Source organism: Panthera onca, chromosome E2 (genome assembly GCF_046562875.1).
Source record: "Panthera onca isolate mPanOnc1 chromosome E2, mPanOnc1 haplotype 2, whole genome shotgun sequence".
Classification (NCBI taxonomy): domain Eukaryota; kingdom Metazoa; phylum Chordata; class Mammalia; order Carnivora; family Felidae; genus Panthera; species Panthera onca.
The window spans coordinates 1,872,003-1,943,848 of record NC_138353.1 but is presented as its reverse complement, the minus strand read 5'-3'; the positions used below and the strand labels follow the sequence as shown (position 1 = coordinate 1,943,848).

The following is a 71,846-nucleotide window of genomic DNA, read 5'->3' as shown; positions in this document are numbered from 1 at the left end:
AAAGGAAGATCAGAGGATCACAGAACTTCACACGTCAGAGCAGCAGAGACACAGGGGCCTGGATTCCTGATCATGGGGTGGCCTGGTGGTAGGGGCTAAGCCCTGCAGAGTCATCAGTCATAAAATGATCCTCAGGCTGAAAGAGAGCCAGCTCACACTGTTAAGCATTCAAAGCACGAAAAAATAACATAACTGCTAAGATAAAGGAAGTGCTAATTAACTTGATGTAGATTATCATTTAAAGAAATATACCGATATAAAACATCGTACCTTTTAAAATGTACAATTTTTATTCATCAATTACACCTCAAAATATGGGGGGGGGGGAACAAAATTTCTTTTTGTTGGGGGAAAAAAGACACAGTTACAACCCACCAGCCATTCCTCCACACCTCCCAACCTGTACACAGAGACCCCTTCAGGCACTCCACACACACACTCAGACCACACAGAGAACCTACCATTACCCAAACAACGCTCTTTTTAAAATAGAGATTCTGGGCACGACAAACACACACGTTCAGAAATACATCCACACACTCAGAACAGACAAGGATACACAAACACACACATAAAAAGAAACACACACATATTTTGAAATGAACCCCGAGGACACCAGGAAATAACGTCACACACACGTCCGCAGACACGCACACGCCCAGGCCTGCAGGTCTCTCCGGGAACACGGACACGCATGCGCACACGACCGGGGACACATGCATCTGCAGAAGCACAGCTTGCAAACCCCAAGTCACCCTCCAGACACGCAGACGCCTCTGGCTGACACCCTGGACCCAGGCTGAGCCTCGCGGGTGGACCTACCCCACCCGCAGGTGTCCCCTCCTGGATGCACACACCCCACACGCGCCCAGCCCCCCACCCTAGCCGGGCATGCGCACACAGACTCGCTGGAGGCGCTGGAGCCAGTGCGCAAGCGCCCTTCTCTTCAGACAGAGTCCTCCTCACAAGTCCCCCCACCTCTGTCAAAGGCCTCTTGAGGGGCTCCCCGCACCGGATCCGGCCCCATCCCCGCCCCAGCCCTGGCCCCAGGCTGACTTCGGGGTGCCTCCAAATTCATTGTCCTGTGTCCCAGCCCTTCAAGTCGTCCACTGTCTCCCCTGATCCCCAGTTGACCTGTACAGAGCTCTCAGGCCTTCCAAATAACATGTGCCTCCTCCATCAGACTGCCTTGGCCCAAGGCCCTACCCTCCTGCCTCTTGAAGACCTCCCCACCATGCCCAGGTCTGCAGGCCTGACCTGAGGGGACGGCTCCTTCCTCCCCTGCACCCCCACCCCGACCCCCACATACCACCAAATACACAAGCAACTTCCACCACCAGCAGCCCAGCCCAGGAGCCTGGGCCAGGCCGTCCGGGGAAAGGCAATCTGAGTTGACAGGAGAGAGACGGGCAGGCACAGAACCTCATGCTTTTGGAGCAGCAGGGGCACAGTGCCTGGCGCCCTAGTCCCGGGGGTGGGAGGGGGCTGGGCTATGGGCGCCGGATGCAGGCAGGATCATCAGATGTACCATGACCCCCGGGTGCCACTCCAAGTCACCCTCCAGGGCACGAGGACACCTTCTCGCTGACACCAGGGCCCACGCAGGCTCTCACCCAAGCCTCCCCCCCTGGAGAGCCCCCCCTGCCATGCACACACTGGGCTCTCTCCCAGCCCCACCCACTGCAGGGCTCCGCTCACACACTCACTGGAGGCTCTAAGGCTGGTTTGCAGGAGCCTTTCCCCTCTGGGATCTTCACAGGCATCCTCCACACCCGCTCTAATCAACAACCCCCCACCCCGACCCTCACCCTCCCCAACCACAACTTCACCTCCACCCCCTGAAAACATCTCTCAGGACAGTCCCCCAAAATCCTTCTCCTATGCTCACACCCTGGCCGTCAGGTCCATAACTTTTTCCCATGACTTCTAACTGACCTCTCCAGAGTCTTGAACCCACCAGATGCACGCTTGATTCTCCTCCCAGTCCCTGACCACCCCCCCCCCCCCCACCTCTCACTGGCATGGAGGGTGTCTCCAGCCATCTCCTCTGTGAGGTCCCATGTTGTGTCCCCTCTGGTCTTCTCACCTGCAGGTGGCAGGAGGCAGTCACACAATTCAGAGTGGTTGTCAGCTAGGAAATGGCCTGGAAAGTGCCAGCAGTGGTCGGGATGATTCTCTGGTCCTCTGCGTGGATCTGTGCCTCCCGCACCCATCTCAGGGGCTCCTAGACAGCTCACGTGAGCCCCAAGACCCCAGGCGCTTCTGTGCTGTGCTGGCTGGGCGCCTAGGGGCTCAGCAGTGAGATCCTCATCCCCATCTCCATCCTGATCCGGATCCATCCTGATCTGCTGCCTCCTGGCCGGCCCCAGATTACCACCCCGGATCTAAGCTGAGCGCAGGAGGTCCCTTCTGAGCCTCACCAGCCTGGGACTGTCCCTCTGGCCCTGTCAGACTTGGCGGCTGCTTTCCTGCTGGGCAGGGGCGGGGCGGCCCTGCTCAGCTCCTCTCCACTTGCCTGCTCAGGGCCCCTCAGGACTGGCCCAGAGACCCGTGCAAGACAAAGAGTGTGGGAAAGAACGTGCTCTCCCAGGGCTCAGGGACACTCCCCGCCCCCACTGCCCCATCTGTGCTCCCAAGACAAGCGATGCAACAGTGCCTGAGCAGGACACAGGCCGCTGTGGTGCTGGCGACAATTTTATTGTGTTTACAGGTTGAGGGGCAGGAGGCCTCTCCCACCTCCTCCTCTCTGGCCCTGAAGCACTGGCCCAGTCTGGGGGTCTTCTTCTTGCACCCAAATGGAAGGGGAACAGGAGGGGCCCTGCAGGAGCATCAGATCAGACACACCGGGACCCCCAGGGACGCACTGGGCGCCCTCCACACCACGCGGAGATTGCACACAATGCATACAATGAAAACCCACAATCACCCCCTTGGCGCTCACAGTCTTACGTGGAATCATTGAGACTCACGTGGATCCCACAGACACACAAAATCTATAGACGCATCCTCATGCTCACGACACGGGGCGGGGGGGGGGGGATTGGGAAGGGGGGGGCGGTGTCAGGTCCCTACACAATGCAAACACTCATTCCTGGAGCCTCACGGACAACCTGCGGGCTTCGCACTCCAATTAGCAACCTAAGACTGACTTGCAGACCCTCACACGGAAACAGGCAGACACAAAGTCCAAAGAAAGCACAATGAAGCACAGACACACAAACTTTTACACACACACACACACACACACACACACACACACACACACGTTTTCAAACGAACCCCGAGGACGCCTGGACATAACGTCACACACGTCCGCAGACACACGCTGCAAGGAAACTCTGAGACACACACACACCCAGGCCTGCAGGTCTCTCCGGGAACACGGACACGCATGCGCACACGACCGGGGACACATGCATCTGCAGAAGCACAGCTTGCAAACGCCAAGTCACCCTCCAGACACGCAGACGCCTCTGGCTGACACCCAGGACCCAGGCTGAGCCTTGCGGGTGGACCTACCCTCCCCCAGGTGTCCCCTCCTGGATGCACTCACCCCACACGCGCCCAGCCCCCACCCCAGCCGGGCATGCGCACACAGACTCGCTGGAGGCGCTGGACCCAGTGCGCAAGCGCCCTTCTCATCCGTGAGTTTTCAGTCCTGTCCTCCTCACAAGTCAGCCCTCTCTGTCAAAGGTCTCTTGAGGGTCTCCCCGACACTCCACGGCCCCCTCCCCCGCCTGGTCCTGGCTCCAGACTGACTTTGGGGTGCCTCCAAATTCATTCTTCTCTGTCTCTGCCTGTCAAGTTGGCCACCACTGTCTCCCCTGATGCCCAAATGACCTGTTCAGCATCCTGGAGGCCTCCCGAATTACCTCTGTCTCCTCCATCAGACTGCCTTAGAACAAGGCCCTACCATCCTGCTTCTGGAAGCCCTCCCCACAGTGTCCAATAACAGGGCCTGTCCTGGAGGTAAGTCTCCTTCCTCCCCTCCACCGGGACACCCACCACACATACCCGCAAACACGCAAGCAACCTCCCCCACCAGCCCAGCCCAGCCTGGGAGTCTGGGCCAGGCCATCCAGGGAAAGGGAATCTGAATTGACAGCAGAGACGGGCAGGAACGGAACCTCATGCTTTTGGACCCTCCCCACCCCCACTAGCTCCCAAGACAAGTGATTCCAACAGTGCCTGAGCAGGACACAGGCCGCTGTGGTGCTGGCGACAATTTTATTGTGTTTACAGGTTGAGGGGCAGGAGGCCTCTCCCACCTCCTCCTCTCTGGCCCTGAAGCACTGGCCCAGTCTGGGGGTCTTCTTCTTGCACCCAAATGGAAGGGGAACAGGAGGGGCCCTGCAGGAGCATCAGATCAGACACACCGGGACCCCCAGGGACGCACTGGGCGCCCTCCACACCACGCGGAGATTGCACACAATGCATACAATGAAAACCCACAATCACCCCCTTGGCGCTCACAGTCTTACGTGGAATCATTGAGACTCACGTGGATCCCACAGACACACAAAATCTATAGACGCATCCTCATGCTCACAACACGGGGCGGGGGGGGGGGGGGGGAGAGGTGGGGAGGTGTCAGGTCCCTACACAATGCAAACACACACATTCCTGGAGCCTCACAGACAACCTGCGGGCTTCGCACTCCGATTAGCAACCTAAGACTGACTTGCAGACCCTCACACGGAAACAGGCAGACACAAAGTCCAAAGAAAGCACAATGAAGCACAGACACACAAACTTTTACACACACACACACACACACACACACACACACACACACACGCATTTTCAAACGAACCCCGAGGACGCCTGGACATAACGTCACACACACGTCCGCAGACACACACTGCAGGGAAACTCAGACACGCACACACCCAGGCCTGCAGGTCTCTCTGGGAACACGGACACGCATGCGCACATGCCCGGGGACACATGGGTCTGCAGACGCACAGCTTGCAAACGCCAAGTCACCCTCCAGACACGCAGACGCCTCTGGCTGACACCCAGGACCCAGGCTGAGCCTCGCGGGTGGACCTACCCCCCCAGGTGTCCCCTCCTGGATGCACACACCCCACACGCGCCCAGCCCCCACCCCAGCCGGGCATGCGCACACAGACTCGCTGGAGGCGCTGGACCCAGTGCGCAAGCGCCCTTCTCATCCGTGAGTTTTCATAAGCGTCATACTCACAAGTGACCCCCCTCTCACACAAAGGCCTCCTGAAGGTCTCCTCGCTGCTCCACGTCCCCCTCCTCCTCCCTGGCCCTGGCTCTAGACTGACTTCAAGGCGCCTTCAGATTAATTCTGTGCCCTAGCCCTCCAAATCGACCACTGTCTCCCCTGATCCCCAGTAGACCTGTCCAAGAGTCCTGCAGGCCTCCCGAATTACCTCTGTCTCCTCCATCAGACTGCCTTGGAGCAAGACCTGATCGTCCTGCCCCTTAAAGCCCTCCCCACCCCTGCCCAGGTCCACAGGCCTGTCCTGGAGGGAAGTCTTCTTCCTCCCCTGTACCCCCACACCTACCACACATACCCCCAAACACAAAAGCAACCTCCCCCAGCAACCCAGCCCAGGAGTCTGGGCCAGGCCGTCCAGGGAATGGCAATCTGAGTTGACAGGAGAGATGGGTTGGCACGGAACCTCATGCTTTTGGAGCAGCAGGGGCACAGTGCCTGGCGCCGTGGTGGAGGGGGGGGGCGGGGGGGATGGAGGGGGCTGGGCCATGGGGCCAGACGCAGGCAGGATCATGGGAGGCAAGATGACCCCCCCAGGTGCTGGGTGACCCCCTAACATACTGGACACACCCTCTTCCTTGCCGGGCCTACTGTCAACAACTCTGACACTCTCCCTCAACCTGGGCGGCCCACCTGCAGAGACCCTCTGGTGGAGGCACACACACACACACGTGTGCAGTAACATGTGCACACACTCAGCGGCATTCTGGCACACACACACACGGAGACACACGCCTGAGTGGACACCGGCCTGATACTCCCAAGTCACCCTCCAGGAAACACAGATGCCCTCTCACTGACACCAGGGCCCACGATGGCTCCCATCCACAGCCCCCCACCCCGGGGACCCCTCCTGGATGTGCACACTGGGCTCTCTCCCAGCCCCCACGGGGCTCGGCACGCACACTCACTTGAGGCTCCGAGGCTGGTTTGCAGGTGCCCCTCTCCTCCTCGATCTTCACAAGCGTCCTCCACAGATGCCCTCCAAAGCCTTCCCAGCAGCTCCATTCAGCAACCCCACCACCCCCACTTTGGCCCGCACCCCCACTCCCACCTGCATCCTCACCCCTCTACTACACCCCCACCCCCACAAATACCCCTCAGGACTCTCCCCTAATATCCTTCTCCTATGCCCCCCCCACACCATCCCCACCGGCCATCAAGTACATAACCTTCCCCACTGACTCCTAACTGACCTCTCCAGTGTGTTGAACCCCACGGATGCTCTGTGCCTCCCCCTCCCTGCCCCCATCTCACTAGCATGGAGGGTGTCCCCCAGCCATCTCCTCTGTGAGGTCCTGTGTTCTGTGTCCCCTCCAGTTTTCTCTCCTGCAGGTGGCAGGAGGCAGCCACACAATTCAGAGTGGTTGTCAGCTAGGAAATGGCCTGGAAAGTGCCAGCAGTGGTCGGGATGACTCTCTGGTCCTCTGCCCGGCTCCATACCTCCCACACCCATCTCAGGGACCCCCAGACAGTACACTTGAGCCCCGGACCCCAAGGCGTTTCTGTGCTCTGCTGGCTGGGTGCCTCCGCTGCCCTTCACGCAGAGGCCCAGCCAGGAGATCCTCATCCCCATCCATCCGGAACCTGATCCCACCGCCACAGGGCAGGCTCCCATTAGCGCCCCAGACTTGAGCTGAGCAAGGGCGGTCCCTTCTGAGCCTCACCAGCCTGGGACTGTCCCTCTGGCCCTGTCAGACTTGGCGGCTGCTTTCCTGCTGGGCAGGGGCGGGGCGGCCCTGCTCAGCTCCTCTCCACTTGCCTGCTCAGGGCCCCTCAGGACTGGCCCAGAGACCCGTGCAAGACAAAGAGTGTGGGAAAGAACGTGCTCTCCCAGGGCTCAGGGACACTCCCCGCCCCCACTGCCCCATCTGTGCTCCCAAGACAAGCGATGCAACAGTGCCTGAGCAGGACACAGGCCGCTGTGGTGCTGGCGACAATTTTATTGTGTTTACAGGTTGAGGGGCAGGAGGCCTCTCCCACCTCCTCCTCTCTGGCCCTGAAGCACTGGCCCAGTCTGGGGGTCTTCTTCTTGCACCCAAATGGAAGGGGAACAGGAGGGGCCCTGCAGGAGCATCAGATCAGACACACCGGGACCCCCAGGGACGCACTGGGCTCCCCCCACACCACGCGGAGATTGCACACAATGCATACAATGAAAACCCACAATCACCCCCTTGGCGCTCACAGTCTTACGTGGAATCATTGAGACTCACGTGGATCCCACAGACACACAAAATCTATAGACGCATCCTCATGCTCACAACACGGGGGGGAGCGGGGGGGGAGTGTCAGGTCCCTACACAATGGCAAACACACATTCCTGGAGCTTCACAGACAACCTGCGGGCTTCACACTCCAATTAGCAACCTAAGACTGACTTGCAGACCCTCACACGGAAACAGGCAGACACAAAGTCCAAAGAAAGCACAATGAAGCACAGACACACAAACTTTTACACACACACACACACACACACACACACACACACACACACGTTTTCAAACGAACCCCGAGGACGCCTGGACATAACGTCACACACGTCCGCAGACACACGCTGCAAGGAAACTCTGAGACACGCACACACCCAGGCCTGCAGGTCTCTCTGGGAACACGGACACGCATGCGCACACGCCGGGGGACACATGCATCTGGAGACGCACAGCTTGCAAACGCCAAGTCACCCTCCAGACACGCAGACGCCTCTGGCTGACACCCAGGACCCAGGCTGAGCCTTGCGGGTGGACCTACCCTCCCCCAGGTGTCCCCTCCTGGATGCACACACCCCACACGCGCCCAGCCCCCACCCCAGCCGGGCATGCGCACACAGACTCGCTGGAGGCGCTGGACCCAGTGCGCAAGCGCCCTTCTCATCCGTGAGTTTTCAGTCCTGTCCTCCTCACAAGTCAGCCCTCTCTGTCAAAGGTCTCTTGAGGGTCTCCCCGACACTCCACGGCCCCCTCCCCCGCCTGGTCCTGGCTCCAGACTGACTTTGGGGTGCCTCCAAATTCATTCTTCTCTGTCTCTGCCTGTCAAGTTGGCCACCACTGTCTCCCCTGATGCCCAAATGACCTGTTCAGCATCCTGGAGGCCTCCCGAATTACCTCTGTCTCCTCCATCAGACTGCCTTAGAACAAGGCCCTACCATCCTGCCTCTGGAAGCCCTCCCCACCCCCGACCGGGTCTGCAGGCCTGTCCTGGAGGGGGCCTGGGTGGTCCCCTCTTGCCCGCTGGCCCATCCTTCTCTGTCCCTTCCAGACTTTTCTCCTGCGGGTGGCCGCAGAAATTACGGGAGCTGGAGGCGCTGACCAGTTCCGATGTGTTCAGAGCAGGGCTGCTCGAACGTGGAGGCGACCCCTAGGTCTTGGCCTGGGCTCCGCAGCGTGGATGCACTCTGGTCTCACCGACACCAGGGCCCACACTGACTCTCACCCCGCACCCCCTCTCCCCCCGCGGCTGCACACACTGGGCTCTCTCCCAGGCCCCACTCCCGGCAGGGCTCGGCATGCACACTCACTGGAGGCTCCAGGGCTGGTTTGCGGGTGCCCTTCTCCTCCTGGAACTTCACAAGCGCCCTCCACAGCGGCTCCAGTCAACAACCCCCACCCCCACTTCACCCGACTTCAGCCCGCACCCCCACCCCTACCCCCACTCCCGCAAACATCCCTCAGGACTCTCCCCTAAAACCCTTTTCCTATGCCCCTGCCGGCCGAGTCCATAACTTGCCCCCTGACTCCTAACTGACTTCCCAGTGTGTTGAATCCCACCAGATGTGTCCTTGCTCTCCCCCAGCCCACGTGTCACTAGTATGGAGGGTGTCCCCAGCCATCTCCTCTGTGAGGTCCCGTGTTCTGTGTCCCCTCCAGTTTTCTCTCCTGCAGGTGGCAGGAGGCAGCCACACAATTCAGAGTGGCTGTCAGCTAGGAAATGGCCTGGAAAGTGCCAGCGGTGGTCGGGATGACTCTCTGGTCCTCTGCCCAACTCCATACCTCCCACACCCATCTCAGGGGCTCCCAGACAGCACACTTGAGCCCCAGGACCCCGAGGCGCTTCTGTGCTCTGCTGGCTGGGTGCCTCCGCTGCCCTTCACGCAGAGGTCCAGCCAGGAGATCCTCGTCCCCACCCCAAACTGATCAGGATCCCGATTCTGCTGCCACTGGGTGGCCCCAGATTAGCACCCTAGCCTTGAGGAGAGGGAGGGCGGTCCCTTCTGAGCCTCACCAGCCAGGGACTGTCTTTCCCCCCAAGGTCTGACTCAGCACCTGCTTTTAGTCTTTGTAGGGGAGAAGTTTTCTGAATTAAGTCTCTCCCATGGGCTTTCATGTTGTGACCTTAAGATAAATCTGGGATCTACCTTGTTCCAGGAGTGTGGGTACCAGTGAGGGATTTAGATTAGTTCAAGGTCATTCCCTAAGTCTGTCCACTGAGATACGTGAAAAAAATTTTTAAAGGTTTTTAAATTTATTTTTGAGAGAGAGAGAGAGGGAGAGGGAGGGAGGGAAAGTGTGAGTGGAGGAGGGGTAGAGAGAAAGGGAGACACAGAATCTAGAGCAGGCTCCAGGCTCTGAGCTGTCAGCACAGAGCCTGATGTGGGGATCGAACCCACAAACTGTGAGATCACGATCTGAGCTGATCATGCGAGATCTGTGAGATCATGATCAGACGCTTAACTGACTGGCCACCCAGGCACCCCAGTGTTAATTGTTCTTTAAATGTTTAGTAGAATCACCAGTGAAGCTATCTGGTTCTGGACTTTTCTTTGTTGGGAGGTTTTTGATTACTGATTTAATCTCCTTATTCATTATTGGCCTGTTCAGATTTTCTATTTCTTCATGATACAGTCTTGGTAGGTTGTGCGCTTCTGAAAACGTATCACTTTTGTCTAGGCTGTCCAACTTAGTAGTGTGTAATTGTTCACAGTGGGGTCATAATTTTGTTTTGTAATTCTGTGGTCAGTTATAATGTGTCCTCTTTCATTTACAGTTTTATTTACTTGAGACTTTTCTTTTTTTCCCCTTAGTCTAGCTAAAGTTTTGCCAATTTTGTTTATATTTTTTAAAAACCAGCTCTTTGTTTCATTCATCTTTTCTTTTGTTTTGTGTTTGGAAAAGATATGGTGGCTCCCATCTTCCTAAATTAGTTAAGCCTTCTTTTGTGGTCTAACATATGAAGTATCTGAGAAGATGTTTTGTGTGCACTCGAGAAAAAGGTATATTCTACTACCACTGGATGAAGTGTTCTGCATGTCTGTAGGTCCATTTGGATAGCGTTGATCCAATCTGCTGTTTCTTTATTTTCTGTCGGATCTATCCACTGTTGAAAATGAGGAACTAAAGCACCCTACTTTTATTGTATATTGCTGTCTCTTTCTTCTTTCATTTCTGTTAATACTTGTTCTGTGTATTTAGAGACTCTGATGTTAGGTACATATATAATTATTATATTTGCTTGGTGAATTAATCCCATTACCATTGTATAATGACTATTTTGGTCTCTTGTAACAGTTTGTTTGCTTGTTTGTTTATTTATTTTGAGAGAGAGAGAGAGAGAGAATGAGTGGGGGTGAGGCAGAGAGGGAGGGAGAGAAAGAATCTCAACCAAGTAGGCTCCATGCTGTCAGTGCAGAGCCTGATGCGGGGCTTGAACTCAAGAACCATGAGATCATGACCTGAGCTGAAACCAAGAGTTGGTCATGTAGACTGAGCCACCCAGGTGCCCCTCTTGTAACAGTTTTTGGCCTGAGGTCTACTTTGTCTGATATAGGAATAGCCACTGCTATTCTCTTTTGGCCAACGTTCCATTTACATGAAGTATAATTTTCTAACCCTTCAATTTCAGCCTATGTGTCTCCTTAAACCTAAAGTATGTCTCTTGTAGGCAGCATATATGTGGATCATGTTTTTGTTTTTTGGTTTTTTTAGTTTGTTTTGCTTTTGTTTTTGTTTTTTTACCCATTCAGATATTCTATATCTTTTGATTGGGGATTTAATCCGTTTATACATAAATCACCTATTGATAGGTTAGAATGTATTATTGCCCTTTTGTTAACTGTTTCCAGACTTTTAAAAAATAGTTCCTTTGTTCTTTTCTTTGTCTTTTGCTGTTTTCCTTTGTCATTTGATAATTTCATGTAGTGGTATGTTTCTTTATATTTTGTGTATCTGCTATTTTCTTTAAATTTTATGTTTATCATAAGACTTAGAAAGCATCTTATATTTTTAACCATCTACTTTAAGCTGATAACAACTTAATTTTGATTGCACAGAAAAACTCTGCTTTCACTCCCTCCCCTAGGCATTTTGTGATTGATGATACCATTTACATCTTTTTATATGGTGTATTCATAAGTTATTGTCATTGTAATTATTTTTAATGATTTTGTCTTTTAATTTTTATACAAGAATTGAAAGTGATTTATGCACAACCATAACAGTATTTGAGTATTTTGTGTTTAACTATATACTTATCTGTACTGGTGAATTTTATATTCATAGGTTTTCAGGCTGCTGATTAGTGTTTTGTTTTTTTTTTTTTCATTTCAGCCTGAAGAACTCTCTTTGACGTTTATTTATTTTTGAGACAGAGAGAGACAGAGCATGAACAGGGGAGGGTCAGAGAGAGAGGGAGACACAGAATCTGAAACAGGCTCCAGGCTCTGAGCGGTCAGCACAGAGCCCGACGCGGGGCTCGAACTCACGGACTGTGAGATCGTGACCTGAGCCGAAGTCGGCCGCTTAACCGACTGAGCCACCCAGGCGCCCCTGAAGAACTCTCTTTGAAATTTCTTGGTTTTTTTTAATTTTTTTTTTTTTTAATTTTTAATGTTTATTTTTGAGAAGAAGACAGAGCACGAGTGGGAGAGGGGACAAAGAGAGAGAGGGAGACACAGAATCTGAAGCAGGCTCCAGGCTCTGAGCTGTCAGCACAGAGCCCAACGCGGGGCTCGAACCCACAAACTGTGAGACTGTGACCTGAGCCAAAGTCAGATGCTTAACTGACAGCCACCCAGGTGCCCCTCTTTGGGCATTTCTTGTAAGGCAGATCTAATGGTAATGAACTCCCTCATCTTTACTCTGGGAAAGCCTTTATTTCCCTTCGTTTCTAAAGGACAGCTTTGGCATGGATAGTATTCTTGACTGGCAGTTTTTCCCTTTCAGCACTTTGAATCTGTCGCCGCATTCTTTTCTGGCCTGCAAGGTTTCCGCAGAGAAATCTGCTGACAGTCTTATCAGGGCTATCTAGTCTGAGACAAGTTTTGCTACTTTCAAAATCCTCTTTTTCTTTAGCTTTGGACAACTTGGTAATTTTTTTGTCTTAGTGTCTTTTAAAATTCAACCTATTTGGAATTCTACGGGCTTCATGAATCTGGATGTTTATGTGCTTTCCCAAATTGGGGGAATTTCAGGCGTTACTTCATTAAAATGGCTTTCTGCTTCTTTCTCCCCTCCCTTCCCTTTCCCCTCCCCTCTTCTCCCCTCCCCTTCCTAGGACTCCCCGTAATGTGCATATTTGTTCATTTTATGTAGTCCTATAAGTTTTTTAGGCTTCCTTCACTCTTTCTCATTCTTTTTGTTTTGACTAGATCATTTTGAAGGACTTTGTGTCAAGTTCATTGATTTTTTTCTTCTGTTTGATTAGGCCTGCTTTTGAACTCCACTCACAAATTTCTCAGTAGTTATTGTACTCTTCAGATCCAGTGTTTGGGTGTTTTGTTTGTTTTTATGTCTGCTGATGTTCTGCTTGTTCATGTATTGTCTTCCTGATCTCATTGACCTGTTTATCTGTGTTCTGTTCTCACTAGGCCTTTTTAAAAGTTATTTATTTATTTATTAAAAAAATTTTTTAATGTTTATTTTTGAGAGAGACAGAGACGGAGAGACAGAGAGAGAGAGAGAGAGAGAGAGAGAGACAGAGTGCAAGCAGGGGAGAGGCAGAGAGAGAGAGAGGGAGACACAGAATCCGAAGCAGGCTCCAGGCTCTGAGCCGTCAGCACAGAGCCCAACACGGGGCTTGAACTCACAAACTGTCAGATCATGACCTGAGCCACAGTCGGACGCCTAACCGACTGAGCCACCCAGGCGCCCCCAAAGTTATTTATTTTTAATGTAACTCTCCCTCCGCCAGTGTGGGGCTTGAACTCACGGCCCTGAGGTCAAGAGTCACATGCTCCTCTGACTGAGCCAGCCAGGTGTCTCTAACTCACTGAGCTTCTTAAAGATGATTATTTTGAATTCTTCTGTCACCATCAGGAGGTGTCCCACGAGTCTCAGGAGGATGAGGCACGTACTAAGAGCCTCACACCCCCCGCTATAACTAGCATGCACCAGCTGACAGCCAGGGAAGACAGCAGGCCAAGGGGAGATGGCAGAGCCTCCTAGCCCATCCCAAACCCATCCTACAGACACTTATTGTGTGATTTATTGAGGTTTTCACGGTTGGTTGTTAGGCAGCATTATTGGGATTCATTACTACTATATATGGTACAGAAGTGGGGCAGCAAGCCCACTGACACTGAGAAGAGGCCGGTAGGCAGCGAAAGAAAAATCTAAATCCAGAACGAGTTTCTCTTCCATTGAGGATAAAACACTGCCCTCTCCATGATGAAAGGGGCTCCACGTGATCCTCCTGCCTCCAGATGTCTGGCTGGTGTGGGGTAGATACAGAACCAGTCCTGGCTTCTGTCTCACTCATGCCTTCCCAGGGCGGGGAGTGACTTAAATCAAAGGAAGAATCTGGAAGGTGCATCTAAGAAGTGCAGAGCCCAGTTCTCAGTAACCTGTTTGCCCACAGACAGCGTGTTATAGTTATGTCTTTTTTTTTTTTTTTTCTTAAGAGAGAGAGAGCGTGGGGGAGGAGGGGGGCAGAGGGGGTGAGAGAGAATCTCAAGCAGGTCCCATGTAGTGCAGAGCCTGATGCAGGGCTCGATCCCGTGACCCCAGGATCATGACCTGACCCAAAATCGAGAGTCTGACACTCAACCAAGCCACTCAGGTGCCCCAACTTGTTATATCTCAATTGCTCTTCATGTGGCAATGTTCTGATCCCCAGGAATTAGTTTGTTCAGGTACAATGTCCACTAGTCCTTGGAAGATTTATTTCTTTGTCAACAAATGGATTGTCTGTGTAAATGGCTGCAGGTCCCTTTACAGGAGGCTAGGGGTAAGGCGTAAGTGTCATACATAGCAGAGTCCTTCCTCAAAGGTCCTGGGACTCTCCCTTAAGTGTCTATAAATTGACTCAAGGAGGTTGTGACTCCAGTACGGTGGCCCTAGTCCACCTCTTCTTCTTATGAGCCTGTACTTTGGCTTATTTTCTTATATAAGTCACTTTTGGGGCATCACACGCAAGTTTCTGTGTTGGAACTCCCCCTGGGATCTCGTTACAGCAGCCAGGCCTCCTATGAGAAGTGGCTCCTTCCTTTATCAACACTTGGGTTCCTCCCATCACCGTGGAGATCACAGAGCATCTCAACTGCTGCCCCTCCCACAGGTGCCCCCTCAACTCTCTCTTGTGTGGGAGGGAAGTGGTGAAATGAGGAGTGTTTCCAAGTGGTCGGAGCTTCAGCTGTCTCAATCTTTCCAAGTCTCCCACACATCGTCCTTCCGATCGCCAGGATCCTGTTTCCCTAGGGCCACCCAAACTTTCCATGTTACAAATACAGCAAGGCTATCAATGTAGCTGAATAAGTCAGTGACCTGCAGGATCAAGGTGTTTGTAGAAACCCTCCTATACTTCTGTTCTTGACATTAAAAAAAAAAAAAATTGTTTTGAGAGACAGAGAGAGCATGTGAGCGGGAGAGGGGCAGAGAGAGAGAGCGCTGTCAGCGCAGAGCTCAAGGTGGGGCTCGAACTCACGAACCATGAGATCATAACCTGAGCCAAAATCAAGAGTCGGGTGCTTAACCGACTGAGCCACCCAGGTGTCCCTTGACATTTTTCATGGTTTCTGAATTTGTCTAGGACAACAACTATCAAGCCCTTCACCCCAGGAAGCAGATGACTCCAGAAGGCCAACCACAGGCAATAATTAGGTATTTTACTGCCATATGCCTTGATCCTCGAGTTTCCCATCCCAAGGCCTAACATCAAATTCAAAGTATCCTACATTTCCCTCAGGTTTATTATCTCCAATCCATGCTCTGGTATCAACTTCTATTTCAGTTAGGGCTCTTTTGGGTTGCAAATAACTAACGCTGGCCAAGTAAAGCAAATAAGGAATAGATTGGAAGGATATGGGGTAGCCCAGACAATCAATGACTCCTCAAGAAGGACAGTTACCAGGACAGCTATCTCTGTACAGGAACTAATAACAATCAGCACTACCATTGGAATGACTTCTGCATTATCCTGCTCTGGGAGCCCAACAGACACCAGGGTCAGCCTTTGGTTGGGGAAAGGGGAGGACACTATGGCATTCACATAAGACAGAGTAGTCTCCAGAAAAGGGAAGGGATTTTTTGGTTTGTAAAGAAGGTTAAAGATACAGGGATTCTTAGGGAACTCAAAAAGTAGGCGGTTCAGCCAGGATCCATAAGGTACTAGGGTGGGTGAGGCACCATGAGCCAAGTTTCCCTCCAGCTATATGGCCGTATTCCACACCTGTTTGTCCATCAGCACACCCAGCCCCAACCTATGACCACTCAGGTAGCCCTTAGTCTGAGTCTGACTGCACACTGGGAGCCCAAGAGCACCCATCAGCTGAGACCAGGTGTGTGTGTGTGGGTGGGGGGTGGGGGGAATCAAATTTCATGGAATAAACATGGCGCCTGGGTGTGGTTACTTCTACAACTGACATGCAGCGGAGGGATTCCTAAAGAGTGTAAATGCTGGTCAGGCAAGCCCAAATGACCTTCACTTAATTACCTTCCTCTACTCCCTTTTGTAATATACTCCTCAGGAAATCAATCTTAAAGAGAACTGACCCTCTCACCCTGAACTACACTGACCCCTCACATAGAAAGGCCATCAATGCTGTGACCAAGGGGTTAGACATCACAAGAGATAACCATAGTTCAGTGGGATTTCATTTTAATATAAATAAAAGTTTCTAATAATACGAAATCACCAGGGATTCTGCCACTGTCAAATTCTACAGTTAGAATTAAATGAAAACTGTATTTTTATATCTAACAGTAGAATCCAATGATGTGACCTGCAGATTAGAAGGAGTCAAGTATTTAACCATTTTTGTGTCGTGGAGTCAGGGACAGCAATTCCAAATTGGGCATAATGCACACCACCATTGTAGCCAGCAGTGATATAGTCAGCAACCTGGCCAAAAATCTCTGGTCATGGTGGAATTACAAGGTTCCTCAAAAAATTAAAAATAGATCTACCCTATGACCCAGCAATAGCACTGCTAGGAATTTACCCAAGGGATACAGGAGTGCTGATGCACAGGGGAACTTGTACCCCAATGTTTACAGCAGCACTCTCAACAATAGCCAAATTATGGAAAGAGCCTAAATGTCCACCAACTGATGAATGGATAAATATGTGGTTTGTATATATAATGGAATACTACCTGGCAATGAGAAAAAATGAAATCTGGCCATTTGCAGCAACGTGGATGGAACCGGAGGGTATTATGCTAAGTGAAGTAAGTCAGGCAGAGAAAGACCGATACGGTATGTTTTCACTCATATGTAGATCTTGAGAAACTTAACAGAAGACCATGGGGGAGGGGAAGGGGGAAAAAAAGTTACAGAGAAGGAGAGAGGCAAACCGTAAGAGACTTCTAAGGACTGAGAACTGAGGGCTGATGGGAGTTGGGGGAGAGGGGAAAGTGGGTGATGAGCAGGGAGGAGGGCACTTGTTGGGATGAGCACTGGGTGTTGTACGGAAACCAATTTGACAATAAATTATATTAAAAAAACCAAAAACAAAAAAAAAACTCCCAATTCACTGGGGAATGACACCCTACCAAATGCGTGAGATGTTTTGGGTAGTAAAGTCAGGTTAAAATAAGGGAAGTGACTCCCCTGAAAACTTTTAACCTCAAGGAAGAGTTGAAAATAGACACTTTAAAGAGATTCTAAACCATGATATTAACCTTTTTATGTTAAGGGATCACTCTTGTTTGTGGGTTTTTTGTTTGAGAGAATCTATTTGAGATTAAAAATTAAAAATGCTAACTCAAGTAACTGAAATATAGTTGTGGTTATCAAGTTAAAAAACGTACTGGAATATATATAAGTGCATTTAAAAATATGGACTCAAAGGGATGCCTGGGTGGCTCAGTCAGTTGGGCGTCCGACTTCAGCTCAGGTCATGATCTTGTGGTCGGTGAGTTCAAGCCCCACATCAGGCTCTGCGCTGACAACTGAGCCTGGAGCCTGCTTGAGATTCTGTCTCCATCTCTCTCTGTCCCTCCCCTGCTCTCTCTCTCTCTCGCTCTCAAAAATAAAATAAAAACATAGAAAAAAAATTTTTAATGCATAATCATGTACTCTTAAAAGGAATTGTTGAGATATGCAATACTTAAAAATGGAGTAAGATTTGTAAGCCAAACTTAAGGGCCTAAGGAGGCACTGAGCTTTTGGACTTCTGGTCATAACAAAAGACTATATTTACCAACCCCAAACACGTAAAATGGACAAAAGAGGAGACTGACCAATATCTTATTTTTAACTTTATTTTTATTGTTGACACTATTACAGATAGATAGAACAACCACAACCATATTAACAAACCAAAAACCTGTGCACAGAAACAAGATGAAGAAAATATATCAAGATGTTAACCACAGTCTTTGGATGGTGAAAATATGGGTGAGTTTCTCTTCTACATTTCTGTAACTTCAAAGTTTCTATAATGAACACATACAGTGTTTATAATGGTATATATGTAATAAAGGTGGATTACCAAAACACTATGATAGAGACCATTCGAGGAAACCAAGACAAAATATTTCACCATAATCCCACAACGACCACACAACTATTTAATTGTTTTCCATATTTCTTCCCATCTTTGACTCTATGTATACCTATCATTAACACCCTAATTATCATAGACTGGTGCACAGACCGAGATGTTAACAGCAACTGTTGCTGGGTGTTGGGAATATGGGTGAATTACTTTCCTTCTAGTTTTACTGAATTTTCCAAAGTTTGCTATGAGTATGTATTATATTTGTAATGGAGAAATACATACACAAGATTTAATACCAAAACACCAAAGGTCATTCAAGGAATTTGAGACAAAATATTTAACCATAATCCCACAATGACAACACTATTTTAATTATTTTCAGTATTTTTTTCATTTTAGACTTTATGCATACATATTTAACACTGTTATAATCACAAGCTTGTGCACTAAAACAAGATGGAGGAAATAGATCAAGATGTTAACAGTAGTTGTTGGGTGTTGGGAATATGGGTGACTTTTTCCTCTTTTCTAATTTACTATATTTTCCAAATTTTCCTCTGGGTATGTATTATGCTTGTAATGGAAACAAACATAATAAACTTTGTTATAAGAACACTATCATAAGGAACATTTGAAAACATTAAGATGAAAGTGTTTAACCATAATTCCACAAAGGTAACATAACAGCTATTCTGAATACACGTTTTGACACAGTTATAATCATAAACCTGTGCACAGAAACAAGAATAAACAAGATGTTGAAGAGTGTGTATCTGTCTTTGGAAGGTTGGAATATGGATTTTTTTTTCCTCCACTTTTCTGTATTTTCCAAGTGTCTGATGATGTGTTCAAATTATGTTCACAATGGAAACGTGATTATAAACTTTTTAGTAACACTACTATAAAGAACATTCAAAGAATTTAAGAAAATAATGCTCAACTATTAGCCTACGACAACAACAACACAACAGCTTTTGACTATAAGCATACATTTTTAATCAGTTATAATTGTAGTATAAATATAATTCTGTGTCCTGCTTTTTCCACTTAATATTCCGTAAATATATTTCCACGTTGCTACATAACTCTTGATTATCATTTTTAAGCAGCTGCATACAGTCCATGAATACCTTCACGTAATCGTCCTATTGTTTTGGCATTTATGTCATTCCTAATTTTTCACTAACATGAGATTGGAACGGACACCCTGTCATTTGGCAAGTTGTTTTCTGAAAAGGTTCTACCAATTAATACTGCCAACAGCGATCAACCCAAGTTCACCCTGATAACATCAACGCTGGTTCCCATCTAAAGGGTCCCCCTCCTGTGCTGCGGGGCCTCGATTCTCCTGTTTTCTTGGCTGTCCATTCCAACCTCAGGTCCTTCTATGCAGCTGGCCCTCACCTATACCAAAAAGGCCCCTTCTTCACTGCCCAGGACATCCTGCTCAATTCATTCCCACCAACCTGGGCTTCCCAGCCCTGCTTCCCATTTTCCCTTCTGTCTGCTTCCCCACCCTCCTAGATCTGGCGATGTATTAGGACTTCCTTCTTTGGCTTCCTCATTTCTGCTTCGTGCTCTCAACCCTACAGCCTTCCTCAACTTTGGCATTCCCTGCAGCTCTGACACACATTCCCCAAGCCCTAACCACGCGGATCTAGGAGAGGAAGATTTAGACACGTTCCCCCAGCACATAGGTTAATTTTGCTTGCTCAAATTATCTGCTGTTGTCTTTTGCTCACTTAATCTACAGATCCACTTTCTAAGGTTTTTTTTTTTTAATTTTTTTTTTTTCCAGCCAACTCAAAGCCAAAAAATTTAATAGTCATTATGCAAGGGGAGGGGAAGCAAAAGGAGTACAGGTGGTCCACAGAACAGGACACAGGAAACCTCAAGCTATGAGGTCAATTTGTGATTAAATGGAAAACTGAGGTGATCCGACAAACGTGACACTAGTGGATAGATAGCTCGGAGATACTTAGAAGGGCTGCAAGAGGGAGGAACAGATGGTAAGGAAACAAATTAAGGCTGCTGGGGAACCTGAGTCCATGTTAAGCTTAAGTTGACTGTAAAGAAAGCTTTTTTTGTTGTTGTTTTTTGTTGTTTTTTGTTTTTTTTTTTTTGATTTTTAAAATTTAAGTTAGACATGGGGGAGGAGGGTCAGACAGGTGAAGACAAGAAATCAGGTAAGCGATAGAAAGCTCTAAGGATACTAGCTCCTGGGCACCCAGGGTGCAGACTGACTTGTGGCAGTTCACACTACTGAAGCCACGATGCTACTTGTCACTTAAGGCAGGAAGCGCACACAGGAAGTGATGGAAGTAGTTAGCCTGCATCCTTATTTACAACACAAAAGTCTCTCCCTCTGGTTCTCAACCATCAGTAGGCACTACTGTGATCTAGTGATGGTTGCAACCCACTCTTTAAAGGCAAAAACGTAGGATTTATAGGGAAAAGCTTCAGTTTTTGTAAATTCATTATCAAACACACATCAGGTTGGTTAAAAAAAAAAAAAACAAAACTTGTAATATTTTAGCATGAGAACCACTGCAAGGTACAATGTGGCAACCAACCACTTTGGGTCACAAAAGGCCAATCTACATATTGTAAAGGCTTACACAGCATTAGGTTCCAAAGTGTTGGTGTAGACGAAATGGCTGAAAAGGAAGTTCAAAACACTTCTCTTTTCAAACAGCAAAGAATAAAAGACATTTTACCTTTCATGCTTACACTTTTACAGGAATACTTAAGAGTAAGGAATGACACACAATTACTCGAAACGATACCAATGGGGTCCAAATAATGCACAAGAAGTCTTTCTCAGAATCTAAGATGCTTAGAAATATATTCTAATTTGTTGCTCTCTTCCTCCTCCAAAAAAAAAAAAAAAAAATCCGAGTACCAGGTAAGGTACCTCTGCACAGTAAACTGTAACTGTATATCATATTAAATCCAAAGATATGTGATTACTGTTTTGCTACGATATGCTATTTTATATACACTGCAGGGAGCATTATATATAGGTTACAGAAATGTCATTTACAGTTGACTGGGGCGATTTCTGTAGTCTCAAAAACCCCTGGGGTTTTCCCTCAATAAGGTCACTCAGATGCAAGGTATGTGCTACAGCTTTCCCATATGCACACACTGGTGCTGGATGGGAGACAGCTGGATGGGGGAGAGCTAGATGGGGGAGAGCTGAGACCAAAGCAGTTTCCACCTTTGGTTTCTTTTTAGTCTGAGTTGTCTGATGTTAAAAGTCAGGTGTGTACGTGCCAAGGTAAGTTTCTTCTGACATTGTTATGGATTGGTCTGAAGTCTCTGGTTTAGTAAGGGTCAAGTTCTAAGTGAAGGTTTCCTAACCTTTATACTTATGTTCTCAGCCGGTATGAGTATTCTGGTGTCTAGCGAGGGACAGGCGATCACTGAAAAGCTGCCCACAGACATCACACTTGAAATACTTGTCATCGGCCCTGTCGTTGTCGCTGGTGCTGGTGCTGGCATGTTCAGTGTAGCGGGAGCTTTCCCCATAGACATTTCCAGGCTCAAATATTATCACCCTGGCATGGGTTTTCAGGTGCTCGCCATAGGCAGAGTTGGAAGCAAAGGTTTCTCCGCATTCCCTGCAGTCGTAGTATGGCTCTTCAACCTGAATCTCTTGATCTTCGCCTTCTTCTTCTGGGTCTTCGATCCCTGCCCCGTCTGGCTCATCGGCATCTCCCTCTGGCTCTTCAGCTCTTTCCTCTGGGTCTTCGATCCCTGCCCCGTCTGGTTCATCAGCATCTCCATTGGGCTGTTCAGCCTCTCCGTTGGGCTGTTCGGCTTCCCCATCTGGCTCTGCAGCCTCCCCATCTGGTCCCTCGGCCTCTCCATTGGGCTCGGCAGCCTCCACATTGGGCTCGGCAGCCTCCACCTCGGGCTCGGCAGCCTCCACCTCGGGCTCGGCAGCCTCTACGTTTGACCCCTGGATCCGCAGCACTTCTCGTGGAACAAGGACATTGGCTTCCACCTCCTGGGCTCCTTCTTCTTCCTCTTCTTCAAGATGAAGCTTCTGATGCTTGGTGAGAACGGTGTTATGAATAAAGGACTTCCCACAGTCCTTGCATTCATAGAATGGTGAATCTCTTTTGGGGGGCTCAGTAAGAAATGAAGTGTGAACAAAAGAGGCCCCATAATCATAGGGCTCGTCTTTCTCATGAATTCTCATGTGCTCTCTAAGGTCTGACTGATTGAGGAAGGTTTCTCCACATGTTTTACATTCATAGTGTTTCTCTTCGGTTTGACTTCTCTGAAACTCAGTAAGGGCTAAGCCTGGACTCACTGCATCTTCACTTCTCTGGCCCTGTTCCGGTAAATCCTCTCTGGTGTGAATTCTCATATGCTCACCGAGGACAGAGCCATGAATGAAGTCTTGTCCGCACACGTGGCACTGAAGGGATGTTCCTGCAGTGGGATTCTTCTGTGGGGCACGAGGCCTCCGTGGGTTGATGACCAGGGGCTGCACAAAAGGCTCATCATACCTTCTTTGGCCATAAAATTGATCTTGCTCGTGGATTTTCTGATGCTCAAAAAGGAATGAGCTATGAACGAAGGATTCCCCACATGCCGGGCATTCATAGAGCTGCTCTCCGATGTAATCTTTCTGATACTCACTGACAGAATGGGTGTGGATTACAGAATGGGTGTACTCGCGACTATCGATGAGATACTCTCTGCCATGAACTTTCTGATGATCCTTAAGGTCTGCACGATCTGCAAAGCCTAGCCCACAGTCCTTACAGCCATAGATTGCATCTTCAGGCTCGTCCTGCTCGTCCTGCTCATCTGGCTCATTCTGCCGAGGCTCTTCCGGCCGAGGCCCTTCAAGGCCTATGCCCTGAATAACAGTGTCTCCAAAGAGCTTCCGACCATGGAATTCTTCTCGGGCATAGATTTTCTGATGTGCACCAAGGTCTCCGATGGTGGCAAAGCATTCCCCACACTCCCTGCATCTGTTGCGCACTTGCTGTTCAGCGTAACTTGTCTGCGCTTGCTCCTCGTCATAACTGATCTGTGTCGGTTGCACCATGTAGCTCGTTTGTGCTGCTTGCTGTGTGTAACTCATGTGCGCTGGCTGTACAGCGTAACTCATGTGCATTCCAGAGTAACTCGCCTGCACTGGGTGTTTGGCGTAACTCGTTTGTGCTGCTTGGTCAGAGTACCTCATCTGTGATGAGTGTCCAGCATAACTTGTCTGTGGTTGCTGCTCAGCGTAACTCGTCTGAGGATCAGTAGAGACTAAGCTGCGAATTACAGAACGTTCGTAGTTTTTACTTCCAGAGGGCTTCTTTCTATCGTGAATCTTCAGATGCTCAGTGAGGTCGTAGCTACGAACAAAAGATTCTCCACACTCCGGACATTCATAGAATTTCTCTCTAGGGCGAAATGTTTGATGGTCACCAAAACGTAGGGAGTGAATTACAGAGGTCTCATAGTTCCTACGCTCAATGTTTTTCTTCTTCGAACGAGCCTTCTGATGTTCACGGACATTTGAGGTGGGAGTAGATGATTCGCCATCCTTCTTAAGTTCACTGGATCCCTGACTAGTTGGACTTTTCTGAGATTCCATATGGGATACACTTTGTATGACAGAGTCCTTGTAGTTGTTATTCTTACCCCCTTCATTAGGGTTCTCTCTGGCAGGAGTTTTCTGTTGCTTATCATGACGGTCTGAAACAGAAGTGGAGGATTCTCCCTTCTCTTCACATTCAACGACTTCATTTCCATTGCAACTTTTGGGAGGTTTGAAAGCAGCTACACTATGGATAACAGACCTCTCGTATTTCTTTCCTTCGGAGGTATTCTCTCCAGCGTGGGCTTTCTGATGTTCAGTAACACCTGAGCTTTGAATGGGAGACTCTGCAATCACTTTTGGTTTGCTGGGCCCCACTGCACTGTGACTCTTCTCAGCCTTAGCAAAGGCTAAGCTATGAATAACAGACCTCTCGTATGGTTTCCTCTCATAGACGTTTTCTTGAGGAGGAACCTTCTGGTTGTCATCAGGGTTAGAGCTGACGGTGAACGCCTTCTGGTCCTCATCATCTTCAGGTGGTCTTGTTATAGTATGACTCTTCTGGGATTCGGTGAAGGGCACGCTATGAATGACAGACTTCTCGTACCCCCTGCCTTCGAAGAGGTTCTTTCGAGAATGAATTTTCTGATGCTCACTGAGGTCTGAGCTTTGCCTAAAGGCATCCCCACCATCTGTAAAGTCATACAGCTTCTCTTTTGGGTACGTCTTCTGACGCCTTTTAAGGGACTGACCAGGAATAAATGTTTCCTCACACACTTTACCCTTACTTTCAAAGAGGTTTCCTCTAGTATGGATCTTCTGGTGTTCTTTCAGGGATGAGCTGTGATGGAAAGTCTCCCCACACACCTTGCATTCATACATTTTCTCTTTACCATACGTTTTCGGAAGATCACTGGGGGGTGGGCTGGGTTTAAAGCCTTCCCCACGCTCATTATCTTTGTCATCTCTACCATGGATTTTCTGGTGGTCAATTAGGGCGGAGCTATGAAGGAAGGTTTCCTTACACACCTTACATTCATAGAATTTATCTTTCCCATATATTTTCTGGAGCTCACTGAAGGTTGGGCTAGGCATGAATGGCTCCTCATACTCCTCATCATTACATTCTGCAAGATGCTCTCTAGCATGAATTTTCCGATGTTCGGCAAGCGCGGCACTCTTATTAAAGGTTTCCCCACACTCCTTACATTCAAAGCGTTTCCCTCCAGCCTGACTTTTCTGAACCTCACTGACAGCCACACTATGAATAAACGATTCACCATACTCATAGAGATTCTCTCTAGTATGCATGATCTGATGTTCGACAAATTCGGAAATCACACTGAAAGACCTCCCACATTCATCACACACATAGGGCATTGCCCCAAAATCAAGTGGCTGCGACTCAGTGAAGGAGGGGGCGCTAAGGCTGCTCATGCTCATGGCTTTTCTCATTTCACTACATTCAAAAGGTCTCTTCCTTGCATAGCCCTTCTGCTCGTGAGCTGAACCCTTCCCGTCTGTGTCAAACTGATAGCGCCTTTTTCTTTCAAGAACTCTCTTTTTGGAAACAAGACTCGAGTTAAAATTAAAGCCTCCCCCAAAGCCATTCCCTTCATAGCCCCTCTCCTGAATCACCGACTCCCTCTTGTTGAACGAAGCTTCCTTCCAATCATTGTCTGGCCTTCTGGGGAACCTCTGGGACCGATCGTTAGATTCCCTTGCCCGTCCTGATTTGGAGTTGCGCGAAACGTCCTTGATGAATTTTTCCATGATCACCCCGTGGGAAGATTCATCTTCACAAATTCCCCGCCGATGGGTTGACTTTTTGGTTTCAGGCATAGATTTTAGACCTGAAAAGAAACCCCAAGTGTAAACACTCCCTAATTCCTGTACCTGTAACACTGAGACTTCTGTGGTGATGGTGTGAATATAAAATGTAACAGGTCTACCAATACGTATGTACGGCTCCCATCTCATTAACTCAAATGGCCACTAGGTACAACCTGCCTCGTGCTTACCTCGACTGGTGCTTGGGTAGGCACTTCTCTTTGACCTCGATGAATGGCCCTGTGTCATGTGGGAGTGGCCGTCGTCTTCCGCAAGCTGAACCCCTGTTCACAAGAATGATATGACAGCTTATGCTCAAGCTGGGCACAAGACTCATCACCGTAAGATGGTGCCTACCTTCCTAGGAACCACTAAACAGGAGGTGGCCCACGCCCAACTCCTGGAGTGTCTTCTATGTGCAGTCCCATGTCCTTACTGTCCACTCCTCAGCCCATTCTAGCCTGAATTTTATTTTTTAATATGAAGTTTGTTGTCAAATTGGTTTCCATACAATACCCAGTGCTCATCCCAACAGGTGCTCTCCTCAATGCCCATCACCCATTTTCCCCTCCCTCCCACCCCCCATCAACCCTCAGTTTATTCTCAGTTTTTAAGAGTCTCTTATGGTTTGGCTCCCTCCCTAACTTTTTTTCTTCCTTCCCCTCCACCATGGTCTTCTATTAAGTTTCTCAGGATCCACATAAGAGTCAAAACATATGGTATCTTTCTCTGTATGACTTATTACCTGAATTTTAACTAATTCTCCTGATTCCACCTAGAAATCTGCACAGAGACCACTACATGTCCTGAAATTCAGTGCACCTTTTTCAGTCTTCACCTTCCTGTAATGAACACTTAAATCCTGACACACCTCTTTTTCACTGGCTTCCATGATTCTCTTCCTCTTTCTTGACTCTTTTCCTCAGCTGATCCCCTAACACCAGAGCTCCTTGAGGCTCCATTGCCTTGCAAAGCTCTCTCCCCTCAGTGCCAGCCAACTGCCCACTATGCTAGCCAACTTCAAGGGAGGTCCAAACTGGAACTCAGGATCCCATTCTAAGTAGGTATTTAAAAATCCTCACTGCCACCTCTCTAGAAAAAGTACCAACTCTTGTGGCAAGAGCCATCTCCCCATTCTCCATGACCTTGTACAATACACTCAATATACCCAAAGCCAGAATGATTTCTCAAAAACACATCTCATCATTTATTTCTCTGCTTAAAATATTCCAAAGGCTTCTTATCACCCTTAAAATCCAAACATATTAACATGGAGTCTAATGTCCTACAGCTTTAAGAGTCAGGTGACAAAAAGCTCCAGTAACTGGGTCTCTCTGCTTACCCAGAGAGAGCAGCTTCCTGTAGTTTTCCATGTTGTCCTGAATCGGGTTCTGAGGCTTCCTGTCCTCGGTCAGGTTCACAACGTCCTGGTATGACACGGCATCCTAAAATACCAAACACAGACCTCTCGATGGAGTCCTTCCATGGGTGCCCGAGAGAGAAGAATGCTGGCAACACGGGCGCTACACACACAGATATGTAGAAAGTGCGCACAGTGTCTGGGGTTCTGAGTGATCCAGGGCGAGTTTTACTACGGACCTACTGCGTACCTACCTTGGTGCTAGACTGTGAGGAAGATCCAAAAGACGTATGACACACATTCCTTGCCCTCATGCAGCTTATAATTTGGTTGGAGAGAAAAGACTCATGAAACAATTAGAGAACAATAAACAATAAAGTGGGGTACAGATAATCAGTGCTAAATGGGTTTGGTAGAGGAACTTCAGTGGGGCCTTAAGTGGGAAGACTCTGACACAGAGAAAGGGGGCGGTGGTGTGAGAGCTTCAACAGGCCAAACATGGACTACGCGTGGCATGTGCAGGGACGGAAAACGTGTTTCAGCGGACGTCTGGTCAGGAGGTGGGACTTAAGCCTCCCTCCGCGGTCCCACTGTGTCCTGTGTTCACCTTCACTGCACAACATGGGTACATGCTGTGCTCTTCCAGGTGTGGAGATGTCCCAAATAACCCCGATGGAACCTGAAGCACTGAATGCCTTCATTTCATAGCTGACTTTCCCACCTGCTGAACACGTCTCTAAAAGTCATTTTACAAGTCCCTGAATTACTCGGAAGAGTCTCCTATGCAGGACCTCACAGTACCTTTTCTTATTGATGCCCTAGGACATCAGCAGTCTCAGGGAAGTGTTGTCCCAGGGACCACGGACGGCACTGAGGCCTGGAGATGGACGTAAGGATGGACATAGCACCGTGGGAAGCCCACAGGTTTTGGAACCAGGGAAAACTCAAGGACCAAAGGAGGACTGTACCATTTCTGAGCCATGCAACCTTGGGAACAGAAATCTTTCTAAGCCTCAGGTTCTTCATCTGTAAAATGGGAGAGTCAGCAGCAACCCACCTTGCGATATTACGGGTGAGGGTTTTCTGCAATGGGACGTGTTGTTCAAACATCAAGAAGAATTACGTAAAAAAAATGTAAATTACTAAACTACTATGTAAAGACATTTTGATATTGAATTTATTACAGCTCCTTGCTGGGAAGTGGCACGGACACAGCCGTGTGAAATGCGGAAACAAGAGGGCACGCGTGACAAGATAAACCAGCACATACACTGGGATTTAGAGGAAGGCCTCATTGATGCAACTCCCAACATCTAGTGATGAAAAGCAAAGCCACAACCAAAACTGAGCAGAGTTTCAAAACTAGAATTCTTTCTGAGTCTGGGCTGAGAAGGCCTAGAACGACGCACAAGCTACAGAAGCTCAGGAGGCTCTAAAACTCGGGACAGGCACCCTATAGAGCAAACTGGCATCATTTTTGCTGGTTGCCCAGCCCCTGTCCGGTGGCAAGCTCAAGAGCCAAAGCTCCACTAGGCTCAGGTTTGCGACAGTATGTCCTGAGTCCCAGCACTGGCGTATTCTGCTACGCCAGCAGGGACACAGGACATCCGTAGTGAGAGGAAGGAAACCAGGGCTCCTGACCTGGGGCGTTAGCAGAGAGAGCAGAGGAGGTCAAGAACTTGGGAGGCTCAGGGAGTCAGAAAGGTCACCGTCCCCAGTGCTGAGAGACCCCATGGGCCAAGGCAAAAGGGAAGGGTTATTTTTCACACTCTTCTTTCCGTCTGCCTGAGTAAAATAAGAGCACACTGAATTTTGAACTACGCTGTTCTATGAAAGAAAAACAATGCTTTATTTAAGGTAAAGTTAATCTCCATAAGTGGGCGTCCCTATAGTGGCTCGTCACTTAGTATCTGCAGCCAAAATGGCACCTCAACTTGCAGGAGCGCCCACCGAGTTCCACTCGAATGGGTGACACCCGGAGAGCAAGCAGCTCAGAGAGTTACATGTGGCGCTAAAAGAGGATGAGGACTTCCTGCTCTGGGTGCTTCACGATACCATTCGTCTGCCTGCTGCCAGCCCGGCACGCCGGGTTAGGAGTGACCCGCTGCGGCTAGACTCTCGGCCTACACTGACCAGGAGCCAACCCTCACCGGGGTCGAGGAAAGGCATTTAAAGAGCAAAGCAAGACAAAAGCCAATTAGCAAACTCCTCTCATCTTTATTTCATGACTGTTTCAACACCCCCTAAATAACGGCTCGTATCGCTCATCCCTCTACAGACAAGTGGGAACGGAGCAGGGCTTGCAAGCCGTGCATGCACACCGCACCACATTCTCGGAGGTAAGGGCGTATCACAGAGCCTCTTTGTTGTCAAAAATCAAGCTTAAGAGTGAGTCTGTTTAGTATTTTTGTCTAGATTCCTAAAATTTTGGCCAATTTGGTTTCTTCAAATAAGATAACAAAATTAGTAGCAAACTAAGTGTGTCACAAACTTAGACAGTTTCCCTGGCACAAGGGACAAGGACATCTGGGCTGGAGGGACAGTCGCCTCCGACCCTACCCACCTTCCTCCGCATCCCTTCCCCTGTCACTGCTGCTTTGGGGTGCTCTGCTTCCAGCATCTGGACACTGCCGATTCCTCCCTCTCATACACACCTGCATTCCTTGCTTATCTCCCAGACAGGGGACCAGTGACAGAGATTTCAGGGTGGGATCCGAAGCCTTCCATCGGCTGATGCCAACTTCTGAGTGCCACTGCAGGAGTGCACTGGGGACCGATCTGAGCTCTCTGCTCGGCTGCAGGACACAAGACCCTTGTGGCCAGGCCCAACCCCACCTTGTGGCTGACTCAGCAATTTTGCCCTCGGGGTTCCGGCCTGTCTGGTTTTCTGTCTGGTTCCTGTCCCCGGGCCTTCGCCGGAGACCTCCTGACCCTACCTTCACCTGGCCTTCAGAAGTCAAGGGTTACTGCCTTCAAGATGCTTCCTTTCAGATCCAAATCCAAACCACTGGGACAACTGCTTCCCAGCACTCAATTTTTCCTTCCCAGAGCTCTGCGGAACGAGCATCACACGGTATCCCACGAAGGCTTATTTGTGGGACTGCTGAATTCCACTCTGTCGTTAAGGCTTGAAGTTTCCAGGGCATGTGGGGACCCAGACAACCTCAGACACCATGGCACTCCCTGACCGGGCGAGGTCCTTAGTGCTAAAAGGAGATGCAGGCTCCTCGCACTCGGCTCCCCTTCCTCTCAAAGCCCTTTCCACGCTGCGGCTCCCCTTCAGAATGCTGGGTCACGAGTGACCCTACTCCATACAGGTCAGCCCAGATCCCAAGGCCTTTTCCCCTCCACCGATCTCCCCAGCATACCGCCTCCTAAAACTACTGCCAGAACTGCCGACACGCAGGCGGTGCCGACCGCATGCCAGGCATCACATTAAGCCCTTCTTGGATACACATGAATCACACTCACTCCTCACAGCAGCCCGCTGACCCAATCACTGCATCCATTCTTCAAATGAGGAAACTGAGGCTCAGCTTAGTCAAGCAAATGGTCCAAGGCTGCACACCTAGCAGGTGGCAGAGCTGGGCCTCACACCCAGCCCTCGCTGGCTCCAGAGCCTTCGCTCTCTCTTGCCTGTGTGCCGTGTGGATGTACAGCCTCCCTGGTTCCCTGCAGTGGGCCAGAAAGACCCCTGCAATGGTTCTGCTTCCCTGGCTCCATAGGGAACCACTGACATGACCGACGTACCACATGCCACAGGTGTGGGATGGCAAAGTGCTCCTCTGACAATGTGGGTCAATCAAAAAGTAGGCAGGAGTCACCCCAGCCACTTGCCACCTCTGCGGACAGGCCTGGGCTCCATGCAGGGCAGAAGTGACCCTCTGCGCGCCCAGGTGGGATTCTAAGGGTGGATGAGCATACCCTCCTGGGAAAGAAAGGCCTCTCTGCCATGAAATGAAGATGGCCTTTCCAGAAAGAGAGGAGACCTAAGCATACCTGGGATCTTGACTCATAATCCATCACAGAATCCCTACGTTTGCGTTCTCTTTCTGTCGCAAAAGTTGTTTTCTCCATCAGAGGAAGGGAAAGGTCCCGTTGAGGAAGTCCTGGGAAGAGACAAGGCGTCACAGAGGGACAGGGTGTGGTGTGGCCCTGCACGCCCACCAGGGAAGTCCGAGCATGGGACATACTGCCTCTGGGGTTCCTGGGGTATGGCCAGCGGTCCCGAGACCCCAGGTCTCTGCTCCTGCCTCTCCGCTCCCGGTCCCGGTCCCAGTCCAGATCCCAGTCCCGGTCTCGCTCCCGGTCCCACTCCTGGTCCCAGTCCCGGTCCCGGTCACCTGAGAAAGCCAGACATGGAGGAGTTAACACGGTTCTGGGCCACGCAGGATGGGGGCCCTAATCCCCCTCCTCCCTTGAGGAGATGGATCCCACACTGAGGTCTCCAGACTCCCATGCACGACCTGGGCTCTTTTGATTACCCTGGACCCAGAACACCACTTCTGGAGGCTTTGCCCAAGTGCCACGGACGGCAAAGCAAGCGCCACAGCGTGGTTTAGAGGCCGGCCCCTGCAGACACTTCTGTTGTTTGCTGGCTGCCACACCATCAGCCCCACACTCTGGACCATGACTTCAGACCCGCCCGCCAGTCTCAATGTGCACATGACCCTGCTCCAAAGAGACAAAACACATGCCCTCCCAAAAGCAAGCTTCCTTTTTACAAGTTCTTGAAGGACCTTAAAACAGGTTTTAGAGGCAAAGTAGTGATGAACTCTGCCCCTCCTGGGCCAATTTCAAACAGCTTCAAATACTTTCTCATTATTTTAAAAAAAAATTGTATTTCACACCAGACACTGGTGTCTGCTTGGATATAAAAATGTCTCATTCCATCATCAACTGCCCTTCCCCTCAGATCTGCACCGCTGTCTCCACTGATGGTGCCAGGCCCACCATGCACTTCTGGGCAATGGGCGGAGCTGGTAGCCGGGGAAGCTGGGCCCAAGTCTGCCCCAGTGGCGTGACCTGACACAGTTACTCACTGCAGAATGATGACGCAGAACGTGGCGGTGGGGACTCTGCTCCCTTCCGGCTCATGCTGTCTTCGCTGCGCAGGTCACTGTTGTTGTCATCTGAGAGGACACCAGACACTGACTTAATGCTCTATCACCTCTCGCCTGTGTTCTCAAAATAGCTCCCCCGAGTGGAGTCTGCCCTTGCCCCAACCGTGCAACCCCCTGCCTCCCCGGGAAGCTGGAGCGATCTGATCCCCACATTCCTCAGCTTCCTACCACGCCTGGGCAGGCTACGTGGCTGCGACCGCCCTCACCTCCTCTCCACATAGCAGCCACGCACAGCTCTCTGGGGTAACACACCCTTCGTGTCATGAAAAGGAGCCCAGGCCAGGGTTGTGAGGTGCACAGAGGCTTGTCAGTTCCTCACAGAGGCCCTCACTGAGGCGTGCCTTTCCTACCCACACCACCTTAAGGCGGCGGTTCTTAACTGGGGCGCTCTACTCCCCGGGGACAGGTGGTAGCATCACGTCTGGCTGTCACAGCTGGGGAGGGGGTGCAACCGGCATCCTGTGGGTAGTAGAGAGGGGCTAGGGGTGTGTCACTGCATATCCTATGACAGGCTGGCACCCCACGAAGAGAGTGACCTGGCCTCGACTACCAGTGGTGCTGCGGCTGTGAACCCCAGAGAGATCATGGCTCCCCGACAGCCTCCACCGTGCCTCACCTCCTGGTTCATACATCTCCTTGTAATTTTCCAGCAGAGTGACTAGCTTCTCACAGTTCTCGGGCTTTTTTGCCCGCACCCAAGGCTTGATCTTTTCTGGAAGGATGGTCAGGTACTGCTCAAGGACCAAGAGCTCGATAATCTCCTCCTTGGTGCGAGTCTCTGGCTGCAGCCAATCGAGGCAGAGGTTTCGGAGTTTAAACAGTGTCTTCCGAGGCCCAACAAATTCCACGTAGAGGAAATTCCGAAACCTCTGATGAAAGAATTCAGGGTCAGTTGCACCTTCTCTTACGGTGGCATCCGGCTCCTTAGTCAAGTCACTGTCTAGCTCATGCACATCTGGAGCCCAAGACTTCTTCGGTTTGGTGGCAGACAAGTACTTTGGAGGCAGCATTTTTCTAAGTGAGATTTTCACTGGAGGAACCAAACATGAGTCAACAGGAAAGACGCGGCAGGCTGTGACAGTCAGCACTCAGGGACCTGTAGATCGTAAGGAGATACACACATGTCCCAGAAGTTGAGGATCAGGCAGCAGTGTAGGGCTGCCCTAAACGGGCATCAACAACGCTTTGTGAACAAACCACGGGGGCAGAGATGCACACACTCGCAATACACAGATGCATGCGCAGCACACAAACACAGCCTCCCACAGGGGTAACAAGCATGACCTCTGGGCACCATCAAACCTGTTTGAGAGTCACCTCTGCTACTAACGGGTGTCATGACTGTGGGCAACTACTCAACGTCCTGGAGTCTGTCCCCTTATCTACACCAAGGAACAACAGCCCTCAACCCTTTTAAAACTGTGAGATTAAATAAGCTAATATACCTAAAAGGCCTACCAACCCAATGCCCACAATGCTCAAGGTGCCAGGCATTACTAAAAGTGGAGGTTGATTTTTGTTCTCAGCAAAAATGGAAAAGGGGATACAGGGAATGAGGGCCAAACCTACCATTTCTGGTGATTTCTGAACATCTCTATCACTGTGGAAAGTTCTACTGGCCAGAGTGGCAGAGTCTGCAGGTCTGCTCAGGACCCCTTCCCTCGGCACCGCACACCCTTCTGACAAGTGCCTGTCCTGAACCCCAGCCTCGGGCTCTGCTAACACCACCTCCTCCGATAGGTCTCCCGAGCTGCACTATCCATCTCTCAGGTGTTGCAAGCACTCCTCACATGTATTTTTAAATGCTGCAGTTAACTTGCCCCTCTCTGCAGCCTAAACTATAAACTCTACTTGAGGGATTAGAGACTCACTTTTCCAGACTTGTATCCTCTAGTGTCTGCCTGGCACAAAGTCAGGTACCAACAATGGTAGAACAGATTGAAATTAACAGACATAAACCCATTTAAAAACTGGTTTTAGGGGCATCTGGATGGCTCAGTTGGTTAAGCATCCAGCTCTTAGTGTCGGCTCAGGTCATGATCTCACAGTTTCGTGAGTTTGAGCCCCGCATGGTGCTCTGTGCTGACAGCATTGAGCCTTCTTGGAATTTTTTCTCTCTCTCCCTCTCTCTCTCTGCCCCTCCCCTGCTCATGCTGTCTCTTTCTCAAAATAAATAAACTTTAAAAATAAATAAATAAATAAATAAATAAATAAATAAATAAAATAAGTTTTAGATGTAGGCACGCATTATCACATGGCTGAAGAAGCACAGCTAAGTTTCTGGGGAGAGAGAACATCCTGGATTAACCTCTATGCCCCTGCTTCCAAAGAACATTCTGGTGTGTCACCCACCCTCACCTGCCCACTTTTCTATCAACCCCTCTAGGAAAGAACCAGCTTTGATAATCCTCTGTATTGCTGCATTTATTTCCCTAGTTGTCTTTTTATTATCTGCCCCTTCTTTTTAGAAAAACCTCTTAGACTGAGTTTAAAAGCTGATTTTCATCTTTTTTCTAACATAACCAATTAAGGCTATACATTTCCCGTTACCTAAACCATCTCCCTCTGTGGACAGCCACAAATGGTACAAGAAGGTAGGCAATATGGGAAAGAAATTTAGGTTTGGGTGGGTGAATTAATTCACCTGACAGTTTTGTACTTCTGGCTTTACTTCCAAGGAAGAACAAAACAATATGCAGCAAAAATTCTATGCTTTTGTTTTAAATGGAAAACCAGTAAGTTTAAAATTAAAGTTCTTTCTTTAATGTTTAAAGAGAAAACAAGGTGTTTCATTTATCATTTGGGAATAAATGTAGCAAACTCTGCCATGCCCTTTTCCCCCCTGCAGTGATGGGCTTCGGTTCTGCTCACGCACAAACACCACCCCCACCCATGCTCTCTCCCACCGCTGTCCTCTGAAGCATCAGCACACACACACGCGCGCGCGCGCGCGCACACACACACACACACACACACACACACACATACATGTCCATCAGGAAGACCCTCAGCAATCAAGCACTGCCTCCCTGTCTGCCCTGCCCAACTTGAGGACAGGTGACAACAGAGGGGAGGGCATGAGATGGCACCCTGCCAGGCAGAAGACTTCCAAAGCCAGGGAAGGAAAAGGACAAGTATCCAGGCTCTGACGACTAGAGTGATGCTTGGCTAAGAGGGACAGAGAGACTGCCCCTGACAAGGCAGAGCTCTCAAACCCAGCAGGCCTGAATGGCAAAGATGAAAGGGCAGGAAGCCCAAGACTGCTCTTTGGCATTCATATCCCAGAGGAAACTCCAGTCCCCTAGAAGACGCTAGTGCAACTTCTCAGAGGTGACAGGATACCTTCAGGTATGTAAATCACCTGTTTGGGAAGAGGATCCTTTCCAGAACTTCAGAACAAGCAGCTCTCCACGGGAACAGAGTCAAAATACCAGGGACCTGCAGACATTTTAAAGACAAAAATATATGGACAAATAAACATGGAAGAAATGTAAAAAGACTGTCAGAGAATTAATTCTCCAAATGGCTGTGAATTCAGATAGCATTAGAGGTGAGGACTTATATATCGCCTTCAAGAAAAGGCCAATTCCCAGGTCATAAACCAACCAAAGAGAAATAGAAAGCCTTCCCATTGTCTTTATGAAATCAGAATAATTTAAAAAGCCAGTACAAAACTAGCATTAACAAACCACAGATCAAATTCAGTTATAAAAGCAGACAAAAATCTCTGGCACTATCCCTGTTGAACACTATTCTTCAGAGTTCCAGCCAATTACAATAAGGCAAGAAAAATGTGAGGCATAAAGAAAGATCTAAAACTATCATTCTCTTTTATGTAAGAGCATTCACTCAGATTTTGTGAATCAATGAAGCAGACCTGACAATAATTTAATAAGAAAATCACTTACAACATGCTCCCTAAATATGTATCAGCAATTAAAAATTTTAAATAGTGGGAAGAGAACTGCCATTATAAAGACAGAAAAGATTTAATGAAAGACAACACCATCCACATGAATAAGATTACAAATTATAATAATAAAAGGCAGTAAATGGAGAGACATAGGATAATCATGGGAGATGTATGGATCTGGCATATTAAAGCTCTAAAACCTCCCCCAAGTTAATCTATATAATTTAATGGAACTTCAAAGAATATTAATGTTGGGGAACTTGGCGATGGTCCCAAAGTTGACCTGGAAGAGTTCCACTTGGTCAATATTTTGAAAATTCACATATCAAAAGACCAACAATCCATACACAAAATTTAAGAAATATTTTCACGTAATCTCATGGTAAGAAAGTTCTTTTATAATATGCCTGAAGGAGAAAGACTACATAGAAATAACAATGATGGTTGTTTACACCATCAAAACCTAAGAAATAAAACAACAAAAAGACCCACTTGTAACTTATGACAAGAAAGTGGATTCTCTTAGGAATTGTGGTCTAAGTTGACCACACGTAGTCAAGTATCCGGCAGTGGCATGAAACGTGGCATTTACAAACTAGTAAGGAAGGCACACATTACTTCAGTAAATGGTGGTAGGAAAACTAGCCAATCTTTCACTTGGGGGGAGAAGGTCATACCATACATAAAAATGCTAAAACTAAAATCAAAATAAAATAAATAAAAGATTACTTTTTAGAATTATGGAGCAGGAAAGGGCTCTTCTAACTAGACGATAAAATTGAGAGCTATTAAGGACAACTTTGACTTCATATATGTACTTGTTTACTATGGTAATTTTTCCTCCCAGTACACATATATTTGAAGCATAAACCACCAGCAGGTGAAAACTACATACAGTAACTGTAGGATGAAAAGGTTTGGCAGAGAATCAATAATTTTTCTAAGAAAATACAGGCAGGCAAACCTGACTCAGAAAGCAGAGGAAAATCTAGGGAAGAAATTTAAAAAGATGAAATAATTTAAGGAGCAACTTCCATAAAAGTTCCATGAGCAATGAGTTCACCATGTTATAAAAACCCTTCCAGAGCACAGAAAAGAGATGGAGGACATCTTACTCATTAATAATACGACCGTTTGAACGCCCTTAAGAATTCGATCACAAGGTACACGCCAACTTCTACACCAAAAATTCACTCATTTCTTTTCTCAAGAAATTCAGGACTAGAGTAAACAAATTTGATGTTCTTTAAATGTGCTCAAGATTTTCTAACAAGGGCAACAGAACAGCCTGTGGTCAGCAAGAACATTATACATATATATGTGTATGTGTATATATATATATATATATATATATATATTTTTTTTTTTTTAATTTAACAGGAAAAACTTAAAAAAAAAGAATCAGGCCCTAACAACTCCTTCCCACAACTGCAGAGGAAGTTCATTTCAGATCTGAGAGTAAAAAAGGACTTTGAGAACAGAGTAATTGTAAAAATGGACAATGTAAGTATCTGTATGAAAAAGAAATGGGCGTACTCACATAATGGTTATGGCAATGGAGATTTTATGGAGGGCAATTTGGATAACTTCTTGAAATTTTAAATGTACACACCCTGTCCTATAAATTCTATTTCCATGAATTTATTCCAGAAATATGTAATCACATATGTCCAAGAATATAGTCACTGAATAGTGCTGACAATGCACAAAATACAGTACATATTCATATAATGATTATGAAACCTTTTAAAATAATGAGCCAATTGTAAATAAATGGATATAAGATGACCTCTAACGTAGTTAAGTGCAAAATGGGACACGAAAATGTGTACAGCATTCTAAGAAACTATAAAAACAGACGTATTTACTTAGACAATTTCTGTAAGAATATATATGAGACTAGTAATAGTGATTAATAGTGATCACCCCTGGGGAAGGGAACTGGGGGCCAGGGAAAGAAGGGAAGGAAACTTACTTTTTCACTGTATAGTCTCCTTTTGTTTTTTGTTTTTATTTATTTATTTTTTACCATGAGCATGTATTACCTAGTCAAAAAAATAAATTCAAAGTTAAAACAAAAACAATAAACAAAAGCACTAGTAGAGGCCTTAGAGACTGTGCTGCCCACTGAGTGGGTTCACGCAACCCTGACACCTTAACACTGAGGGGGTATCCTCCCTTCCCTGCCTATCCCACCCTGCTGGAGTCCAAGGTCATATCCTAAACCAGATGGCAGGCAATTTAGAAACCCCCAAAGAATCAAGTCTGGAACTTGTGAAACCAAGAATCACATAAGGAAATTGCAGCTATAAGTTGAATATACTCCCCAGATCTCCAGCAATTATTAATACATAATTGTAAGGTCATCCCCTAAGCTAGGGATTCTGAAATCTAACTGATAGACCTTTCTGCCCATGTGCACAGAGGTACAGATCTCAAGTGTGTTCAGAGAGGCACTGTGTGCAACAGCAAAGAACAGGGACAGGGAGGAGAAGGCACAAGCATAATTCCAATGCCAGAGCCCACCAAAAGACCACTCACTCACTACTCAGCAGATGGGAAAATAAAAATGGGTACAAATTTTCTGTGCTATAAGATGCAACCAAAATAAAAACAAACCAGAAGAAGAGGGGGAAAATATTCTGCAACATAGACAACAGTTAATATCTCAAATGTGAGAAGCTCTTAGAAAGCAATAAGAGAAATGTCTACCCGTGAAAATAAAAAATACAGTTCATAAAATTAGTGATAAGTTCCAACAGTCACATCGGAATCAAAGAAATGTGAAATATTACAGTGAACACCTTTTTGGCCTATCAAATGGGCAGATATTTCAAAAATAATCAAAAAGAAAAACTGATGTTGGTGAGAAGCTGGCTGGTGCAGGCATGAACCATAATTCTGGATGCCATTTCAGCCTATGTTTTAAAAACATTAAAAATGCCCATTCCTTTTGAACCAGCAAGGTTCCACTTAAGGACAATCAAGTAAGTAAAATATTAGTAAGAAAAAAAAAAGCTAAAAAGTCAGGTGCCCACTACAATAAAGTCCTTATATATACACCTAATTTCCAGTTTATAAAAGGTAACACATGCAGCACTAAAGAGCTGCTGCAGTAAATGATGGCAGGTGACGCCATTTTACACATGGAGCCATGGGAAGGGACAAGCACATGTCAGAAAAGTGTTATGTTGCTAACGTGTTCTTGTATAACTACGGTCCCAACACGGGGCACAGATCCTGTCTCAAGAGTCAAACTCCGGAAAAGGAGACACTGATCGACATACTCCTACAGCGGTACCTGACAGCAGATGAGTCTTGTGAGATGAGGTTAGGTGCCATCCTGGCCAAGTGACCCAACCTTTACCCCTTACTCACTCTGTTTACAGACCAAAGGGCAACTCAGAGTGGGGCCAGATGTGCTGTGCTAGTACTTGCCAGGGTCCCATACTCACCTTACCCTCAGGAAGACCCAGATCTCAGGTGAACTCGTCCTGTGACAGCGCCTCTGGCCAATCAAAAGCATAACTGCTCTACCCACTTCGCCCCCACTTCCCCAGTCCAGCTTCTGCCTCCATGGCAACAGCCACGCCTACCGCTGAAGAAAACAGAAGATACAGGTTTGGAGGTAGCTGAGACGAAAGCATCACAAAGGAGCTGAGTAAATGTTTGTCTGATACGATCGCATGAAACGTTGGGGCTGAGGGGGTAGCCTGTCCAAGGACAGACCAGAAAGGCCAACAGTAACCATTTACCCATCTGATCAGAGATGTGCCTGAAGATGCGTGAACCTAGTAGAACTGAGAGTGCCTGCACTTAAACCCAAAGTCTCTGAGGGCAAAGCCTCTGTTGCCTTTTTCCACCATTGTATTTTTATCTCACAGGACTGGCACATAGGTGTTCAATAAACAGTTTTTTGCACTTAGATGCAAAAATGTTTAATAAATCCAATCTAGAAAAGTCTAGCCCATTCCAGTAATACAAAGGAAGATATCCCAATTCCAGGGGACTGTTCTATACGATGGATTATAAGGGGAAAGGGATCCTGTGAGCACTGTTTCGTGTTAAAAAGCATTTGCAAACTTCAACAACCTCTCCTTATAGTGTTTTTAGCAAAGAGTACAACTAGGAGGCCACCTATGAACAACAGAGATTTATCTCAAATAAAAGCAAGCAAGCATATTAAACGCTAAAGGTATTCCAACTAAAAGTGGGGGCCAGAAAGGGAGGACCTCCACCACAACCACCATGCAACACTATTCTGGAAAAACCTGGCTAACACAACTGAAGAAGAAATGAAAAGCATAATGTGGAAAAAGCATTATTTTGAGCTAAAAAACCTTGTCACTAAATACAAGAAAAGAATCCCATTAATAGCAAAATAAATAAATTCTCATTAATAAATTCAAACTATCTGCAACTCCAAACAAAATTTTTTTAAATGTCTAGGACATAACACAAATCCTGAATATGTGAAGACATATGTTTTTGGATGGGAATGTGGAAATTGTTGTCAATCCTTCCTTGAACATACATTAAAATCCAATGAAAGGATGGGAAGCTTTGATAAACTGAGAATCCAGTTCCTCTAAAGAATAAAGGTACAAAACTATCAGGACAATCCTGAATAAGGTATGTATGTGGTGGGGGCAATGTGTTGTCTGTAAAATGACCCAAACATATGGAAACGTACAGTATTCTTTCCAACACAATGACTCAAGTGTCAAGACAAATACACTTAACCGAGCTAACACAGTCCAAAACCTGACTTGCGTGAAAGTGTACACACACATGGGATTTAGTTTACAATAAAGAAAGGTCTTTAAATCAAAAAGAGCATTAACTGTTTAAATACAAACTATGAACTCTCTGAGGACTAAGTGGTAAAGAATAATTTTAACAAAAGTGATGAGAGGGGATGGCCAATACTTTAATTTCTGACCAGTTATTCAAGCATGCATTTCCAAGAAGGTTGGGACAGCCTCTGGCATTAGGAAAGCACCACAAACCAGTGCTGGGGTCTGGCCTCCTGCCAAGCAATTCTGTATTTCAACAACGCATCACTGGAAGCCTAAGGCCACAAAGGCCAATAATCTACTTTGCTCTCATTAAAATAAATCAGTGCCCTCAAAAAACAGCATTCCTCCAAAATTTTCATCAAACAGGAAGGAATGAAAACATAAAAATCTTTAATAGAATGCTATGTAGCCATTAAGTCATGCTTTCAAGAAGTTTTTTAACATTATTTTCTGATTACAAACATAAAAGATAATACAACATTCAAACATTACAAAATATTTAATGTAAAAACCACAAGCCACATCCACTGATCAAATCTGTTGCTATACTAAACCTTTTGACATCCATATGTAGAGTAGCATCAAATTTTTACCCAAATGAGATCACATTAGGTGTTCTGCATGTGTGTGCTTTTAACTTTTATTTTTTTCAGTAAACTTTATGCCCAATGTGGGGCTGGAACTCACAACCCCAAAATCAAGACTCGTGTGCTCTGCCGACCCTGCCAGCCAGGCGTCCCTTGTGTATGTGTTTTAAAACCTAGTAATTTATGATGGTTACCTTTCTATATTAGTACATATAGATCTACATCATTCTGAAGGCCACATAATATTCCATTCTACAGGTACACTGGTTTATCTAAACTCGGTGAAACCACTAACGTGAAAAAACCTTTAAAGCATTAAATGAAAATAATGGGGCATAAAATTGTACAGCATACGTGGCATTTACACGTATACCTATTTATATGCACATAGAAAATGATGGAAATGTCCACACAATGGAATAAGGCAGTTTTTAGAAAGCAAACCTATAGATGGAAGTGTATTTATATGGAAATTCTTGTAGATAGTGCTAAATAGCTACTAAGTAGTATGTGTGCATACACAAAGAAACACACCCACAAAAATGGAGACTAAAAACATAGTGGACACATTATCTGAGCTCTCCGGGTGGCATATGACACCTTCTCCCCGCCCACCAACTACTGTCTCACATCCCAGGAACTTCACTCTTATAGCTTGAGTTTGAAATGTTAATGAACTGGGTATGATCTCATTGTGCTAAAAAAACAAACACACAAGAGCAAACAACTACAAGGATATTTAAACATACGGAAATATATATAAATTAAGCCAGAAGAAAATTTCCATATAAACTTGTATAGATCATTCATAAAAGGGGGAAAATAAAAAAATAAACAATAAAAGATACTACTTCTTTTTGCATTTTAATTTCAAATGTTATTCTAAGTTTATAATTAGAAACAAATTTTTGAATATAAAATTCAAAATAAATTCAATTTCTGTTGGTCTTCCCTTTTCCTTTCTGCCTACTGCTGCTAAGCAGCATGCCCTCTGCTGTGGTGGTCCCGGGATGTGGCCCCTGCTTACGAGGACACTTCATCTTCCCCTCTGGCCGCCTCCCACTGCTCCCATGGCACCCTCCACTCGCTGCCTGTATCACTTGATGGTGCTCCACATCCAGGCCCTCCCCTCTGGCCTCATAGTTCAAACTGAATTCTGGCCACATGGCAAACCCATCACCTTCATTTCCTGACTTGGAGGTGGACCCTCGCATACCCCTACTCAAATTTCCGCATTTCCTTCTGCTCTCTGGAGTACAGATCCCTGTGTGGGTTGAGTAGCGGCCAAGGGCAGGATCTTAAGAGGTCTGACCACATTTGGCAGACAAAGGCAAAGGTGGAGACACAAAGGGACCAAGCCCTGGTCCTAGGGGCCAAGACCACCAATTCCAAGAGGAAGGAAAGAGAGGAGATGAATGACAGAAAGCAGTCTCTCTCTACCCTGGGCAGAGGGCCTTATGGATTTCTAGCGTTCTTTAACCTCCAAATATCGGTTCTTGCATACACTAGACATCTAACCATGAAATGTTATATGCATCATAAACATTTCACGCAGAATACATTTCGCTTGTGAGCCTGACCACTTACAACTACAGGACAGTGGTGCCGCCTGGACAACAGTGTTGCCACTGTGGTTTCTACCACAGTATTTGCGCCATTCTTTGAATGTTTTATAGCACTTTACTTCTCTATTTCATAAAAAATGAATAGAAAACAAAAGTATGGGCCTCACATTTAATGTAACTGAAACAAGGATGGAATTTATCAGGCACCCCTGCTACCAGGTGGGGGGGGGGGGGTGTCTTTGGCCTCAAACAAATGAACTGGGAAGAAATCAATTAAAGAACACAGATCAGAGGCTTGAAAAGATTGAGTGGGACACATGAGGAGAGCTAACGAAATCCTGTGACCCCACTGTTTCACCTCAGGCTCCCCACATCCCATCAGTTGAGAAAGAAGCTCCATGAGAGCTTCTTCGACCCCATTTCTACTTACTTACTTTGGCCCCTCATCATGGTGCACCTAGATTCAGCCCCCTCACTCATTCTACCTACCTCATCCGAGGGGGCTGGAATTGAGAACTTTAAAGTCAGGAAGCGAGGAAGTTACTTTCTTCGTTTCTTGGGGACAGCATGGTGTGCGGTCTCCTCTCTCTTCTCGTTTGCTCCATTCTCCTGCCTCTCTCTGCAGACCGACATTCTCTACTTCAGCATGACGTGGTAAGCGCTGCCCCAGCCCCAGTCCTACCTCACCTCCCGGTGACACGCCCAGTGCTGACAGCCTCAGCAACCCAAGTTCTCCGAGTCTGCAAGTACACACCGCAGCTCAAGTCCTTCTAGGGTGGTGGTTCTCAAACTTGGGGTGCCAAAAGCCATCTGAGGTACTCGTGAAGTATGTACCTGCCTCTCTAGATGTGACGATCTAGGAGGCCTGTGGTTCTCTAGGAAAGAGGCATTCCAATAAGCACCCCAGTAGTTATACCTTGAGAACCACTGCTGTAGGCTTAGGTGTCTGGTCTTGTTCGAATAATCACCAACAGAAGCATACGGACAACAGGGGCTGCTGGGGGGCCAGTTTCATATGGCAATGTCAGCAAAGAGTAAGTGACCACTCTCCCTACCATCCTGGCCGCAACCTCCACCCTCTGGTCTTTTAGATGGCTCTTCGCAGATCATCTCCACATCACCCTGGGCTTACCTCTATCACAAAGGCTTAGCACTTACCACACTGCAGCAAAATTTCCTTGTTGGTGTCCATTCTTGTGGGCTTTCCCCAGAAATTTCAGAAGAGAGGAAATAGTATCTAAGAATTTTAGTTTAATGATCAGACCCCAAATAGTTCAAGACGAATAAAGCTACTTTAAAGAGACTGTCTTCTGAGCCAGTATGAGTAATCTGGCCATATTTTCACGTCAATTATTAGCTGATCATTTTTTTTTTTCTCCCAAATGAGAAAAAAACATGAAAAGATAGGCCACAAACGATGTACAGGAAAGGGCTACTCTGGTCAGACCTAATTTGAGTGGAAATTGGGAACAAAGGGGACTGGAGATAGGAGACCTCTGGTGTCCTAGTTACCTAGCAAGAGCTTCACTGCAACCAGATGCTGGCGCTAGGCTACCTAAAGGCCAGTGCTAGTGAACCTTCACCTTCTCTCATTTTGATTCCATACTCACCAAGCAATCTTTTCATTATGGTTCATTTCCCATGTAGGTCTGTCTACAGGGAGAGAATCTGTTGATCATACACACTTTTGAGTATTTGGGTCCCTGCTGTAGTTATGTCCCACTATAAGCTAACAAGCCAGAATGGAGAAAACAGGAACATTGTACTTTAGTCACACCGGTTTTCAACATAAACTAATATGTCAGTAGGGTTTACACAGGTTTCCCCAGCTTCATTAATGTGGATCTACTAACACAGGATGAGTCCTTACGTGAAATAAGGTTTCTGAGTGTCCACAGGCTTTAGGACCAGACACTGGATACTTGAGGCACTCACTGAGGCCAGGCATAAACCAATGATTCCCAGGGACCAACCTGAATGGCACATGAGCCTTCCTTCAGATGGTAACACACCGTCAGCACAGCCACCTATGTTGGTAAGCATGTTTTCTTACTCGTCATTTAACTACAGTTCTCATTCAGCAGACGTTGAGGCCAGTGATTATGTCACCCACTTCCAGAGATACAAAGTCTGGCATGGTCCTGTCCCAGAGTGGGCAGTTTCCATGTTCGCTGACGGAATGAACAACTTTTGCTATTTTGCTCACTTCCTCACACGATGTGATTCACTGCACCTGACCTGAAGCAGTCAGCAAGGTGTGAAAGAAGAGTACGGGGCCGACCGAGTCTCTTAGTAGCTCTCTAATATCCAACTACTTCACTTCTCCCCCTGCTCTGACCCTAATCCAAGCTATCATCTCTCACCCAGACCTGAAATGGTTATCGCTGCAGCCACTGTTTCCACCCTCCTCTTCAGAACCCTACAACAGACGGTGTTTTTAAAACACAAATCTGATTCTCATGTTACTTTTATGGCTAAAACACCTCAATGGTTTCCCACTGTGTTTCATATTGAGCCCATATACTTACCACTCACTGGGAGACCTTTCACAACACAGCACCAACTGACCTCTTCCCCACCTGGATCAAACGCCACTCAATTCTTTCCTTTGCTCCAGGCATCCTAGACTTTTGGCTCTTCTCTCTGGAGCCCTCAGAAATGCCCCTGTGCCCTCTGCTTCAGACTACTCTTGCCACAACACACTACCATCCTCACTTCTTCAGTGCTCAGCCTGAGCTTCCCTGGCCTTCCAGAAAGGCCCTATGTGGCCTGTTTCAGGTTAACTGTCCACAGTGAATATTCTCTCTCAAAAACATCAATTGTACAATTATTTTTTCAACGTCTTTCATTAACCAATAGACTATGAGCTCCAGGAATACACTTCTTTTCCCACTCTAGGCCATGTTTGCTAGAAGAACCGATGGACCTCTCATGCTTCTCTAATCACCCAACAAGAGAGAAAGAGTAGGCCTGAAAGTACAACTGAGTGTTGGGGGGGGGTGGTGGGGGGGGGGCGGAATGAAGGAAACTGAAAAGCATAGCATGAGGCCAAGGAGAATTTCTGGCAAACACGCAATTCACCGGAAGAGTCTGTGAGTTTTCAGAGAGCACAAACGGGTACTTGCATGGCTGTATGGAACACGTATGCAGTAGAAAAGTGTCAGGATGAAGAAGAATGTGTTCACTCTAAGGATGAGTGTGGCAGTGTGAGAAGGGAATTCAACTCACCTGGACCTGGACCCGACCACCTAGTGTTTGGACCTAGCTCCTCTTCCTCTGGCCAGGTGTCTCTGAGAAGGATAGGAGCTCAAGAAGGCAAAGCTGGGGAAGGAAAAGAAAACATGAGATACCAAATTTACTTTGCAAATACCAGATTCCTCAGACTGGAAAGGACTGCACAACAGGTGCACCTTTATCTCCTCCAGTGGCAGAGGTCAAGTGAGACCAGGAGAAAGAGTCTTCCCTCCCAGGACGGAAGGGCCCTGGGCATTGCTCCCTGAGGCAAGAGTTGTACTGTGGACTGTAATCACAGTCTCTTCCCTGTGGGGTTATGCCAATGGCTGTGCAAGTCATTCTCTGAACTTCTTAGAATGTCTTCTAACAAGCAAAGCAAAACAGTAAAGACACAGGACTTTGGATTTAGAAATCAATTCAAGAACCCAACTTCCCACTTATTAACTATGTGATGCTGCCAGTTCCTCTAAAAGCAAAGGACACGTGTAGGCAAAACTCAGGAAAACAATAGCTGAAGTGGTACTATTATTTATTTACATATTTATGTATTTTACACACCCCATACAATACTTAACAACTTGCTTTTCTTGTCTCTGTTACTCCTCGCCACAACACTGTAATCTTCTAAGTATCACTTTATAGAAAAGCAGATGCTCAGAGAACTCAATCTCAGAGCCCATGGCAGACCAGTACAGATCAACCTAATGTCACTCTGAAAAACAGAACATCTACTGACATTTTCCGTGGAGACCACATGGACTAGAGATACAGGTACTCCTTAGAAAAGTGAATTAAAACTCCAGTTTTGCCATCTAATAGCTAGTGATGCAGGGAAAGAAGTTTAACTGCACTGTAAATTTAAGTACTATGAAAAGATTATCTTCTATTAGGACCTTAGTATTATTGCCATTAGGTAGTTACTTCATTCCTTAACCTTACACACCATTGTAGAGGTTTTCAACATGCTCCCAAATGGGGGGCTTACGAGATGCTTTGGTGGAGCTAGGACTAGAAGTGCCCCAGCTGGAGTCTGGGGTACACGTAGGCAAACATGGTGAGAGCTACTTTAGTGCTGGAATCGCGGTAGTCCTCCAGAGGACGCAGCAGCAGTGCCACAAGTGACTCTGCGCATGTGCACCCCCCCACCCCCGCCACCAGCAGGTAGCCCCACCCAAGAACCAGGGCAGCCAGCCCGCCCCCCACCCCCCACCCCCGCTCTCCCAAACCACGCCCTGACATGCCTAGAGTACCTCCCCTGGATTGTCTCCCGTGCCACGCCCCTCTCCTGTCTGCAGCCCTGAATTGTCCAGTTCCAGGCTCTTAGACGTTTTTCTTTGCGTAAACTCCATACTGACCTCAGAGCCTCCACACCCCAAAACTTATGTCCACAGCACGCGTCTGTCTTCTGGAGACCTCACCTTCCCCAAATCTATTAAAATGCCGACATCTGAACCCCAGTCATTCAAACGGACCCTCAGGGCTGCACAGATGAACCCTGTCCCCACATTCCTGAGACTTGGCTTTGGTGTCCTTCGAGGAAATATCTCGCCTGCCACCCTGATGAGTGGCCACTGCGGCAAACGCTCTGGGCTGGCCAAACTGGAGCCTACACAGCAAACCTGACTCCTGTTCTCAGCCATGCGAAGGTGGATGGGGCTCCCCAGGACCCCTCAGTCACTCAGGACATGGCAGTCCCACCCTCAAACCACCGCCTACAACTCCACGGTCCTTCTTGATGGCGCTTTAGCAACCGCCTACTGGCCAACATGGCACAAGGGTGGGCAGGTGTTTGCAGCCCGGTGAATCTGGACCCGACAGCCCCTCCTTACAACCGTCCCCTGCAGCTCGGCCATCACTCAGATTGCGCCTGCGCAGCAAACCCCAGCTGCCCACTCTGGGCCCGCCCCCTGCAGCCAAGCCGTCATTCAAGATGGCGCCTGCGCAGTAAGCTTCGGCAGCCACCTCTGGGCCCGCCCCCGGCTGCTCCGCTGTCATTCAAGATGGCGCCTGTGCAGTAAGCCTCGGCAGCCACCTACTGGACAACAAACATACTGCTGGGATGGGCAGGGGTCTGCAGGGTCTATTTATCGTTCAGGACAAGACAGCCCCTCCCTCAGGCCCACCGCCTGCAGCTCTGCCATCATTCAAGATGGCGCCTGTGCAATAAGCCTCGAGGGGCCATCCCACGCCAACACAACCCAGGCCTACCCACCCAATGGGTAGGGGTCTGCAGTCTCCTGTTATTCAAAACATGAAAGCCTCTCTCAAGCCTGCTCCCAGCAATACGACCATCACTGATAGTGACACTTGCACAATAAGCTTTAGCTGTCACCTACAGGTCTTAAAATCACTCGAGTGGGTGGGGCTCTGCAGCTCCTCCCTCACCCCGCCCCCTGCAGGACCTCTGTCACTCAAATGGTGTCCGCGCAGTAAGTCTCGGCTGCCACCTGTCGACACAGTAGGCGGAACTCCGCAGCCCCTCCCCTTGGGCTCAGCCCCTGCAGCCAAACCCATGTGCACTCAAGATGGCGCCTGCGCAGTAAGCCTCAGCTGCCACCTGTCGGCCAACAGCGCCAGAGTGGGCCCAACTCTGCAGCCCCGCCCCTTGGTCCCACCCCCTACAGCCAGCCCCACTGTCACTCAAGATAGCGCCTGCGCAGTAAGTCACGGGGAGCTCTGCAGCTCCTCCCCCTCTTGGATCCGCCCCCTGCAGCTGGGCTGTCCTTCAACATGGCGCCTGCGCATAAGTCTCGGCTGCCACCTGTCGGCCAACAAACAGTACTACAGGGGGCCGAGCTCTGCAGCGCCTCCTCTCCCCTTGGAGAGCTGCCCCTGCAGCTCCGCTGTCCTTCAAGATGGCGCCTGCGCAGAGAGTCTCGGCTGCCACCTGTCGGCCAACATGAATAGTGCCAGTGTGGGCGGGGCCCGCAGCAGGGTCAGTCCCCCAAACTGCCCGTGGTCCCACCCCCAGCCCCGCTGACGGGGTCTGCGCAACACAGCTAGGCTGCTCCCGTCCCCAGCATTTCCCCTAGCCAAAAGATGGGGCCAGACACACCGCAGGGTGACAACCACAAGGGAAGGCCTCTGCCGCGCCCAGATATCACCAAGGAGTAACAGCCGGTGCGTCCACAGCCTGTAGCTCTGTACCTCAGTACTAACAGTTTCATGGCGGCCGCGACCGCGGCAGCCGCGGCAAACTTAGCACAACGCTTGGCTTCTCCAAACCACACGGACCCAGCCAACAAAACGGTCTCCGGGTCACTAGCCACGGCCCATTCTCAGAAGTCAGAGCTTAGCCCTCAAGCCAGTTGAGGTGGCACCGTCACGGCAAACCTCTGCAGCCAGACCTTCGACTGGCAAAGAAAGTGCGAGGTAGTCAGGACCCTGAAGCCTTCAGAGCATAGAACACGGGGTCACCACGGTTCCCGCCGCCCCCCCCCGCCCCAGCCCTTGGCCCCGCCCCACTGCGGCCAGCCAGCCACCATCGCACCAGCCTGCGCGGCAGACCTTAGCCACCCCCATCAAAGATGGCGCCAAGGTAGGCGGGATTCAATGATACCGTCACAGCCCGGGCTAGCCGCAGTCTCAACCGCCCTTGGCCCCGCCCCAATCCGCGGCCAACCAATCAGGATAGCGCCTTTGCAGCAAACTTCACCGCCCACGCCAAATATGGCGCCAGGTGGGCGGGGCTCCCCAATCACTCACAGCCCTGAGAAAATACCCACAGGCGTGAAGCCCTCGGCCCCGCCCCTCACGACTTGTAGCTCCTCCCGCCGCCACTGCGGCAAAACAAGCCCCGCCCCCAAAGTCTGGCAAGGATGCTGAGACAGCCTGAGGGACGGACCTGGCTGTCAGGGACGCCGTGGGACAGACGTAGTGATCTGTAGCCCCCAGACCCGGCCGGCCCACCACTTCCCCAGCACCCACCCTGGCGGGCTCGCCTGACAGAAGTCCGCGGTCATCCCGTCCCCGTCCCCCACCTCCACTAGGCAAGATGGCGCGGCAGCCCCCCCGGCTCCGCGGCCACCTGAAAGGGGCAGCCGGTCCCTGAAACCCCGGCCAGACACGCAAGATGGCGTCCGCGGCAAGCGCGGCAACCCGAGCACCGGACCCGTTGAGAACCCCACCAGGCGGTGTCCGCCGGCTGCCTTCCCCCTTCCCCATCTGACCAGGGTCCCAGAGTGCAGCGTGTGACGGCCGTGCTGCCTCACGCGGCATCCGGACACCGTCCTGACACAGACGTGTAGCGCGGGGGTCCGGCCGGACTCACCTCCCCTCACCACACTGCCTCGGGCCCCACGGCTCGGCCCAGGAGCAGCCCGTGTGCACAGTCTAGCACGCCCACAGGGCCCCTGGCGCCCGGCGGCGCCACCAGCCCAGGGTGGACATGTCCGCTCCTCGGCTCCGACCTCGTCCTCCCCGCGGCTCCCAGCGTCTGCACCGAGCCTCTGCGCGCGACTCCTTGTCAGGCTCTCCGCAGAGGCGGGGCTGCAGCGCAGGCCAATGAGAGGCCGAGCTGCCCACCCCGGGCCCCCCTCGCCACGCCTCTGGGCGCTGCCAATCAGGCTGCGGTTGCCGTGGCGATGGCTTGGCGCGAAGGCAGGAGGTTGACGTCAACCCAGCCGACACCAGGGGCCCCTGACAGGGGTCTCGATAAGGGGGTGTGGGGGTGTGTGAGACCCCCACACAAAGAAACGGGGGTGACACGCAGAAGGGCTGGCCGACAACTCCCAAACACAAAACCAGTGAAGAAAAAAAAAAAAAATACATTTGTCCAAAAAGTGGAAATCCTGCGGGCAAAACCATGTACGTTGAAGTGTGAAGAACGAGAAAGTGGGAGACGACACTTTTGCGTCCAGGACACGCGAGAGACGCGGGGCTAGTCCCTCCGTAAGCCAGGCTCTCTCGGGCGCCGGGCGGTACAGGCCGAACCGCGCCAGAAACCCGGGCAGCGAGGGAGGAGGCTGGCACCTCACGGGAGCGCACTGGGCGCTGGCGGACCCGCTGTGGAGAGTCACGCGCGGACTGCACGCCGGGCCAGGCGGACCCCGCCGCAGCCCGCACAGACCCCGACACGGATCCCCACACAGACCCCGCCGCGGCCCGCACGCATCCCCGCAGCATCCCACACAGATCCCACAGCCACCCCGTCAGTACCCGCACAGATCCCCGCGGCCACCCCGTTAGCACCCGCACAGATCTCGACACGGATCCCCACAGCCGCCGCACACAGATCCCCGCGGCGCTCCGCACAGACCCCGCAATCTGTCCGGTAGCACCCCGCACAGACCCTGCGGCGCCCTCATACAGATCCCACCAGCGCCCGCACGCAGCACCCCCCCACCCCCCACCACCACGCCCGGGGCACGGACCCCGCAGCGCCCCGAAGACTTCCGCAAGCCGCCCCACACGTGGTCCTGCACAGACCACTCGCAGTGCCGCGCACGTGGCCCGGCTCAGACCCCGCGGACCCCCCACAGTGCCGGTGGGCACACGGCGGACCACAGAGGACACCGGGGAACCGAGGCCCGGGACAGCAGCGAGGCGCGGCTGTCCCCGGGGCTAGGGACAAATTGCTCTCGTTTGTAGGAATGAGCTGGTAAGTGTTTTCATTTGTTTGTTAAGGATGCACACATTTGCAGGTAAAACTTGCGCAAAAGAATACAGGAAACCGCAAGCTGGTTACCTTGAAGGAAAAGGAATTGCGGGTTTGGGGAGGAGGATGAAGGGAGGAATTTTTCCCCTGCTCCAACCCATACTGTTTGTTATAAATACGAATTTCTTTTCTAGCAGTAAAAGCAACGAATTATACAAAGTTCATTAACATACCATTGGTCCAACTGTTCCATGAAAGCAGAGATAAGCAGCGAATGAAAGATTATATGCAAGCATGTTCGTGGAGCATCGTTTTTTTATTAGAAAAGTGTACCCTGCAGAAGAATTAAGCTGTATTCTGGTCAATCCGTACACCGAAACTTTACCGTGGCCAATAAAAAATGTAGGATTTTAATTTTCAAGGAACAAATTCATTAGATGGTTAATTACAATAAGCAGGTTACTTACTAGCGCACAGAATATGGTGCCGAAAATGAAATGTTCTGTTCATACATAATAAGCATAAATAGAAATCTGTGGTTGCTTGCTACCTTAAGAAGCTACCGGCTTGGGGTGGGGGGGGGGTGTTTTAAGCTCCCCAAGTCTTCCAGTCTCCTCTCAGCCAGCAGCGCCACAGTGAACTTAAAATCTGAATGAAAACACTGTGTGTGCTGTGCACCTCCGAAACCTACTCCCCAGCAGCCTCTCGGGGAAATTCGAGAGGCATGACTGCAAGTGAGTGCTACTACCCTTAGGTCAGAGGTTTTCACATCTGGCTACACCCCGGGATCAGCCGGGGGGGGGGCTGTTCACCCCTGGAGCTGCCCAGGGCCCCGCGGACGCGGTGGTTTTGGAGCTCCCCAGGTGATGCTAATGTCTGCACATGGTGCAGGAGGTGATGACTTTAACACATTCTACGACCCCGTTCTCTCTCCTCAAAGGCCTCTGCCTGCAGTACAAGTGTGTCTCTGGATCCTGGATCACTCATTCCCTTCAGATACCACAGGCCCTCGGGACTCCCGCAGTGACTACCCCTTTCCTCAGTGCTCCCTCCCCCTCTCCCTCCAAACCGCTCTTGACAGAGTGGACTGTCACTAACTCACCGGCCTCACTGCATATCCTCTCCCCCTACCATGCCACCCGATGAAACTGCTGAGCAATTCCCTATGCAGCTAGGAAACTGGACCTTAATCTCGCTTGATCCTTCCGTAACATTCAACATCCTCATTAAAAGAAACAATAACAAACAAAAACCCAGGCTATCTTATTTTTCCGCGACACGACACGACACCACCCCGGTTTTCAGTGGCCTCTTCTCCATCCTCTTAGCTGACTTTTGCTCTGTTCAACCTCTAAACGCTCACAACTCGGTCACTAGACTTCTCCATCAACATGCGCTCCCTAGGCATGGTTTAAATACCACCTAGACGCCAGCAGCTCCCAAATTTAAATCCTCTGCCACAGAACTTTCCACAGAAGCTCCTGTATCTGACTGCTCCACCTGCATATTCAACAGGAACTGAAAGCATTTTAAATAAATATTTAATTTCCCTTTTCCTCATTCTGTAATTCTATATATTTCTATAAGCAGTACCAGTTGCTATAGCCAAAAATCTCACAATTGCTCTTGATTCTTCTTTTCCTTACTGTCACCATCTAAATCATCAGCAAGTCCTGCTGACCCTACAGCCAAGACATCCCAAATTTGTCCAGTGTTTTCCCTCTTCGTGACAGTCCTAATCACCGTGACTTCCCCTGGTTATTAGCCTACTCACTGGATCACCTGCTTCCACTCCAAACCCTTCCCTCCCAAGAGTCTCTACACAGCACCAGGGTGATCTTTGAAGGTGAATAAGATGTCATGGACCAGCTTGAATTACCCCCTGCCCCCTACCCCCTTCGCACTTAAATATAAGTCTAAAACATGTACCATAAACAAGTCAAAAGAAAAGCCATCAATATCCTTTGTTATGGAAGTGTTAAATACCGGTGCTGTAAAATTTAACAGTCTTTTCCTTCATATCTCTGCTTTTTATTCCTTAAGAAATCCCTACCTACACGGAAGTCAGAAAGATACTCTAATAGCCTTGGTTGTTGTTGTTTTTAATGTTAACTTTTCTGTATGTTTTGTGGTAAGGATCTAATTTCTCTCCTGATGTATGTTTCTGCATATGAGTAGGCCTGTCCCACTAGTCTGTCCCACTGGCCCATTTGTCTATCTCTGTGTGTTAACACATCATAGTAATTATTACAGCTTTTGGTATCTTGATATCTGAAAGGGCATCTGCCCTACTTTGCTTTCAAGTGTCTTTGGCTATTCTTAGCCCTCCATCTCCAAATGACTTTTAGAATTAGCTTGTCAAGTTTGATGAAATATGCTATCAAGGGGGAACCTGACTGGCTCAGTCAGTGGAGCATGCGATCCCTCAGATCCCTCGGGGTAGTGAGTTCGCATTGAGTGAAGAGATAACTAAAAAAGAAAAACAACTGAAAAAAGATATCCCATTGGGATTTCAATTTGATTTTAGAAAGTCTTTTTTCCTATTACTTATCCAATCTGTTATTTGGGGTTACAACATGGTATAGTTGTGTTTGTTTTTTTTTTTTTAAATAACTTCGGGTATACAGGAAATTTGCAAAGATAGGATAAATATTCCTTACCCAGTTTCTCCTGACGTTAACATCTTACATAACCTTGGTACACTGTGAAAATGAAGGAATTACCTTAGTACAGAACTATTAATTAAATTACAGACTGTATTTGAATTTTACCTGTTTCTATAAATCTCTTCCTTCTGTTCTAGGATCCTAGCCAGGACACATTATTATTTCTTCTTAGGCAACTCTGGGCCATGATAGCCTCTCAGTATTTCCTTGTTTTTCATGACTTTAGCAGTTTTGAGGTACTAGTCAGGTTATTTTATAGAATGTCTCTCAATGAGTTGGTCTAATATTTTCTCATGATTTGTCTTGGATTAGGAGTTTTTGAGAAGAATTATCTGCTCTTCCTTTTTATATGCTGATTTTGTATCCAGTGAATTTGCTTACCCGTTTTATTAGTTCTAATACTTGTTAGTTTGTCTATAGATTTTCCTGGATTTTTTGTAATGTTAACATCTTTATTAATGATAATTTTTTACTCTAACAGTCAGAACTCATATCACGAGCATTAATGCATTGACTAGGACCTCTGAGGTGGGGATACTTCTTATCTTTCACCAACAAGTAAAAATGTTCACAAGCTTTTTTGCAGAACCTCTTTATTGGGGGTTAAGGAAATTCCCTTAAGTTCTAGTTTTCTAAAAACTTTAGCATGGATAAGTTTAATTTTATACAATGACTTTTCTATATCTATTAGGAAGATTCAACTTTGTTATTTTATGCAATCTGTTAACATGGAGAATTAAGGCAAATTTTCTGTTGTTGAGACATGTTTGCATTCCTAAACCATACTTGACCATGATTACGAGGGTTTGATTTATATACACATACAGCTGTATACTACTGGTTTATATTCCATGTTTGTTTTTTACATCTAAATTCTTAATTATACTATCCGTGCCTGGTTTTAGTATCAAGGTTATACCGGCCTTATAAAATGACTTGGATTATTTTGCTGTTATATTCTCCACAATTGTTTATAAAAAATAGGGTTCTCTGCTTTTTGTTCTTTTTTTTTTTTTTTTTTAATTTTTTTTATTTTTTTAATTTTTTTTTTTTTTCAACGTTTTGTATTTATTTTTGGGACAGAGAGAGACAGGGCATGAACGGGGGAGGGGCAGAGAGAGAGGGAGACACAGAATCGGAAACAGGCTCCAGGCTTCGAGCCATCAGCCCAGAGCCTGACGCGGGGCTCGAACTCACGGACCGCGAGATCGTGACCTGGCTGAAGTCGGACGCTTAACCGACTGCGCCACCCAGGCGCCCCGGGTTCTCTGCTTTTTGAAAGTTTAGTATAACTCACTGTAAAATCCAGATCTGAGGTCTTTTTACATGGAATATTTTGGACTTCATTTCCTCATAAGTTTGGGACTTATTTGTCTTGAGTCATTTTGGTCATTTATATTTTACAAGAAAACTGTCGATTTCACTTAAATTTATTAGCATAGAATTGTTCACAGCATTCTCTTTGATTTTTAATCTCTTCTGCATTTGTAATATGTCACCTTTTCTAGTACCAATATCATTTATTCTTGTGCTCATCAGTTTTATTAAAGATTTGACAATTTTATGTTTTTAAAATGGTTTTTGGCTTTTTGACCATATTCTTCTTTTCCATTTAATTAATTTCTGTTCATTTTATTATTTCCTTCCTCCTACTTATTTGGGTTTCTCTTCCAAGCATCTTGAGTTGCATATTTACCTAATTTATTTTTAATCTTTTGTGATTTTTAACAGATACACTTAAGGCCGTAACTTTCTCTCCGAGTATCACTTGAACCGCTAGCCATGTATTTCTGTTGTTCAGTACTGAGTTATATTGTTTCCATTAGATTTCCTCTTCATGACATTAAAGACTGCATGCATTCAAGTTCCCAAGTTCTTCAAAAGTCTTTTGATTATAGATTTCTAATTTAACTGCATCACAGCCAAATGATATTGCCTATGAGTTATTATTTCATAGTTGTTAAAACTTCTTTTGCGATCTTAGGACGTAATCAATTTTTAATTGTTCAATGCGTTAGAAAAGAATGAGTATTCTGTAATTGTTAGCTACCAATTTTATTTGTGTTCATGAGATCTGGCTTATTAACTATGTGTTTACATTTTCAGAATTCTTACTAATTTTCTCTCTGCTTAACGTATCAGATCTAAATAGTTACAATAATAGCACCTATTATGCCTTTGGTTTTATCCACTGCTCCTGATAATTCTTTTAGCTTTTGCTTTATGTTTCAAGGCCATATTTTTCGGTAGAAACAAGTCCATGATTTCCTCTTTTAAGGTGAACATCTAAGAAATTAATCTGGCGGTTTACTTTTAACAGAAGAGTTAATCTTTCCCCATTTTAAATTTCTGATGTATTTGCTTGTTGAAATTTGCTTTTCCTTTGCTTATTTTCTCCTTTCTTGCCTTCTACTGAGTAGATCAATTTTTCTTTACTCCTTTTTCCCCTCTGCTAATGTGGAAACTCTCAGTTATATTTCAGTTACTTTATTGTCTATCTTTAAAGTCCTAATTTATACACAAGTGTGTATATATACTTTTTTTTTGCAAGTATACATATATTTTTAACAAAGCATAAAATAATAAAGGATATTCTGGAATAACAGCAATTTATTGAATTTCCTATTCCCCCTTCCTAGTTATTATCTAGAATTTTAGCTACACTTTTTCTTTAAAAAATTTTTTTTAGGTTTATTTTTTTATTTTGAGAGAGAGAGAGAGAGAGAGAGAGAGAGAGAGAGAACACGCAGGAGAAGGGCAGAGAGAGAGGGAGACAAAGAATCCCAAGCAGGCTCCGCACTGTTAGCACAGAGCCTGACATGGGGCTTGATCCCACAACCCTGGGATCATGATCTGAGCTGAAATCAAGGGCCAGACATTCAACCAACTGAGCCATCCAGGTGCCCCTTAGCTATACTTTAAAGAAAAAGAGGGGCGCCTGGGTGGCTCAGTCGGTTGGGTGACCGACTTTGGCTCAGGTTATGATCTCACGGTCCGTGAGTTCAAGCCCCGCATCGGGCTCTGTGCTGACAGCTCAGAGCCTGGAGCCTGTTTCAGATTCTGTGTCTCCCTCTCTCTCTGACCCTCCCCCGTTCATGCTCTGTCCCTCTCGGTCTCAAAAATAAATAAATGTAAAAATAAATAAATAAATAAATAAATAAAAATAAAGAAAAAGAAAATTTGAGACTCAATAATTAATTATATTTGTCCCTATTTTGATAATTTATTCATTCTGATTTCTTAAATCTCACTCCTTCTCTAGATTCATCTGTTTTCTCACTGAAAAAAAATCCTTTAATAAGTCTTTTAGTTATGGTATAAGGTAGTCTATTTGTATTTCTAAAAATGGCTTTAAAAGACATTTCTAAATGACAGTTTTTCTAGGTATGGAATTCTAAGGTGACCCTCATAGTCTCCCCTTATTTTGAAGATTATTTTTTCTAATGTCTTCAGACACTTCTGAGGTCTGCTGTCAATTGAAATGTCCCACTGGAGCTTTTAGAATAGGTAGTATTGTGGATTCATTTTTATCCTGCTCAGGACTTCTGTGCCTGATGAAGGTTTTCTTTCCCTTCTGAAGAATTCACACCCAGTATGTCTTGGCCAAAATAGCTTTTTGTTCCATTCCAATTATATTCTCTTATTCTCAGCCTACTGGAGTATATTGGCCCTTCTTCATCTATCTTCCATTTATCTTCTCTATTTCTTGTATTCTTTTCTGGGTTGCTGAGTAATTCCTCTTCTTTAAAAAAAAAAAAAAAATATATATATATATATCACATATGATATATGTATGAGATATATATGTATATATACATTTACATATATACACATACACACATAACATACACATTTTATTAAGTCAACTCTATGCCCAATGTGGGACTTGAACTCATGACCCCAGGATCAAGAGTCGTATGCTCTACCAACTCAGTCAGCCAGGCACTTCTGTAATTCCTCTTTTTAACTGCATCCAATAGAGTGTTTCCCTTGTTGTGTCTTACAATGGCTATATTTTTTTCATGTCTAAGATTTTCAATTGGTACTTTTTTATACCCACCTTTTCTCAAATAGATGAACATTTTATGAATACTGTTCCTTATCTTTCAAGAATCTTAAAGTCACACTAAAACTATCTGATTTGAATTGCATTTTGTCAGTGAATTCATGTCCTACCTGTTGATTTTGTTGTCTTGCTTATTATAGGTTTTCCTAAGTTAAATGCAGTGCTTTGCAATTTTGGTTTCTAAGTGTTTCTCCTATGGTATATCTTTATCCCCTTTTCCCCTTCTCTCAGAACTTCACTTTCTTCCACGTCTAGCTTTTTTTTTTTTTTTTTTTTTTCTTATTTTTTGGTTATCTCTACCTGCCCATGAGAAACTTACTCCTAAGACAAGTTTTATATTGTCAACTGGGGCTTCTGTGCCATGTGATAAGAGAATATATTATCCACTGAGCAAGATTTAAGCTTACTTAGGCTGGGTCCTCTCTACATGGCTGTCTTTTTACCTACTGCCACTACTCACAATATCAGCTGGAGCCCTGAGTAACCATCACTAGTTTCTTCCAGCCTTATTTCATGTCAGGAGAATCCCAGCCCAGCCCATTTGACACAAGGATCCTGGGGCCTCCAGATGCATTGGGGACTTCTGGACCTTGTTACTCTTCAGCAGTCCAATTGTGAACTTCCTCTATTTCAAGATCAAAAGTCCTGAAGGTTTATGTCTTTGAGTCCCACATATCCTTGCATTTTTCTGTTCAGTTTTTTGATCTACAGAGATGTCATAAACATCACTGCAAGTTTATATTAAAAAGAGATTGAAGTGTGCATGCAAAAGTTCACAGCACCATCTCAAAAACAGTATTTTCTAAATTATCTACAGCAGTAATCTCATTTCTTTCCCAAGTGTGCAGTGGCATTCTCCTGAAGCTGACAGACAGAATACTGAGGCAGAAGAGGATTTAGTTATTTTCATTTAAGCCAGATGTTGAAGAGATTTGCAAAAATATAAAACAATGCTGCTCTCCTCAGTGATCTTTTGTTTTGGGAATTAAGACATTTTCAGGAAAAAAAATGTTACTTACATTAAAATGTAATGGATTTACTACTGTTATTTTCATTAAAAAAATTTTTTTTAATGTTTATTTATTTTTGAGAGAGAGAGACACAGAGTGCAAGAAAGGGAGGGGGAAAGAGAGAGGAGACACAGAATCCAAAGCAGGCTTCAGGCTCTGAGCTGTCAGCACAGAGCCCAATGCAGAGCTCAACCCCATGAACCATGAGATCATGACCTGAGCCGAAGTCGGACACTCAACCAACTGAGCCACCCAAGTGCCCCTTACTACTGTTAATTTCAATGAACTAATATATGTTTATAATTTTCATTTTAATTTCTAAAACTACATAGATAGAGTGATAGATACAATTCACATAAACAGAATTCTTTGCAGTCCTCAGTCATTTTCAAGAGTATAAATGGGTCTTAAGGTCAAGAAGTTTGAGAACATTTGGTCTACAATAAATCTGTAATAGATTGGGCTGTTGGGTGTTATGATCCCACGGTTTATCCCAGAGGTTAATACATGGAAGTCTCTCAGTAAATACTTATTCATTCATTCTTTCAACACATATTTGAGTGCCTACTACATATAAGGGCCAATGCTGAGGCCAGGTTCATGGTTCATTGTGAATGACACTGAAATGGACCCTGCCCTAATTCATTTATTTGATAAATATTTCTTCAAGCTTCACTCTAGTTAGGAAGATACATACAGTAAGTTAGTTGACAAAATGAACCTTTAAAAATCGTGGTGAGTGCTTTGAAGAAGAAACCAGGATGTGGAAATGACGAGGGGTATATTTGTGGTAGTTACAGAGTAGTCAGGGAAGGTGTCTCTGAAAGAAAAGCAAAGGCCAAATGGTAAGAAAGAGCAAGCCCTGGAAAAAGCAAGGGGAATAATAATTTAGACAGACAATGTACAAAGCAATGCACAAAGGCCATAAAGGAAAAAGAGGAGGACACCAGGAAAAAGATAAGAGGACATCAGAATGGGTGGAGGACAGCAAAACTGGGATTGAGGGGCACAAAACGAGGTTGTCCAGGTATGTAAGAGCTAGCTCTTTAGGACCGTAGGCCAAGATGATCTTGAATTGAATCCCAAATGTGACGGGGATTTGTTAAAGACTTATACACAAGGTCTGACTTAATCCACTGTAAGATGATTCACGTTGCTGTGTGAAGCAGTGGAGATTCGGGGAACAGAGGAGTCAGCTGTCCAGGCAGAGGAGGACGGTGCTCTGAACTAACATGGCGGCGGTAGACACAGGCAGAGATGAACAAACAGAGGATGTATTTTGGAGACGGAACAGAGACATCTTGCTGATAGAATCTGTGTGTGTGGCAAGGAAAAAAAGTATCAGAAATGATTCCTGTGTTTCTCGTTTGGGCAACTGGGTAGATGGAAGTATTATTTAGTGAGTCTTTGAATCACATGTTTGGTGGGGGAAGAGCCTAAAATCAAGAGCTCTCTTTTGGATATGTTACATTTGAAATGCTTATACTCAGATCAAGGATAAGGAGAGGCTGAGTAGGGATTCTGGAGAGGTCTCTGCTGCAGCTCTAACTCTGGAAGAAGTCCTCTGCACAGAGCTGGGTTGTTGCAGAAATGGGTTAAAATCAACACTTTGCGAAATAAAGAAAGAAAATCAGTTTTTCAGTGTTTACAACTTTTATGTATATATTCACTGCCGAATAGGTAAATATTTTAGTATACAAATTTGTATAAAGTTCCTCAGTGATGCAGATCTAACCAATTTTCCTTAAGAATAAACTTACTTTTATTTTTTAACTCTCTCAAGGAATTTTGGGACAACAGAAAACCAAACATTTATATTAAAGGCAACCAACTCTTTCACATAAACTGCTCCTAAATTCAAACATTAAAATAATAGCACCCCTAAGCAGTTAAATTACATATAAGATGAGGGCTAGGCAAAGGACAACCCTGTCATAAATCAGAGGTTGTAAGAGGAAACCATGTCAAGTCTGGCAGACAGTGTTAAGGTCCAGAACTATGAGAGTTCCTGTATGCCAAGAAGGCTCACCCGCCATCCAGTGTTCTCACATGCCCCCAGCCAAGAGGGCACTGGGCACCTTCTCTCATCAGAGGCAAAAGCATTCAGAAGTCAATTATCACATGCTAATCAAAATACTTATTTGGAAAACGCAGGGTTATTCACGCACTTTTCTCGTGAATTGGTTTATCAGCCAGAAAGCTCTAATCCTGACCTGGGAAAATGGCAGACGCTCATCTATTCAACCGTCTGCGAAATAGGTGTGGAATTTCAACTACCTCCAGACACTAGCGATACAGCAAAAAAAGAAATAGTCTCTGCCTGAGTGGGACATACATCCACAGATGAAACCCGACAATCAAATACCCACACAATGTGAGGGACAAGCAGTAAGTGTGCTAAAGACACACACGTACGCTGCGAGTGTGACCCAGAGCCGATGCTGAGGAAAGACGGCCGATGCCTAATGAACAGTGTGTACAAAGGTTAGGAGGCAGAGAGGAATATGGGAGCCACAGAACGGGAATACAAAGTGGCATAAGCCAGATGCTGCAGAGAAAAGTCAGACCCTGCAGGGTCCTGAAGGCCATTTAAGGACCGGAGATCCCTGGCAATCATGATCTCCGGGACACAGCAGGAATTCCTCCTAGGGGCGACCACCACTCAAATCTCACCCAAGTCTCCTGGAAAATGGCACAAGTGCCACACATACTCACATGCTGACACCTCAGGACGAGACCAAGGTGATATGGAGAGGTGATCCAGCTTTCACAGCGCAGATAGGCCAGGAGAGGAAAATGCATTCTTACCTGGCTGGTTTTGCCAAAGGCCCATCACGAGATATATCTGAAGAGAACAAGAAAAAGGCAATCATTCAGATAAAAGTAAAAAAATGATTCATAAAGCAGAAAAAAGCTGGAGATAAGAGATACAGATTTTACAAATTCTATGTATTAAATGTAATAGAAAATTCCCAAAGAATGAGAAATAGCTCATGGAATGATCTCCAAGATACACTGTTAAGTGAAAAGCCAAGGAGTTAAACACTTCACTGGTTAAATTAAAAGGGAAATGAATATATACCTATATTTCCTTTTTTTTTTGAGAGAGACAGAGTGAGTGAGCAAGCGCATGCATGTGTGCGAGTGGGGAAGGGGCAGAGAAAGAGGGAGAGAAATCTTAAGCAGGCTCCACACTGTGAGCGGAGCTCAATCCCACGACCTGAGATCATGAGTTGAGCCGAAACTACGAGTCGGACCTTTAACCGACTGAGCCACCCAGGTGCCCCCTACGTTTGCTTCTGTATGCATGGAATAACTTTGGAAAGATTATTCACAAAACTAGTGACACTGGCTGTCAATAGGGAGGGAAGGGAACTGGTGGCTGGAGACTGCATGTGGGAAGGAAATTTTCACTCCATACCCCTTTCTCCTTTTTGAATTTCGAGTCACATAAATATATTACCTATTAAAAGCTACAGCAAACACATTAATATTAAATAAGATTTGACTAACACATATGAAAATTTAATGAGAAGGAACATTTTCAAGGAAAATAAAAATGACCAAAACCGACTATCAAAGGGATAGGAAAAAAGAAGTTACGAAAAATCTTTTCACGAAGAATTTCTATGTGTTAAGATCTCCCAATACATTTTAGTAACCTAGCACCGGGATTTTAAACCACACGATCTCTAGGAGATTAAAAACTAATACTTATTGAGCACCTTTCTTGTGCTACGGACTGCGTTAAGCGTTACATGTTTTTTGTAGCTCATCCTTCAAACAGGCGAGACAGGTGTCCTCATCTGCTTTACATACAAGGAAACTAAGGCTCACGGAGTCTCACTCAAACTTGCATGCCTTGTAAATGACTCCAGAGGTCAGACTCTTCAACCACTATGCTACGTGATTCTATGCTAACAAATTGGAAAACCTGAAAGAAATGCATCACTTTCTGGGGAAGCAGAAAATAACGTGAAATCTCGGTTGACTGGAAGTGTCCTACAAACGCCCGAGGACTAATTACTCTTAGTCTGCACAAGTTGTTACAGGGCATTAAAAAAGGCAGATGGCTTGCCAATTCCTTTAACTAAGTTGGGAGAGTGGCTTTCAGGAACATTTTTCTTACAATGACAATGTGTTACCAGAGCAGCTATCTTGTTGTGGTACTTGCTCTGTGTCGGCCACCAGGTTAAGCACTTTAAAAAATGATCTGGGAGCCACTTGGAAAACAGTCTGGCAGTTCCTTAAAAGGTTAAACAGTTACCAGAGGACCCGGCAATTCCATTTCTAGATGAAATGAAGCCATACGCCCACATAAAAACTTACACATGAATGTTCACAGCAGCATTATTGTAATAGCCAAAATGTGGAAACAACCCAAAAGTCCCTCAGCGGATGAATAGATAAATAAAATGTGGTCTACCCATACAACAGACTATTTGGCAGTAAAAGAGAATGAAGTGCTGATACATGCCACAACATGGGTCAACTTTGAAAACATTATGCTAAATAAAGGAGCCAGTCATAATAGCTTGCACATTGCATGCTTCCATTCATATCAACTGCCCAGAACAGGCGCATCCGTAGAGATAGAAAGATTAATGGTTGCCTAGGGCTGGGGAACAGAGGAATGGAGTGAGGGTTTCTTTTCAGGGTAACGAAAAATGTTCTAGGGGGCACGTGGGTGGCTTAGTCGCTTAAGCGTATGACTCTTGATTTTGGCTCAGATCATGATCGTATGGTTTATGAGTTCGAGCCCTGCGTTGGGCTTTGCGTGTGCCTGCTTGGGAATCTCAGTCTCCCTCTCTCTCTGCCCCCCCCCCCCCCCCCCCCCGCTCACGCCTGCTTTCTCTCTCTAAAAAATAAAAATATGTTTTATAATGTTCTAAAATTGCTTGTGGTGATTGTTCCGCAATTCTGTGAATATATTAAACACCACTGAATTGTACACTATAAATGGGTGAATTGTACGTTTTGTGAATTATATCTAGATAAAGTTATTAGAAAAAATATGTATCTGGATGAATTCTCCCACTAATCTTAATGAAATCAGAACTAATATATTTATTTTATAGATGAGAAATTTGCAGCTCATCAAAAGATGTCATCTCCTCTAAGTCACGATCTAATTGGCTGAGAAAGCCCGATTCAAACCTAGGTCTTTCGGTCTACACCCCTTACTACTTCCCAATACAATCCTCTTCAAATACAGTGAAGATCTCCAAGAAATGGCCCCCTTTATTGAGAACAAATAAACTGATGACTAACGAATTCACAAAGGCAATCTCCTCAGAACAAATAATTCCTACAGTACTAAGCATTCCAAACCTAGAGTAGGAGGGAAGGCTGCCCATTTAAGAACCTAGCAAATGTTTTTCATTCTCAAATGGGTCTTCCTTTAAGAGTGCCCTGGAGAATACTAAAAGTAATAGCTATCATTTTTTCAACCCTTACAATGGGCAGGGCCTGGCACCAAGCCTTTCTGTGCATTATGATGTTAAATCCGCACAACTCCGTGAGGCAGATACTATTATTATCCAAGTGTTATAGTTCAGAGGCAAGCCTTGAGAGTTGAGAGGTTAGTTATCTCATCCCAGGTACATGCTAGTAGGCGATAGAGTCAGGAATCAACCTCAAATCTGTGAGATGCCCGAGCTCCCAGCCACCATGGGGTACATCGCCAGGCTATTAAATTTGAAAGCCATGATGAAATGTTATTCTTGAAAGGAAGGCAGATGATAAAAACTTGGCAAATGTCAAGGAACTGCTTTCTTGAAATAGTTCTCTGAACCCTTGCCATTTTCAGGCAACTTTCTTCACACTTCCAAGGAGGAAATAAATTTCTCTGCTTTGAAAATTGTACCACTTCAGTGAAGTCAAAAATCTCACATTTTAACAACACAGCACAGGGGTTTTCAACCCCAAATATATCTTATTGTGAGATAATAATAGCAAATATTAATTGAGAATTAATGTGTGCCAGCAATTTTTCTAAGCACTTTATAAAGTGTTAGCTTATTCAATTTTTTAGACAACTGTCTAAAGTGGGTACAATTATAATCTCTATTTTAGGGATGAGGAAAGGGAGGGAGGGTGGTTGAGTGACCAGCCCAAAGTCATAATAAGTGGCCAGAATTTAAACCCAAGTCACCTAGTGCCACCCTCTAACCCTTAATTGTATTCAACTAACTCTCAGAAAAGAGCGTGAGATACCTAATACATGATTCACTAGACTCCCGACACTGAGCAAGACCTTCCACATGTATTATGTCAACCTAACAGCCCAAGGAAGTAGGTATGTCAGTAACAACGCCTACCTGCAAGGTGAGGAACATGAGGCTCGGAGGGTAACCTGCCCCAATACATACAGTGAACGCGTGTCAGAACCAAGTCTTTCCGACTCCAGATCACACCACCGTCACTATGCCATGAAATTCTGTGGTGGAGTCAGCAAACCACAGCCTGCAGGCCAAATCCGGCCCTCCGTCTGTTTTTGTACAGTCCACAAACAGCACGGTTGAATTTGAAAGTGGTTAAATGGTTTTTTTTTTTTTTTTTCCCCAACGTTTTTTTAATTTATTTTTGGGACAGAGAGAGACAGAGCATGAACGGCGGAGGGGCAGAGAGAGAGGGAGACACAGAATCAGAAACAGGCTCCAGGCTCCGAGCCATCAGCCCAGAGCCTGACGTGGGGCTGGAACTCACGGACCGCAAGATCGCGACCTGGCTGAAGTCGGACGCTTAACCGACTGCGCCACCCAGGCGCCCCGGTTAAATGGTTTTTTAAAAAATCTAACGAATAGTGTTTCTTGACACATGAAAATTACATGCAATCCAAATTTCAATGTCCATAAACAACATCCTCTTGGACACAGCCACGCCCATATTTACATACTATCTACGGCTGCTTTCATCCTATAGTGGCTGAGTAATTTCAACGGACACCACATACCCCACAAAGCGTGAAATATTTACTATTTGGCCCTTTACAAAGACGGTTTGCTGACCTCGTTCTTTAGTATTACATTTAAAACTCTTAACAAGGGGCGCGTGGGTGGCTCAGGCGGTTGAGTGTCTGACTCTTGATTTCAGCTCAGGTCATGATCTCATGGTTTTGAGAGTTCAAGCCCCACGTTGGGCTCCGCGCACTGTGCAGAGCCTGCTTGGGATTCTCCCTCTCTCTCTCTGCCCCTTTCAAATAAATAAACTTTAAATAAAAACAAAACTTAGCAAAATGGAAGGGGAGAGTATAAACAGTGCCTCCCAAAGGAAAGAAAAAGCATGACCCCGAAGGGTGACCAGAGTAGGAACAGAAACTTCCTTCCAACTTTCAAGGAACAAGTAATTTCTCTGTTCCATAATGTGTTCCAGGGCCTAGAGAACAGTGGAGGGCTTCCCAGCTCCTTTTAATTAACTAGTTCACAGAGGTTTACAATCCCCAAGCTGTTTTAATTGGAAGGAATGCTGCAGAATGAAAATAACAACAGCTGATAGTTATGGAACTTTCTCTATGCTGCCAGGTGCTGTGTTAAGTCAAAGATGGCCATTTAATCCTCTTGACAACAAGGGAAGGTAGAGTGCTATTGTTGCTCACTTCTGTGCATGAAGTTAGAGCCTCAGGAGGTCAAGTGCATTGCTCAAGGCACCCAAGTTGGTCACAGCTCAGGCCTCTAATCTTGTTTCCACCTTCAGAGACTACACTCTTAACACCACACCATTTAATTTTAACCTAATAAATCTGCAAATATTAGGAAATGTACAATTTCCTGAAAAAATATAAAGCACCCAAACTAAAAAAATATTGGGGGGGTTATAAACTTCCTACCAACTCCCAGGGAGCAAAGAATTATGAGCCACAAAATGGTCTGAGTCATAAAAAACAGGTTTCCCAATGAATTTTATGCCCTAGTCTGTGGGTTGCAAGAGCATCCATTTCTTGACCTATCATCTTCTCTGTCCCCAAAAAGAATCCCTACAAGTGAATAATAGCTAACGTTTTTATCTGGACTTTACGCCAAGGCACTATGACTTTCTATGCAGTAACTCCAACCTAGGAACAATGATCTGCAAAGAGACACAGAAAGGCTGAGCGGTTGTGCACAGACTCACAACTTGCAAGTGAGAGGACTTGTATCCAAGGCCAAAGCAGGCAGTAAACAAAGTCAGCATCTTTTTTTAAATTTTTAAAAAAATGTTTATTCATTTTTAAGAGGGAGGAGGAGGGGGAGAGGGAGAGGGAGGGAGAGAGAGAGAGAGAGAGAGAGAGAGAGAGAGAGAGAGAAGGGGAGGGACAGAGAGAGAGGGAGACACAGGATATGAATGAAGCAAGCTCCAGGCTCTGAGCTGTCAGCACAGAGCCCAACGGGGCTCAAACCCAGTAACTGTGAGATCATGACCTGAGCCGAATTCGGAGGCTTAACCGACTGAGCCACCCAGGCACCCCCAAAGTCAGCATCTTTAATACACTTCCTATGATCCTATGGTAATGAATCTGAAGAAAATCCTATCGGTGGCATTCCCACCACGCCTGAACAAGTCTGGACAATTCCTTTAAACTCCCAACAGAGCAGTTCGGGACCCAAAAGATCTTCCTTGAAAAGAGGTGGGATCCCACGCCCGGTAAACGCTAGAACCCTAACGGCACTACATCAAAGACCACGCGTTGCACGACCCCGTTTGCACGGAAGGCCCGGAGGAGGGACACGTAAAGAGACAGCAAGGACTGCAGCGGCTGCGAGGGGCTGGGGGCCGCTGCCGAAGGAGGCGCACGGGGTGCGAGGGGGTCCTGCGAGGGGTGTCGGAGTCGGCCTAAAACGGGATCTGGGGGAGGGCTGCACAACTTTGGACACGTGCTCTCAAGGACAGCGGGGCTGCGCACTTACAGGGGGTGGGTTTTCACGCACGGACACACCCATCTCTGCGAAAGCATCCTCGCGGCCGCTCATGCTCATCCAGGACCCCGCACCCAGGCTTGCTCTCCCTCGGGTCTGCGACGCTCACGGGAAATCCCCAGTGCAGAGAGCACGCGGACCTGGGCAGGGCACAAGACCGGCCGGCCTTCGGCAGCTGCTCCGGAAGCCGCTCGGGGGACTGTTCAGGGGACTGCTCAGGGGACGCCTCAGGAGTCGCCGCTGGAAGAGGAAACCCAGGGTCCAAGCGGCCTCGCGGGCTCGAAGTAGACGCCCAGAGCGACGGCCCTGGAAGGCGCCACCCCCAACCCAGGGCCTGACTCTCTGCGCATGCGTCCTGGGGTAGGCCCAAGCCAGGCCGTGGGAGTCCCCCGCATTTGCCCGTGGCTACGGAGAACAGGCAGTAGAACCACGTACCCGTCTTGTTGTGGTCTTACAGTTGCCGGCCTCCAGGCGCTTCCCCGGCTCGCAGAGGAGGACCAGGTGGAGCCCAGCGAACAGGCATTTCCCGGTCAGGCCATGGGTACTGAGTGCGCACGCGCGCCCTGCCACCCCGGCGCAAGGGCACCTGGGAAGCCCTCGGTGGCGGGAGAACAGCCCTGCGGTGGCGGGAGAACAGCCCTGCGGCGGCGGAGAGACTCTCAGCTGGGACAGTGGGACGTCCGTCGTCGTGCCCGGGGGCCTCAGGTGGTGTGTTTTCAGTCGCCTTACCTTTACGTCATGATCTAAGCACTGCGCTAATCGATACAAAGTCAGTTCCGGTTTAAGAATTTTTACCATATCCATTCTATTCCGGCGGAAAAGAGAACTGATTCCAGCAGTTGACTGAAATCACAGCCCTGTCAGGGCAAGTGCCCACAGTGCCTGGCGCAGAACCGATGCTGCCTGACTGCTCCCCGAACGGCTGGACGAAGTCCCCCCAAACGGGCATGCTGTGTCTGGACCCAGTTGCTGGTAAGCGAACCATCTGTTAGATGGGCCGATAAAACCAACTTTTTCGTTTGTCGCAGAGTAGCCTGGGGTGAGAGGTAGGGTTGCGGGATTCAGCGAACGCAAACGGAATAACCCAGTTAAATCTGGATTGCGGGGAGATGACAATCTTTGTAGGATTAGGTAGGTCCCACTTGGGCACACTGGGTTTCCTATACTTTTATCTGAAACCCTAGTGAGAAGGCAACGTGGTCAGGTGGGGAGGGAAGACGACTGCATTCCTCTTAGACAACCGAAGAAGGAAACGAAAATGGGTGTCTGTAATTTATAAGTAATTACCGAGCAGGTCTGAAGACCATCCTTGAGAAGCTTTGATTTATAAAGTGCCTGGCTCTCTGCTAAGGGTTGTATTTATGTTATCTTAAATGTTTGTTTATTTTTGAGAGAGAGAGAGAGAGAGAGAGGGTGAGTGAGTGGGGGAGGTGCAGCAAGAGAGGGGGACTGAGGATCCGAAGCGGGTTCTGTGCTGACAACAGAGGGCCTGATAGGGCTGGAACTCGAGAACCGTGAGATCATGACCTGAGCCAAAGTCAGAGGCTCAACCGACTGAGCCACCCAGGCGCCCCCTGTGTTATTTTACTTGAAATTTCGTTCGCAGTGGGGTAATTCTTCTTACTTTACCAATGAGGAAAGAAGCTCCGAGATAGAAAGTCACTTGTACGTTCCCACATTTTTATTCAGTCACCCCCAAAATATTTACTGAGAACTGACTGAGTGCTGATCTGGTGTTTTGATTCCACACACAGTCAGCCTCCTGAGCTGGAAAATTCCATTCCCTGCCCACTCCTCAGCCTCCCTCCCTTTCCCCACTCCAGCTGCAGTTTCCATGGTAACAGGCAGAATCTGCCTCCATAGCTAACAAGAGCTAAGAGCTCTTGAGGGGGAACAAGCCAGAACCATTGACGTCAACCTAGCCTGGCTGGGGGATGGGGAGGACTGCCTGAAGCCTTCAAGCCTCCTCCATCGGTGATTTATGCAAGACTTTTATATGTGTGAAAAATCTGTCCTTGGATGGGGGGGGTGGGGGTCTCTGCAGAAGAACAAAATTTTGGCTCTGTGAACCTTTGCGGAGTCCACACGGTTGTGGGTTTTCAGTTCAGAAGCTGCTGCAAGCAGCAGTGACGTTAACATGCGTATATACCATTTATTAATTCATTTAGTCTGTCATTCAACCAGTAGTAATTGGTGGGGTGGTGGCATTCTATGTGTCAGGCATTCTGTTGCTAGATCCTGAAGATATGATTGCTGTCACCACATTCATGGTTGGGGCGCCTGGGTGGCTCAGTCAGTTAAGCGTCTGACTTTGGCTCAGGTCATGATCTCATAGATGGTGGTTTGGGCCACATCCGGCTCTGCCCACTTTGGATCCTCTGTCTCCCACTCTCTGTCCCTCCCCGACTTGCTCGCATGTACGCTCTCTCTCTCTCTCTCTCTCTCTGTCCCTCCCTCCATCCCTCCCTCAAAAATAAATATACATAGGGGCGCCTGGGTGGCTCAGTCGGTTAAGCGGCCGACTTCAGCTCAGGTCATGATCTCGCGGTCCGTGAGTTTGAGCCCCGCGTCGGGCTCTGTGCGGACAGCTCAGAGCCTGGAGCCTGTTTCAGATTCTGTGTCTCCCTCTCTCTCTGACCCTCCCCCGCTCATGCTCTGTCTCTGTCTCAAAAATAAATAAACATTAAAAAAAAAAATTAAAAAAAAAATAAATAAATATACATAAACACACACACAAAACCCAAAAAGCCATTCGTGGTCTCTACCTTCCTGTTGCTTACAGTGTAGCAGGAGAAACATGTATTTATTTGCTCATTCTTCAGTATATTCTGAGAGGCCATTATGTGTGAGGCATAGATTAGAATCTGGAGGACACAGAGGTGAGTTTTAAAAACAAAACAGGGGCACCTGGGTGGCTCAGTTGGTTAAGCGTCCAGCTTCGGCTCAGGTCATGATCTTGCGGTCCGTGAGTTTGAGCCCCGCATCAGGCTTTGTGCTGACAGCTCAGAGCCTGGAGTCTGCTGTGGATTTTGTGTCTCCCTTTCTCTCTACCCCTCCCCCGCTCATGGTCTCTCTCTCTCTCTCTCTCTCTCTCTCTCTCTCTCAAAAATGAATAAATGTTAAAAACAATTTTTTAAAATAAAACACTGTACTGCATGGAAATGACTGATGGGATCAACGTCAGATGTTAAACAGATCTTCGCAAACACAGCAAATATTTACTGGGTACCTCCTATGGTGTCAGGCACTGTTTTAGGCAAAGGGGCTATAGCAGTGAGCACAATAGATTTGGTATCTATTCTTATGGAGCCTACATTATGGTAGAAAAAGACAGAAAATATGTAAATGAATCAGTGTTCTTTCTTACAACAAATAGGATACTCAACTTAAATTGACTTAAATAAAAATGATTTATTGGCCCAATTAATTGGAAATGCCAGAGATATAGATGGCCTCATCAATATTTATAAACATGATTTATATTATTGCAGACATTTATAGTTTTCCTGCCCAGTACTCTTTCTCCCTGCT

General features: G+C 47.0%; 1 protein-coding gene and 1 long non-coding RNA gene across 7 annotated transcripts in view; one reads left to right on the top strand and one right to left on the bottom strand.

Annotated features, from left to right (window-relative positions):
* Positions 1 to 17,868: 17,868 nt before the first annotated feature.
* PEG3 (paternally expressed 3) lies at positions 17,869 to 50,536 on the bottom strand. Of its 6 annotated transcripts, XM_060652273.3 has the most exons (14): positions 50,354 to 50,536; positions 46,078 to 46,170; positions 44,008 to 44,050; positions 43,339 to 43,468; positions 39,354 to 39,490; positions 37,874 to 37,943; positions 35,347 to 35,423; positions 32,602 to 33,081; positions 31,905 to 31,994; positions 31,056 to 31,205; positions 30,862 to 30,971; positions 26,845 to 26,947; positions 25,694 to 25,786; positions 17,869 to 25,525 (listed from the first exon to the last, which is right to left on the bottom strand). In XM_060652273.3, exons 8-14 carry the CDS (start codon positions 32,993 to 32,995, stop codon positions 21,501 to 21,503), a joined length of 4,965 nt encoding a protein of 1,654 aa, XP_060508256.1. In that variant the 5' UTR covers positions 32,996 to 33,081; positions 35,347 to 35,423; positions 37,874 to 37,943; positions 39,354 to 39,490; positions 43,339 to 43,468; positions 44,008 to 44,050; positions 46,078 to 46,170; positions 50,354 to 50,536; the 3' UTR covers positions 17,869 to 21,500. The 6 variants fall into 6 exon arrangements, with proteins under 6 accessions (XP_060508256.1, XP_060508260.1, XP_060508257.1 ...); XM_060652277.3 differs by lacking the exon at positions 37,874 to 37,943; XM_060652274.3 differs by lacking the exon at positions 44,008 to 44,050.
* A 17,321-nt stretch (positions 50,537 to 67,857) lies between these two features.
* LOC132691259 (uncharacterized) overlaps positions 67,858 to 71,846 on the top strand; it is a 24,334-nt gene continuing 20,345 nt past the window's right edge. The window contains exon 1 of the long non-coding RNA XR_009615666.3: positions 67,858 to 69,287. This is a non-coding gene — a long non-coding RNA (uncharacterized LOC132691259). The remainder of the gene's footprint in view (positions 69,288 to 71,846) is intronic.

What these genes read in the sequence shown, in the direction of transcription:
- PEG3 (XM_060652273.3), bottom strand. Translation starts at nt 32,995, where the DNA reads ATGCTGCCTCCAAAGTACTTGTCTGCCACCAAACCGAAGAAGTCTTGG. An exon ending in CCCCAGGAACCCCAGAGGCA is followed by an intron (nt 30,972 to 31,055) that starts GTATGTCCCATG and finishes GTCTCTTCCCAG; the next exon opens with GACTTCCTCAACGGGACCTT. An exon ending in CAGGAAGCTGCTCTCTCTGG is followed by an intron (nt 25,787 to 26,844) that starts GTAAGCAGAGAG and finishes TCTTGTGAACAG; the next exon opens with GGGTTCAGCTTGCGGAAGAC.